This window comes from Lactuca virosa, chromosome 6 (genome assembly GCF_052849685.1).
Source record: "Lactuca virosa cultivar CGN04683 chromosome 6, Lactuca_virosa_CGN04683_v6, whole genome shotgun sequence".
NCBI lineage: Eukaryota > Viridiplantae > Streptophyta > Magnoliopsida > Asterales > Asteraceae > Lactuca > Lactuca virosa.
In genome coordinates, this window is record NC_136431.1 from 7,381,502 (window position 1) to 7,453,590 (window position 72,089).

At 37.8% G+C, this 72,089-nt stretch overlaps 4 protein-coding genes across 4 annotated transcripts; 3 read left to right on the top strand and 1 right to left on the bottom strand.

Annotated features, from left to right (window-relative positions):
- Positions 1–25,127: 25,127 nt before the first annotated feature.
- LOC145120623 (uncharacterized) lies at positions 25,128–28,204 on the top strand. The gene is made up of 4 exons (XM_079056426.1): positions 25,128–25,498; positions 26,032–26,358; positions 26,521–26,803; positions 27,306–28,204. The coding sequence occupies exons 2-4, from the start codon at positions 26,152–26,154 to the stop codon at positions 27,977–27,979; spliced, it is 1,164 nt and encodes a 387-aa protein (XP_078912552.1). The 5' UTR covers positions 25,128–25,498; positions 26,032–26,151; the 3' UTR covers positions 27,980–28,204.
- An 11,482-nt stretch (positions 28,205–39,686) lies between these two features.
- LOC145120164 (beta-ketoacyl-[acyl-carrier-protein] synthase III A, chloroplastic-like) lies at positions 39,687–42,705 on the top strand. The gene is made up of 8 exons (XM_079055970.1): positions 39,687–40,113; positions 40,749–40,897; positions 40,993–41,129; positions 41,214–41,319; positions 41,526–41,644; positions 41,726–41,790; positions 41,963–42,185; positions 42,276–42,705. The coding sequence occupies exons 1-8, from the start codon at positions 39,947–39,949 to the stop codon at positions 42,495–42,497; spliced, it is 1,188 nt and encodes a 395-aa protein (XP_078912096.1). The 5' UTR covers positions 39,687–39,946; the 3' UTR covers positions 42,498–42,705.
- A 221-nt stretch (positions 42,706–42,926) lies between these two features.
- LOC145120606 (Exostosin family protein) lies at positions 42,927–44,520 on the bottom strand. Its single transcript, XM_079056406.1, has one exon. It carries the CDS (start codon positions 44,445–44,447, stop codon positions 43,092–43,094), a length of 1,356 nt encoding a protein of 451 aa, XP_078912532.1. The 5' UTR covers positions 44,448–44,520; the 3' UTR covers positions 42,927–43,091.
- A 1,010-nt stretch (positions 44,521–45,530) lies between these two features.
- INP1 (transcription factor) lies at positions 45,531–46,817 on the top strand. The gene is made up of 2 exons (XM_079056268.1): positions 45,531–45,657; positions 45,778–46,817. Exons 1-2 carry the CDS (start codon positions 45,642–45,644, stop codon positions 46,617–46,619), a joined length of 858 nt encoding a protein of 285 aa, XP_078912394.1. The 5' UTR covers positions 45,531–45,641; the 3' UTR covers positions 46,620–46,817.
- The last annotated feature ends 25,272 nt before the right edge of the window (positions 46,818–72,089 follow it).

The following is a 72,089-nucleotide window of genomic DNA, read 5'->3' on the forward strand; positions in this document are numbered from 1 at the left end:
AAGGTAATAATTATACTTAAATAATTATTAAATATTGTACTCTTGTAGTAATGTATATCATAAACTAAATCTGTCATAGTTTATATGATTAGCAGAGTAAAATTCTGAATTCATGAAAGCTGTGTATTGAAAATCCCAAACTATACCTATTATAGTTTACATGTATATTGTGTATTTGGTTCGTATATTGATCCGAAAACTATGCAATTATGGTTGTACGTTGAATACGTCCCTTATGCTCAGCATAGTATAAAAGGGATAAAATATCTAAATATTTTATAAAAACGTGGAAATCGCTTGTCTGTATCAATTGCATAAGTTTTATACTTGTTAAAAATCATTTTGTTTTAGTTCACAAAAATAATTTGTGTTTGGCTTGTATTCCCCCCTGAAAACATTAAAAATCGTAAAAGCGTAGGGGTATGAACTCACTGCTGTTGTGTGAAAACGTCGACTGGAAACGAAGATCCTCAGGTTATTGTTGTACGTGGCACTTAACGAAATCCTAATATCAATAAATACATATATGCATCTAGATTAGCGATTTCGTTAGCTAAAGTGTTAGAAAAACACTTGTTTTCGGTTAAGGAATGTTACCGGGACTTGATTGAATCGAGAAAACGAGCTTTTCACTGCTTAAGATGGCGTGTACGGCCGTGAACAGGGGTATATGGCCGGACAAGTAGTGTACGGCCGTAAACAGGGTGTACGGCCGTGGACTCTTCTTTGAGGGTGTACGGCCCTTTGCAGATTTGAAGGGTGCACGGTCGTACACTCAAGAACAAGGGTGTTTGATTTCGAAGAAAATGTGTTCCAGATGCTCCCAATCGATTACAAATGACGCTTTTTGATGTTTTTCGGAAGAAATGAGGTGTTTTTAGTGTGTACGGTCAGAATTTCTAGAGAGAGAATGAGAGAGTTTCCGGTCAAAAGTGTTCAAATGAGGGTGGGGGTCCTGTATTTATAGGCTGGGGGTATGGTTGGTGGTGGGGTCCACCTGACACCAGCCGTGAACGGGTGTACGGCCGTACACGGGTGTGCGGCCGTACATGGGTGTGCGGTTGTACACAGGTGTGCGGCCATACACTCACTTAAGCCAAAAACTGATTTGTTTTTCAAGGACTTTGGGTTTTCGCGTGATTTGGTTCCGAATTGCTTATATAAATTTAATTATATAAAACTAGATGATTTCCGAAACCATGAAGTTTTGACGGAAACTTAATAAAATTCAAATTTTATTAACGGAATTAGGATAACAGAAATGGAAAAAGGTTCGGGTTGTCACATCATCCCACCGTTAGAGGGAATTTCGTCCCGAAATTCAAACTTAGAATACAAATCATGGGCTCGGAAAGAGATGGGGATACTTTTGTTTCATTGAATCCTCGCGCTCCCAAGTGAATTCAGGTCCTCGCTTGGCATTCCAGCGAACCTTCACTATCGGGATACGACTTTGTTTTGTTCGCTTTACTTCCCTATCCATGATTTCTACGGGTTCCTCTACGAAGTGTAAGTTCTCGTCTAGTCCGATCTCATGGAGGGGAATTACAAGTGTCTCATCGGACAGACACTTCTTCAGGTTCGAGACGTGAAAGACAGAATGAATGTTACTGAGTTCTCGGGGTAAACGAAGTTTGTATGCTACGGGACCGATCCTAGCGAGTATCTCTAATGGTCCAATGTATCTCGGATTCAACTTTCCATGCTTTCCGAAGCGTATCATGCCTTTCCAGGGTGAGACCTTCAAAAGGACACGGTCACCAACCTGGAACTCCAAGGGTTTTCGTTTCTTATCGGCGTAGCTCTTTTGTCTATCTCTTGAAGCTTTTAATAGTTCTCGGATTTGTACGATCTTTTCGGTAGTCTCTCTGATGATTTCTGGGTCTGTGAGAGTACTATCGGGGACTTGACCCTTGACTAGCTGCATGTCGCCCACCTCAGCCCAGCACAGAGGGGATCTGCACTTACGGCCACACAAGGCTTCAAACGGCACAGCCTTGATGCTGGTATGGTAGCTGTTGTTGTAATAAAATTCGACCAAGCGTAGATGAGTGTCCCACGACATGACAAATTCGATGACACAGGCTCTCAACATATCTTCCAATGTTTGAATGGTTCTCTCACTCTGCCCATCTGTCTGTGGATGGTAAGCTGTGCTCATATCCAGCTTAGTTCCAAGAGCCTTCTACAGTGACTGCCAAAATCTCGAGGTAAACCTGCTATCTCGGTCGGAGATAATGGACACAGGCACACCATGCAGACGAACTATCTCTTGGATGTAGATTCGTGTGAGTCTCTCCATTTTGAAGTTTTCCTTAATTGGCAGGAAGTGGGCGGATTTAGTCAGCCGATCAACAATTACCCAGATGGCATCGTGCCCACTCGGAGATCTGGGTAACTTAGTGATGAAATCCATTGTAATCCTTTCCCACTTCCACTCAGGTATTTCTGGTTGTTGGAGTAGACCTGAGGGCTTTTGATATTCTACCTTCACCTTGGCACAAGTCAGGCACTTGCCCACGAAGGTAGCGATCTCTGCTTTCATGTTCGGCCACCAATAGAGTTGTTTGAGATCCAGATACATCTTATCTGAACCTGGGTGAACGGAGTATCTAGTCTTGTGACCTTCGTTAATGACAACCTCCCTGTACCCGCCGTACTTTGGGGTCCAAATCCGGTTGATGAAATAGTAAACTCCGTCTCCCTTGACCTCTAAGTTCTTTTCCATTCCTCTCAAGGCTTCATCCGAGATGTTCTCTGGCTTTAAGGCTTCCAGCTGAGCCTCTCTGATTTGTGAGGATAATTGGGAATGGATGGTCATTGTTAGTGCCTTCACCTTACGACCTGAATACTCCTTTCGGCTGAGGGCATCCGCTACCACATTGGCCTTGCCGGGATGGTAGCGTATTTCGCACTCATAGTCACTGAGTAGCTCTACCCATCACCGCTATCTCATGTTCAACTCTTTATGATCAAAGATATGTTGTAGGCTCTTATGATCGGTGAAGACAGTGCACTTGGTTCCGTAGAGATAATGCCTCCAAATCTTTAACGCAAAGACCACTGCTCCCAACTCTAGATCGTGAGTTGTATAATTGACTTCGTGTGTTTTGAGCTGTCTCGAGGCATAGGTAATAACCTTTCCTTGCTGCATGAGCACACAGCCTAGGCCCTGATTGGATGCATCACAGTCGACAACGAAGTCCTCCGTCCCTTCGGGCAGGAACAAGATAGGTGCGCTGCATAGGGCCTGCTTCAATGTTTGAAATGAAGTGTCTTGCTTTTCTCCCCAATTAAAGGTTACGCCTTTCTGTTTCAGAGTGGTTAAAGGCATAACGATTTTGGAGAAATTCTGGATAAACCTGCGATAATAGCCAGCGAGACCCAAGAATTAACGGATTTCTGTGGGCGTCTTCGGTGCTGACCAATTCTCAATCGCTTTGATCTTGGAAGGGTCCACGTGTATGCCTTCCTCGCTAACCATGTGACCAAGGAAGGTTACTTTTCTGATCCAAAATTCGCATTTTGAAAACTTTGCATAGAGTCTCTCCGCCCTTAGTGTTTCCAACACCTGTCTCAAGTGCTGTCTATGATCTTCCTCACTTTGGGAATAGACAAGTATATCGTCAATGAACACGATTACAAACTTGTATAGGAAAGGACGACACACCCGATTCATCAGATCCATGAATACCGCGGGTGCGTTGGTTAGACCGAAGGGCATTACTACAAACTCGTAGTGTCCATAACAAGTTCGGAATGCTGTATTGGGAACATCATTCTCATGAACTCGCAACTGATGGTACCCTGATATTAGGTCTATCTTTGAGAAGTAACTGGCTCCCTGAAGTTGATCGAAGAGCTCGTCAATTATGGGTAAGGGATAACGGTTCTTGATGGTAAGCTTGTTCAGTTCTCGATAATCAATTCACATCCGAATGGATCCATCCTTCTTTTTCACGAATAAAATCGGGGCTCCCCAGGGTGAGGAACTCGGCCTTATGAATCCTTTGCTGAGTAGCTCATTGAGCTGGTGGATAACTCTTGCATTTCTGCTGGCGCTAAACGATACAGGAGTAGCTCCGGGGATTAAGTCGATACAGAACTCGACTTGGCGCTCGAGAGGGATTCCTGGAAGATCTTCGAGGAAGACATTAGGAAAGTTGCAGACTTCGGGGATGCTCTCGAGGTCCTTAACTTTTTGCTTCTCGTCAACAACATGGGCTAGGAATGCATGGCATTCCTTTCGCAGATATTTTTGGGCTTGAATGCAGGAAATGATACGAAGGTTTGAGCTGAGCTTATCACCGTAAACTACGAGAGTTTCGCCAGAGGGAAGATTGAAACGGATAGCTTTTTCGTAACAAAGGATATCGGCACGATTGGGGCTCAACCAATCCATACCAATAATGACATTGAAGCTCTTTATGGAAACTGGCATAAGATCGATGGGAAAGGAATGATCGTTTAGGGTAAAGGTGCAACCTATGAATACATCGTTAGTGCTCTCTTTCTTTCCGTTAGCCATCTCGAGTGTAAATGTTTCGGTTAAAGGTTGGGATTTATGTTTGAGTAGATGTTTGAATGCATGACTAACAAAACTTCTCTCCGCACCAGAATCGAAAAGAATTCATGCATAACAGTTGTCAAGGAGGAACGTACCCGTAACAATTATGGGATCAACAACTGCCTCCTCCTGGCCCATCACCAACACCCTCCCAGTGTTGCCAGTTGTCGTTTCCTTGGGGCAGTTTCTCTTGAAGTTCCCAACCTCCCCACAGCCATAACAGGCTTGGCCAGCGCCCGCTTCAGGAGCCTGATTGGTTGGTTGGACTGGCGCCTTGCAGAATCGAGTTGTGTGTCCCTTCTTACAACAACTCCCGGCACTTCCCATGATGATGGAAGTTGCACTTGTTGCACTTTGGAAGAGTACCAGCATATCCACTGGTAGGCGCTCGGGTGGTTGGAACAGCCGCAGGAGTAGTAGAAGCGTGGACTGCCACTGTCTGTTGTTTCTTGGAGGGCTCCTGCGAAGATTGCCCCTTGCGTTTGTTCCAGAACTTCTTCTTCCCACCGCTTGTCTTTGGTGGTTTGGGAGCGGCTGTCACTTCATCCAAACCAACTCCATGATCTATCAAAGTCTGCGCCATACACTTGGCGCTGTCAAAAGTGGCAGGCTTAGCAGCCAACACATTTCCTTGAGTTGGGGGCATCAATCCCCAAATGTACCTTTCAATCTTCTTGCTTTCCGGGGTGACCATTCCCGGACAGAGAAGAGCCAGATTGCAGAATCTAGCTGCGTATGCAGCAATGTCGGAACCCTTCATCTTGAGGTTCCAGAGCTCGTGCTCTAACTTCTGCATCTCGCCCCTTGGGCAGTATTCAGCAAGCATAAGCTCCTTTAAGCTATCCCAACCCCTGTCATTCGCTACCGGCAGGGTTATGGATTTGACTCGACCATTCCACCAGGTCAACGCTCTGCCGGTGAAGGTGCAAGCGGCAAACTTTACTTTGTTTGCTTCGGAGCATGCACAGATCTCGAAGACCGATTCGATCTTCTCGATCCATCGAGTGAGGGCAATGACACCTCCATTGCCGTCGAAGGGTTTGGGTTTCGCGTTCATGAAGTCTTTGTAGGAAAACTCCTTCTGGTGTCCCTAGCTTCCACCAAGATTTTGGGGTTCTGGTCCACCTCCTGATCCACCCGAGCCACCCGGGTTAATTTGCGCCATTACTGCAGTCACGGCGGCTGTAACTGCTGCCTGGAACATGTCAGGATCAAACTGAGGAGGTGGTGGTGGTGGCGGGGGGTCGTTGTTCTTCTTGCCGGGTCTCTTTCTGGGAGGCATCTTGTTCTAAAAATAATCAGGAAGAAGAGGATGATAAGTCCCCTAGATCTTTAAATGAAGAGATATGAAACAAGATATATCTCATCTTGATAGATAAAGTGTTCTACTAAGCGATAAACAAAGAAAAGTTACTAATGCAAGTAAACTATCGCTTGAAAGAAATAAGTAGCAACACTTGGGATGAATCTCTATACTGTATTCGGCTCTAGCTAAAATACCCCTATAGTATTTTAAGTTGTATGTTCTGTTCTATCGATACTTGATGTATATATACTTGGTAAGTTTTAGGCCTGCTGCAACACCACAGTCACTCCCAAGCACATGTTGGCCATGTCTCGAATAAATATAGTTGATCAGGCTATATTGACCCTAGACATGATTACATAACTGCCCAGGTTTAACCGCAGTGTCCAACATCCAAATACTTTTGTTTTGTTCTACTTATGTTACTGTTTATGGTATGTATGTATACTTGTATACTCTTTATAAAATACTTATATTTTAAAAGTATACTTTTAGTTCAGAGCACTTCGGCCCCTTAGTGTTTATAGTTGTATACCATGTAAGGTTCGGTATACTTAGTTCACTATAAACAATAGCTCTGATACCAATCTGTCACACCCCCAAACCGGAACGGCGGAAACGTTCGGGGGTGGATGACGTTATGTGTAATATCACAACAATTGTATCATAGAAATCATAGTAAACACAACCATTACATGAATACATATATGAAAAGGGTTTATATCTGTTTAATTATTGTTTTTATACATCAAAAGTATAAACGAAATAGAAAGACGTAACTCTATACGCTCCGTCTTCTCAAAACTCCAGGAGGTACCTGTCTACTGATTTCCTGAGAATACAAGCAGTTTTGAAAGAGTATCAGCATAAAGCTGGTGAGTTCATAAGCGATGTTTTTGTAATGAAAACCTGTTGATGACTTTGTAAAAATGTTCGCATGTTTCCAAGAAAATCCAATATTTTCTTTAGTAAGAGTGAGATACTATCAGTTCTATCTATAACCACTTAGTTCATGCTAGCCACGTATAAACCAATATCGAACAGACAGTTGACTATGTAAATCTGCCCTAAATCCACAACCAAACAAGGAACAGGAAATGAGGCGGAAAACACACATTCCACAGTCTATCGGATATTCTCCATACACAACCCGGATGCCTAAACTAAAAAGTTATAGAACTAAATATGAATGTTTGTTATTGTATCCGGTTGTAGTATATAAAACATATTAGTTTGTATGTTTGGTTACTACTAGATGTATTGTATGATGAATTTTGTATGAAAAACCTCTATGTAGAATGTTTTGTTTGAAAACCCTGGCTATCACTGGTACATATAGTAAGTTTTGTTTGAAAACTCTGGCTACCACTAGTGTGTATAGTAGTTTTATTATTTAAATAAAACCGTGTATTGTATCTCTGAAATCCCCCAATCTGAAGTATAATAGTTCTATTAATTAAACTAAAACTAATGAAGAATGAAATCTCGTAAACAAAGGTTAGTTTATACTTATTGTAAGTCGTATAACCGTGCTTGATATGACCTAGTGACCTTTACAACGTTCTTCAGGCGTCGGTTACATAACATTTGTCACCTCAGGCATGCCTGCCTAACTGTAGCTAGCAGTTCAGGTGTGGGATTGTCAGTCCCGAATAGATCTATTCACAAACCTCACACTCTCCCTCCAGGAGACTCTGGTTATACTATGATAGGATTTAATTTAGCACCCCTAAGGGTACAGTCTTGAAGTAGAGTCTCACAATTCTTTATAATCTAGTTTATGTGTAAATCTGTATTGTTCTCTTGTATTTGAATGCGTTGAATATTGTATAAGGTAATAATTATACTTAAATAATTATTAAATATTGTACTCTTGTAGTAATGTATATCATAAACTAAATCTGTCATAGTTTATATGATTAGCAGAGTAAAATTCTGAATTCATGAAAGCTGTGTATTGAAAATCCCAAACTATACCTATTATAGTTTACATGTATATTGTGTATTTGGTTCGTATATTGATCCGAAAACTATGCAATTATGGTTGTACGTTGAATACGTCCCTTATGCTCAGCATAGTACAAAAGGGATAAAATATCTAAATATTTTATAAAAACGTGGAAATCGCTTGTCTGTATCAATTGCATAAGTTATATACTTGTTAAAAATCCTTTTGTTTTAGTTCACAAAAATAATTTGTGTTTGGCTTGTATTCCCCCTGAAAACATTAAAAATCGTAAAAGCGTAGGGGTATGAACTCACTGCTGTTATGTGAAAACGTCGACTGGAAACGAAGATCCTCGGGTTATTGTTGTACGTGGCACTTAACGAAATCCTAATATCAATAAATACATATATGCATCGATAAAACGAGCTTTTCACTGCTTAAGATGGCGTGTATGGCCGTAAACAGGGGTGTACGGCCGGACAAGCAGTGTACGGCCGTAAACAGGGTGTACGGTCGTGAACTCTTCTTTGAGGGTGTACGGCCCTTTGCAGATTTGAAGGGTGTACGGTCGTACACTCAAGAACAAGGGTGTTTGATTTTGAAGAAAATGTGTTCCAGATGCTCCTAATCGATTACAAATGACGATTTTCGATGTTTTTCGGAAGAAAGGAGGTGTTTTTAGTGTGTACGGTCAGAAGTTCTAGAGAGAGAATGAGAGAGTTTCCGGTCAAAAGTGTTCAAATGAGGGTGGGGTCCTGTATTTATAGGCTGGGGGTATGGTCGGTGGTGGGGTCCACCTGACACCAGCCGTGAACGGGTGTACGGCCGTACACGGGTGTTCGGTCGTACATGGGTGTGCGGCCGTACACAGGTGTGCGGCCATACACTCACTTAGGCCAAAAAGTGATTTGTTTTTCAAGGACTTCGGGTTTTCGCGTGATTTGGTTCCGAATTGCTTATATAAATTTAATTATATAAAACTAGATGATTTCCTAAACCATGAAGTTTTGACGGATGCTTAATAAAATTCAAATTTTATTAAAGGAATTAGGATAACGGAAACGGAAAAAGGTTCGGGTTGTCACAGTATCCATGACATTGAATGGATCATGTGCAAGTGGTTGATGCTAGTAGTAATGTTGAAGTGGTACCTGGGACCCGACCAGTTGTGAAATAGAAGAAGAAAAGTGCAAGTCAACTAATTGTGAAACAGAGAGTGAACTTTGAAAGGATCAGAAAGACAAAGCTTAAGGTAATGAAGGATGTACATGGTGCAACATCTACAACCCCAATGACTTTGAAGTAGTGTCACCAATGTTTGGGAATGGTCCATGTGTAATTATTACATATTTTGAGACAAGGATAGATGTCAAAAACATTTTGTCTATATTTTTGTAAATCTGGCCATTTAAAAATGGTCTTTTGGGGAAATGTTTACATATAAACACATACTCTTTTCTCCATTTCCTTAATATTATTTGTGTCATGAGGCCAACCGAAAATGACCTTGCTATTATTAGAAATCTTACCAAAACAGTTAATGACCTTGGACACCATTTCCAACATTTTGAAAGTAGGCTGTCATTATAATTTTGGTCATTTTTGTCCTTCACAATTGAAAGTATGTTGTCATTACAGTTTTGGTCATTTATGTCCTTCAAAACTGAAAGTAGGTTGTCATTCCACTTTTTCCCAACAATCATAATTGTGTGCATTTTTAAGTTTAGTTATTCATGACAATGACTAAGTAATAAACAGAAGAAGGTTAAACCATAACTTGAAGAATAATTTACATTGGATTTGATCCAACTACATTTGACTTTTATGCCCTTTTACCTGTTAATAGTGACACTACAAAGCAACATAAACAAGACAATTACATAACATTTAATACTACACACTTTCCTACACATATAATCTAGTTCTTTATATGTCTTCCTTTGGTACATATTGAATTCACATTCCAAAATAGTAATTTTCACTTCATAAGATCGTGCTCCCATTTCATCTTCATTATTGTTGATTGTTTCTTCATATTCAACCCATTGCAAGAATTTACATTTAATCTCTAGATTAATCTAAAACAAACAATACAAATTAGTGAAAAAACCTTATTAGATAAAAGACTGAAACCCACAATCACATGGATTTGCATTATCAACTTTGCACTCTAACTTTAATCTGATCGACATTGAGTTGGATTTGTGGGTATTTGAAGAGGAATTTGTGAGAAATGTGGGAGAAATCGGGCACCTTTATTGAGGATGAGTGAGGAAGGATAAATCATGTTGTTTATATATAACTGGGACCCACTTAGACACATATGAATAACAAATATGATTCGACTTAGCCACATCGGATGCCACGTAAGCAGTGAAAAATCAAAACAGATTCTTCATTATTGTTGATTGTTTCTAACTACCTATTATGGAAAAATAAAGTCTCTCCCATGTTATACAGATGCTAATAACTCGCTAGAAGGGGTAGAAAGCATGTTCTTTTGGTACAAATCCTCTTTCTTGAATGAAACTAGCTAGTTGTCTTTGAAGTCAAGTACTTAGCCAGAAAGGCAAGTCCATCGCGTGCACTACCTGACTTATTTCGATATTGCATATAAGTACAAGTTTAGATGTGGCCATCTAGACAAGTGAAACGGTCCTTGCTGTCGAAGTTTACTACTGGATAGGAATTCCATCGGTATGGCATTAGAACTGCTCAGAGAAGTTCGATATTGAAGGTATACAGTTCGATAGATCGGTATTGAAGTGAGATATTCAATCATCTTTCTATTTCATGGTATTTCACTGCCTTTCATGTACAAGTATTGCAACTGAGACTGAGAGACAACGAATATCCCTATGAACTTGCCTTGATTGAATGAAGGCTAGCTGACTTCGATACTGAATGAACTCGCATGCTGGAGAACCGATGAGAGACATAGTCTATGCCAATATAACTGTAATTTCACACTGAAGCTTTTCCTTCGAAGAGTTGATCTTTCATTTCAAAAGTGGTCACTCCCCAATGGAGAAATGATGCTAGCTCTTTTTCCTTCGATGACAAAGATTGAAATGGATAAAGTGGATTCTCCCTAATGGTGAAATGAGACTGATTTCAGTGATTGAACTGATGGCAACTAGCGAGCAATCTTACTCAACAGGGGCTTTTACATCAAAATTGGTCATAGTTTGTTGATAGGTCTTATTAGGCTCCATCGAAAACACTTACATTTGATGGCAAAGAATCTATAAATCCTACTTTTACATCTTGGTTGGAAACAAATCAGAAGATACTGCTTCTCCTTCAATCTTCTTTGTCTGAAGAGGCGATGTCAAAGGTTTTAGGGCTCTCGTCTTCTCGTGAAGTATGGCAAACCCTAGAATTGGCTTATAACCATGACTCCATGGAAAGATCACAAAATCTCAAGGATTCTCTACGTAAACTAAATAAGGGTAATGTTTATGTTGCTAATTATGCTAAGTAATTCAAGAATATTTGTGATAGACTTGCAGTCATTGGTCAACGTGTATCTGAATCAGATAAGGCCTATTGGCTCCTCTATGGTTTAGGACCAAGTTTTGAAACCTTCTCTACTACTCAACGAGTTGTCTAACCTCGACTCTTATTTCGTAATTTGCTTGCTCATTCTTAGGGAAACAAGCTATTTATTACTTTTCTTCACAGTTCAAGTCCCTCTCTAGTAGCTTTTACAACACAAAAACATAACTCTTCTCATGGCAAAGCTAAGTCTGGTTGGTTCTCTCACCGAGATTTTTCTTCGTCTAAAGGAAGTCCTCGTCGGCCACCATATTGTCAGTTATGTCGCCATGAGGGCTATTATGCCGATTCCTGTCCTGATTTGGGATCTTTTGCTCAAAAGTCCTCCTACTCAACAACTAATCTAACACAAGCTTTACATGCCAATTGCAATCTAAATGATCCTACCCCATATTGGTATCGACTAGGGAGTCACTACTAATATGGAACCATCCACTACAACTATGGATTCTTCGGTCCTTTATACAGTAAACAACAAGGTATTTTTTAGAAATGGTAATGTTTTTCCTCTCACTAGCCTTGGCACACTTTCTGTTACTCCACAATCGCATTTACGAGATGTTCTTGTTGTCCCGAATCTAAAAAAGAACCTCCTTTCTGTTAGAAAATTAAATAAGGATTACCTAGTTGATTTCTTGTTTCCTCGATCTTATTTTTATATACAGGATTCGGTAGCGAAGGCCATTCTATCCAAAGGACAACATAAGGATGGACTTTACATTTTGAGCCACGACCCTCAAGCTTTTGCTGCTTCGATTCTATCTCATGCTAAAGCATCTTTTGAATTATGGCATAAACAACTTGGTCATGTTGCTTTTGATATTATTTTGATTTAAAATAAACATGGATGTTTGAATATTACCTCTATTTTACCGAGACCAAACATTTATTCCTCCTGTGAACTTTCAAAAACAGCACCGGTTGTCTTTTAAATTAAATGATAAATGTGCTTTACATGTTCTTGAGATGGTACATTGTGATTTATGGGGACCTCCTCCCGTTACTTCAAATGATGGTTATCGATATTATGCTTTATTCGTTGATGATTATTCAAGATTTAGTTGGTTTTATCCCTTAAAAACTAAATCCGGTTTCTTTGAGGTACTTAAAATCTTTTTGAAATTTGCTCAAACTTAGTTTTCTTTCAAAATAAAGGTGTTTCAAAGTGATGGAGGCACCGAGTTTCTAAACCCTCAAGTTCCGGATTTGATTGTGAAAAATGGAACTCATCACCAAATGTCTTGCCCATATACTCCATAACAAAATGGGCAAGAGTGACATCCCCAAAATCACAGCCAGAAAAGACCGGTTTAATTTATGCTTTTAAAATGATTTCAGAGTAATCCTTTGATTAAAAGAGTTGCGGAATTTGTTCCCAAAACGAAATATGATAAAATAAGATTTACCAAAGCATTTCATAAAGAAATGTATTTTCATTATATAACAAAACTCGGGATGTCATGTTCCGATAAACAGACCAAAAGCATAAACATTACAATACAGACCTTGCAACAGTTATATAAAACAACAGGTCTATAATCCAAAAATAACTTGACAAGTCATCCAACTTATGCTCTGGCGCCACTACCTGTAATACAAAGAAAACTGAGTGGGTCAGGCTTGGGAGCCTGGTGAGCATATGGGGTTTTCAACCCACAATAAATAATTATATTTAATTCTACCAACCAACAATAACCCAATTACCCATTCCCGTTATTCTCACTTTACGTCCCTAAGACAACTAACATAGGGGACCTAGTCTAAGAATATTTCATCGGGGCGACAACACATGCTTCGGGGGTTCCTCAGCAATATAAGTCAAATAAGGCAACCATGAGGGGGATGGAGTACAGCGAATGAACACCCAAGTTCATTAACACCTACAGGTGGCGAGCCTGCTAGCGTTCCACAAGACTGTCTAGAAAATTCTGTGGTCGTCATCTAAACTCCGCTAGATGACTAAATCAAAAACATCGAGGCCTCTCATCTTTTTATCACAAGACAACTATCTACCCATTTTCTACCCAACATTTTAGTAGATAAAATATCCATTTTTATACATAGTTTAAAACCTGTATAGTATGTTCATTCAAAACACATTCCAGATAAAAGATGAGACACATAAACATAACACGTATTTCATAGAGAATAAATCATATCTATGAGATTAGAAGATAACATCGATACACTCACATAACACATATACTTAGTACGTTAAATAGATACTTGTATAAGATCGTGCATTTGAAAGAGATTATGTACCCCCTTCAAATCAACAACAATATATAAACACATAACACGTATTTCATAGTAAATACTTCGTATTTATGTATTAGAAGAAAGTAACTACACACTCACTTGTTAAGACGATGCTGGGACAGCACTTCGGCTCTTCAAGTGGAAATTCTTCGATGGATCCGGGATATCTTCACACACTGGATTTCTCGCGGGCAGAGCTTCGGCTCGGAAACTCTTTTCTTCTCGGGATCTTCAGGCTTCGGGACTTGCTTCGGGTCTCGGGATGATACCGGGGCTTCGGGGGTACTTCTTTGCACGTAAATCGAGGTAATATGGGTGAGAGAAGGGTGAATTAGCAACCTTGGCCGGCTGCCCCTTCAAATCTATTTATAGGGCAAATTTCTCATTTTCCATGTCGTGGGCACTTCTTCCACGTTGTGGGCTTGATCGTCATTGCATGCGTCATCGTCCACTTGCTCTGTCAGGCTCCAGAAGGCGTCAGAAGCCATGCCACGTCGTGGGCACTGTTTCCACGTCGTGGCCACTGACAGTTTTGGGGTTTTGCGCCCCGAACTTTAGAAATTCATAACTTTCGCATACGAACTCCGTTTTCGACGTTCTTTATATCGACGCGTAGGTGAGATTATGCTCTACAACTCTCGTTTAGACTCCATTGGCTAATTTTGACTTTATTTTTAATATATTATAAATATATTACTTTTACATTATTTTTAGTAGGCCGGGACAGGAAAACTCCATTAGAAATTCATAACTTCTTCATCCGACGTCCGTTTTCGTCTGTCTTTTTACCGTTGGACTACTATCGACGAGATCTTCGATTCTCGTTTAGATTTTTTTGGCTAAAAATCACTCGATCTCATATTCGAGTATTCGGGCTGCATACCGCTAAGTCGAAACTTCGGAAAATCATAAATTCCTCATACGAAGTCAGATTTGAGTGTTCTTTTTATGAACGCTCTCGGTTTAACATAATCTACGACTTTAATTTAGATCACTAAGGCTAGATATTGCTCTATCTTAAATTCATATTTTACGTCACTCAGCGTCGTGCCGGTTCTGTCGCGAAACTTCGACAAGTCATAACTTCTTCGTTATAACTCGGATTTCGGCATTCTTTATATCTCTGGAATCCTTGTTTCAACCACTACATCTTCAAGCAAAGATATCGGGCTTATCTCACACTTTACTTTTGACACTTATTTTATTATTAATCCATTAAATTATAATAATTAAGAAAACAAACACGTAAATCACATAATTCACATAATACTCAAATATTTCATCATTAATACTTCAAAAAGAGTTACAAGGGTTAACCTAGACTATTACATCAACAATAATGCCTAGCCTGGAAACGCGGGCGTTACAATTCTCTCCACCTTAGGATGATTCCGTCCCCGGAATCACACATCAACAAACAAATGCGGATAGCGACTCATCATGTCACTCTCCGTCTCCCAGGTGAGATTTGACCCATTCGTATGTTTCTAACGGACAAGCACTAATTCGACCATCTTGCGTCGTAATTTCTTAGTCTTTCGGTCAACGATTGCTTCAGGTTCTTCAATCAACCTTTTGTTTTCATCCAATCTTAATTCAGAAATTGGAATAATGTCAGGAACTTCTCCCGTGAACTTCCTCAGATAGCACATATGAAAAGTGTTATGAATACCATCTAGTTCTTCGGGCAATTCTAGCTTGTAAGCTTGGTTCCCAATCCTCTGAAGAACTTTAAACGGTCCAATAAACCTTGGACTCAACTTTCCCCTTTTACCAAATCTTATAAGTCCCTTCCACGGCGAGACTTTAAGCAAAACCGAATCTCCAACTTCAAAAGTCATCGGTCTTCGCTTTTTGTCAGCATAGCTCTTTTGACGATCTTGAGCTGCTAACATTCTTTCCCTGATCACTTTCAACTTCTTAGCAGTCTGATGGACCATCTCGGGTCCCATAAACTGCTTTTCTCCAGCCTCAAGCCAACAAGACGGCGTACGACACTTCTGTCCGTACAAAGCTTGATAAGGTGCCATCTTTATGCTCGAGTGGAAACTATTATTGTAGGAAAATTCTACCAAAGGTAAATGTTCATCCCAGTTACCTAGGAATTCCAGGGTACATGCTCTCAGCATATCTTCAAGTGTTTGTTTCGTTCTTTCACTCTGACCATCAGTCTGTGGATGGTAAGTTGTACTTAAACACAACTTGGTACCCATTTCCTCTTGTAGACTTTTCCAAAATCGTGACGTGAAACGACTATCACGATTTGATACAATTGTTAGAGGAACACCGTGAAGTCTCAAAATTTCCTTCACGTAAGCATTCGCAAGCTTATCCATAGACCATTTTTCATTGGCTGCTATGAAGTGTGCACTCTTGGTGAAACGATCCACGACCACCCAAATCATGTCGTGACCGCTCTTTGTCCTGGGCAGTTTAGTGACAAAATCCATTGCGATGTCTTCCCATTTTCCCATAGGTACAGGCAAAGGTTCTAAACTCCCATATGGTTTCTGATGTTGTGCCTTAACCCTCGCACAAGTCACACACTCGGCCACATACTTTGATATATCAAGCTTCATCGTCGGCCACCAGTAATAGGGCTTCAGGTCCCTATACATTTTAGTGCTACCTGGATGAATCGAGTACATGGTTTTATGAGCTTCTTCCATCAGAATATCTCTTATTCCTCCGGACTTAGGTACCCAAATCCGATCTTGGAACACCTTTAGTCCGTGACTGTTTATACCGAACACTAACGTTTTACCCAAACGTTCCTCCTTTCGGTCATTCTTCTCTAAAGCTTCTTCTTGAGCTTTCTTTATACTCTCCACAATTATCGAGACAACTTCTATTCTCAACGCTCTTGGCCTTTTTCTCTCAACATTGACTTTTCGACTGAGAGCATCAGCAACAACATTAGCTTTACCGGGGTGGTAAAGTATCTCACAGTCGTAGTCCTTGAGTAATTCTAGCCAGCGTCGTTGCCTCATATTTAACTATTTCTGATTAAAGAGATATTGGAGACTCTTATGATCAGTGAAAAGTTTGCACTTCGTGCCATACAGGTAAGGCCTCCATATTTTCAGAGCAAAAACTACCGCTGCCAACTCCAAATCGTGAGTAGGGTAGTTCTTTTCATGCTCCTTTATCTGTCGAGACGCATATGCTATCACATTTTCTCTTTGGGTCAAAACACAACCCAACCCAACACCAGACGCATCGCTATAAACATCGAAGTCTTCAACTCCATCGGCTAGAGATAAAATCGGTGCCTCACATAGCTTCTTCTTTAGCAACTCGAATGCTTCTCTATGCTTATCACTCCAAGCATAAGCAGCTCCTTTGTGGGTCAAAGCTGTTAATGGAGTAGCGATCGAAGAAAAGCCTTGGATAAACCTTCGGTAATATCCGGCTAATCCTAAAAAGCTTCGGATCTCCATGGGACTTTTTGGTTGTTCCCACTACATTACAGCCACAATCTTTGCTGGATCAACCATTATCCCTTCTTGGTTGACCACGTGACCCAAGAATTAGACTTCTCGAATCCAAAAATCACATTTGGAGAACTTTGCATACAGCTCCTCCTTCTTCAAAACTTCTAACACTTCTCGCAAGTGTCTGCCATGCTCCTCTTGGCTTTTCGAATAAATCAGAATGTCGTCTATGAACATTATCACAGATTTATCAAGGAATGGATTACAAACCCGATTCATTAAATCCATGAATGCTGCCGGAGCATTGGTTAGTCCAAACGACATAACCAAAAACTCGTAGTGTCCATATCGTGTCCTGAATGCAGTTTTCTCGATATCCTGCTCTCTTACTTTCAGCTGATGATATCCTGACCTTAGGTCGATCTTTGAAAAATAACTCGAGCCTTGCAATTGATCAAACAGGTCATCAATCCTTGGCAACGGGTATCTATTCTTTATCGTTGCCTTATTCAGCTCTCTGTAATCGATGCACATTCTCATGCTCCCGTCTTTCTTCTTTACGAATAACACCGGAGCTCCCCAGGGTGATGAACTAGGTCTAATGAAACCTTTGTCCAATAACTCCTGAAGTTGCATCATCAGCTCCTTCATCTCCGTTGGTGCTAATCGGTACGGTGCTTTTGCTATTGGCGTGGTTCCTGGTAACAAGTCTATTCTGAACTCCACTTGTCTATCAGGTGGTAATCCAGGAAGATCTTCGGGAAATACTTCCGGATAATCACACACCACTGGAATATTCTGCATCACCTTCTTTTCCTTCTTAGCATCGATCACGAATGCTAAATATGATGTACATCCCTTGGTCAAACACTTTTTGGCTTTCATTAGGGAAATGATTCCAGAATTCACTCTGCGTTTATCCCCATACACCATAAATGACTCTTTCCCTGGCGGGTTTACTTTTACTATCTTCTTCTTGCATAAAATATCGGCATCATTGGCGCTAAGCCAATCCATTCCCAGAACGATGTCAAAACCATTTAGTTCGATAGGCAATAATTCCTCGTGAAACTTATTCCCATTAAGGTCGGTTAAGATGTTTTTCATACGATGGCTAACAGGTACAAACTTGCCACTAGCAACTTCGACTAACAAAGCATTATCTAGTCCATCAACAGGCAAAGCTAGTTTTCTACCAAACTCATACGAAATAAAGGAGTAGCTGGCTCCAGAATCAAACAAAATTTGAGCAGATAATTCGTTTACGAGAAAGGTACCTGAAGCGACATCAGCTTCATCCTTCGCAGCTTCCAGTGTCATCTGAAAGGCTCTCGCCTTCGGCTTTGGTGGAATGTTGGGCTTAGCTGCCTCCTTCTTCTTCGGACAGTCTTTCAAAATGTGCCCCTCTTCATTACAACCAAAACACATCCTTTTGTTGGACGGACACTCATTGGCAAAATGCCCAATTTTTCCACACTTGTAGCAGGTTACATCCTCACTACATTTCCCAAAGTGCTTTTTCTTGAACTTCTCACACCATTTCGCTTCGCCTCCTTTTCCTCCAAACTTTTTCGAATCAGACTTCGAAAATTTGCTTTTCTTATTGGAACCTGAAGTTCCTTCAAACTTTCTCTTCTCGCCAACTTCAACCTTGCTGGTGGTTCTTCCCTTGATCATGTCCTCAACAGACTTGGCAGCCCAAATGGCTGCCTCTAGAGTAGGTGCTTGACGTACTGGCACCGCGTACTCCCATGGGAGTCCCTTTGCGTACCGGTCAACTTTAGTCAGCTCGTCTGGGACGATGCGCAAAGCCAACTCCATCTTGTCTGTGAAGTTATTAGTATATTCATCAACTGACATGCTGCCTTTCGTCAGTGTCAGAAACTTGTTTTCCAACTCCAACAGATTTTGGGCCGAACAGAACTTGCGCTTGAACTGCACCAAGAACTCTGCCCATGTCAGTTGCAGTGGCTCATTAGAGCTTAGGGTCTTCCCTGAAGTGTTCCACCAACGAACAGCTCCACCCCTGAACTAGCGTACTGCGAAAGTGGTCTGCAACTTGCCTCTGCAGCCACACGTCATGAAGGCTAGCTCCATTTCCGATATCCAATCCATGACTCCGATCGGGTCCTCCTTTCTAGTGAAGGTCGATGGTTTGCAAGTCAAAAAGTCCTTATACTTGCACCCTATTCTATCATTCCTTCCATCCTGGTTGTTTTGCCTAACTATTGGTGGGTTGGGTTGACCAACAGATCCACTGAAGTCTCCTCCTTCCGAGTGCCCTTCATTTAATTCGGGCTCTTCCACTTGAATTGACAGTTCTTCACGATTCTGTTGAAGCAACCGCCTAGTCTCCTCCATCTGACGATCCAACATTGTTTGAATCATCATTTGTACACCAACCATTGTCATTGGCTCGGGTGCTGCTGCTACAACAGGTATTTTCTCAATCACTGGTATTTGATTCCTGTTTTCATCAGCATTTCCGACTCCACTCCTCATTCTCACCATTTTTGATCTATACACCGAATAAGGTGAAATTAGATCATCATTCACGATAGATATTCAAATCATCCTTATCACTCCGAAACGTTTACATGCTAGTTCTAATATCGTAGACGTACGCTTAGAATCCTACACACATAAGGTTTCCAGATCCGGTCGGCAACAGACCATAGATCCGAACAAATAATATCATATATGGCAAACATATAACATTTAGCACATAAAAGCATTTTAGGCAATTTTCCTAAAATAAACTAGTGCTCGTGTCTAAAATATAACAGACATACATCTCACAATTTCACTTAGCATTCTAAGTTTAAGTTTAGAAATCCTACAAATTCCTAGTTCGCTTAAACTAATGCTCTGATACCAACTGTGACATCCCCAAAATCACGGCCAGAAAAGATCGGTTTAATTTATGCTTTTAAAATGATTTCAGAGTAATCCTTTGATTAAAAGAGTTGCGGAATTTGTTCCCAAAACGAAATATGATAAAATAAGATTTACCAAAGCATTTCATAAAGAAATGTATTTTCATTATATAACAAAACTCGGGATGTCATGTTCCGATAAACAGACCAAAAGCATAAACATTACAATACAGACCTTACAACAGTTATATAAAACAACAGGTCTATAATCCAAAAATAACTTGACAAGTCATCCAACTTATGCTCTGGCGCCACTACCTGTAATACAAAGAAAACTGAGTGGGTCAGGCTTGGGAGCCTGGTGAGCATATGGGGTTTTCAACCCACAATAAATAATTATATTTAATTCTACCAACCAACAATAACCCAATTACCCATTCCCGTTATTCTCACTTTACGTCCCTAAGACAACTAACATAGGGGACCTAGTCTAAGAATATTTCATCGGGGCGACAACACATGCTTCGGGGGTTCCTCAGCAATATAAGTCAAATAAGGCAACCATGAGGGGGATGGAGTACAGCGAATGAACACCCAAGTTCATTAACACCTACAGGTGGCGAGCCTGCTAGCGTTCCACAAGACTGTCTAGAAAAGTCTGTGGTCGTCATCTAAACTCCGCTAGATGACTAAATCAAAAACATCGAGGCCTCTCATCTTTTTATCACAAGACAACTATCTACCCATGTTCTACCCAACATTTTAGTAGATAAAATATACATTTTTATACATAGTTTAAAACCTGTATAGTATGTTCATTCAAAACACATTCCAGATAAAAGATGAGACACATAAACATAACACGTATTTCATAGAGAATAAATCATATCTATGATATTAGAAGATAACATCGATACACTCACATAACACATATACTTAGTACGTTAAATCGATACTTGTATAAGATCGTGCATTTGAAAGAGATTATGTACCTCCTTCAAATCAACACCAATATATAAACACATAACACGTATTTCATAGTAAATACTTCGTATTTATGTATTAGAAGAAAGTAACTACACACTCACTTGTTAAGACGATGCTGGGACAGCACTTCGGCTCTTCAAGTGGAAATTCTTCGATGGATCCGGGATATCTTCACACACCGGATTTCTCGCGGGCAGAGCTTCGGCTCGGAAACTCTTTTCTTCTCGGGATCTTCGGGTTTCGGGACTTGCTTCGGGTCTCGGGATGATATTGGGGCTTCGGGGGTACTTCTTTGCACGTAAATCGAGGTAATATGGGTGAGAGAAGGGTGAATTAGCAACCTTGGCCGGCTGCCCCTTCAAATCTATTTATAGGGCAAATTTCTCATTTTCCACGTCGTGGGCACTTCTTCCACGTCGTGGGCTTGATCGTCATTGCATGCGTCATTGTCCACTTGCTCTGTCAGACTCCAGAAGGCGTCAGAAGCCATGCCACGTCGTGGGCACTGTTTCCACGTCGTGGCCACTGACAGTTTTGGGGTTTTGCGCCCCGAACTTCAGAAATTCATAACTTTCGCATACGAACTCCGTTTTCGACGTTATTTATATCGACGTGTAGGTGAGATTATGCTCTACAACTCTCGTTTAGACTCCATTGGCTAATTTTGACTTTATTTTTAATGTATTATAAATATATTACTTTTACATTATTTTTAGTAGGCCGGGACAGGAAAACTCCATTAGAAATTCATAACTTCTTCATCCGACGTCCGTTTTCGTCTGTCTTTTTACCGTTGGACTACTATCGACGAGATCTTCGATTCTCGTTTAGATTGTTTTGGCTAAAAATCACTCGATCTCATATTCGAGTATTCGGGCTGCATACCGCTAAGTCGAAACTTCGGAAAATCATAAATTCCTCATACGAAGTCAGATTTGAGTGTTCTTTTTATGAACGCTCTTGGTTTAACATAATATACGACTTTAATTTAGATCACTAAGGCTAGATATTGCTCTATCTTAAATTCATATTTTACGTCACTCAGCGTCGTGCCGGTTCTGTCGCGAAACTTCGACAGGTCATAACTTCTTCGTTATAACTCGGATTTCGGCATTCTTTATATCTCTGGAATCCTTGTTTCAACCACTACATCTTCAAGCAAAGATATCGGGCTTATCTCACACTTTACTTTTGACGCTTATTTTATTATTAATCCATTAAATTATAATAATTAAGAAAACAAACACGTAAATCACATAATTCACATAATACTCAAATATTTCATCATTAATACTTCAAAAAGAGTTACAAGGGTTAACCTAGACTATTACATCAACAATAATGCCTAGTCTGGAAACGCGGGCGTTACAGCAAGTGGAAAGAAAACATCAGCATATAACCAAAATAAGACTTGCACAGTTGTTCGGTGCAAACACACCCGTGAATATTTGGGTGAATGTTTTCTTCTCGGCAACTCATGTTATTAATCGCCTTCCCACCAAATTGTTACAACACAAATCACCATATCAGCTTCTCTTTCATTCGATTCCAAATTACAATAACTTCAAGCTTTTTGGATGTCGAGTCTGTCCATATTTGCAGCCCAATTTGGAGCATAAACTAGCATCGTGCAACATTGCATGCATATTTATTGGCTATTGTACTAAATCTAAAGGGTACAAATGTTTGGATCCAAACACATATCGGGTTTATATCACCCAACATGAAAGATTTAATGAAGACTCCTTTCCATTCTTGAAAGAAAAATATTCAATTAACATTGTCACCTTAATTTTAAACTCTTATGATGACACAATCTCTCAAATTAACCAACCCCAAAACAATTCTATACTCTCCTTACATAATAGTAGACCAAAAAATTATCCATCATGCATACATGATTCGTTACGACCCACTCACCAAAATGAACCAATCACATCCCCTAAACTTTCCTCACCAACCTCCCTTCCTACGCCTTCCACTTAGTCCTCGCCACTCCAAACTCCATCAACTTCCATATTACAAGTGTCCGTCTCACCAAATATTCCTCTCGTATCTTCCTTAAACACTCCGACACATCCCATGGTGACTAGAGGAAAAGCCAACATTGTCAATCCGAAGCATGTGATTGATCTTCTTGTTGTTTCTCCAACCCCAATGCATGTCGCCTTACTTGGTACCCAAGAACCTCGTGGTTTTAAATCGGCATCTAAACACCAACATTGGCGTGATGCAATGACCGAGAAAATTATGGCTCTTCATAAAAATAACACATGGACACTTAAAAATGCAAACGTTGTGGGGGTCAAAATGGGTGTTTCGAATTAAATTCAATGTCGATGAAAGTATTGATCGTCATAAGGCACTCCTTGTGGCTCAAGGTTTTACGTAAATACCAAGTTTTGATTTCTCTCATACCTTCAGTCCCGTTGTTAGAGCCACCACTATTCGCCTTGTACTCTTTTTTTTTTGACAAATCAATGGCATCTCCATCAACTTGACGTTAAAAACGCATTTCTTAATGATCATCTTCAAGAAACTGTCTATATGGAACGACCTTCGGGCTATGTTAACTCGACTCATCCGAATTATATATGTCATCTAAATAAAGCTCTTTACGGCCTTAAGATAGCCCCACACGCTAGGTTTCAATGGTTAAGTAGTTTCCTGGTACATGAAGGTTTCATGTGTAATCAAGCGGGCCACTCGCTTTTCATTTTTTCATCGTGACTCATACCTTCTATACTTATTGGTATATGTAGATGATATCATTCTCACCGTTAATCATGAGTCGTCACTTAAACACTTCATTGATCGTTTGCAAACTGGGTTTGCCATAGAAGATTTAGGCAAAATAAGTTACTTCCTTGGTCTTGAAGTCTCATATACATTAGATGGTTTGTTCCTTAGCCAAACTAAATATGCTCATGACATTTTAACTAAGGTCGACCTTCTCGATTCCAAACCATTTGGGACACCACTTGCCACCAATGATGTTTTTAGTAATAAAGGAAACACCTTTCATGATCCTACTTTAACGCTCACTCGTTGGTGCACTTCAGTACTTGACTATTACAAGACCTGATATTTCTTATACGGTAAACCATGCTAGTCAATTTCTTCACTTGCCAACGGATAAGCACTTTCGGATGGCAAAAAGGATCATGAGGTATGTAAAATGCATGACTACACATGGGCTTTACTTATCATACCCGAAGAAATCCACTCTTGTAGGATACTCGGATGCCGATTGGGCTCACTGCATCAAAACAAGACGCTCCACTTACGGTTACTAAATCTTCTTTGGTGGAATCCTCGTGTCTTGGAGTACCAAAAACCATCTAACCGTCTCATGCTCTAATTATGAGTCAGAGCATCGTGCAATGAATAACACCGCGGTTGAGCTCATACAAATCACTCACGTACTACATGATTTAAATGCCCAACCATCTGAACAACCGATATTACTGTGTGATAACTTAAGTGTCATCTTTCTCAGCCAAAATCTCGTAGCACACCGACGAGCTAAACACATCGACATTGACTATCACTTTGTACAAGAGCTCGTTTCGTCTAACAAGTTACATACCAAAAAAATCGAGCCTACCAAGCTTCAAGTGACCGATATTTTTACAAAACCATTTCCGAGACCTCTCTTCGAATCATTTCGAGTTGTTATGTGTTCGTCTGCCTCCCTTTCGGTTGCCTTGGGGGGGGGGGGGGTATTGAAGATAAATCATCACTGTGACTTTCTCTATGATTAAAATAATAGTTATGTATTTCCTTTATGTGTGGTCAATATTAACTGTACAATTCCATGTATTGTTCCTAATTTAAGTTGTTTCCTATGTAAATTACTTGTATTTATATCTCATCAATATACAAAGGATAGGGTGGTGAAACTATTATAATCTAATAATGGTTAACCGGTTTCAGTAGGTCGTAAGGGCAAAACGAATCAAAACTCAGATTTTAGGGTTCAATTTAGCATGATCGGATTTTCAGTGCCTAAATCGAATTAATTTTGATATTTTTTTAGATATACTTCTACTTTCCTATTCTAGGAGAGTTGAAGGGGCAATGGCGCAAAGAGTGAATAGTGTAGGGGTAAATAGGAAAACACAGAAAGGCTTTTTCGGCACCTTTTTGCAGAGATAACCGTCCCAAGAGGTCTGACTAGTCTCTTCTTTCATAACCATAAAATCACATTTCTAGAGAGAGAGAGAAAGAATCCCGAGGACCATATGTATGTGAGAGAGATGTGATAGAGACAGGAACTTTATATGCATACATTAACGCAAGATCACGTTTGTTTCACGCATACGCATCACCTGCGTATTTTAGTCACCGCCACAACAATCAGCGCTTCCTGTTTTATAGCTGTATCTCCCATCTCCAATCTGTTCTCTCTCTCTCTAGATATGCATATACATAAATAGAGAGAGGGGGCAACTGGGTTGCATTTATTTTGATCTTTTTCGGATCACTCAATACACCCACCACACTAGTAATCAATCTCATGTCTCAATCCCTGTTCTTGCTAACGTGCGCAGGATGCCCCTGGTACCTTCCTTCCCTCCTCATCTTGTTAGAATTTGCAAGTTTTGTTGTATGATTTTGCATCGTGATGTGTATATATGTGAATTTGTTCAAACGGGTTTTCTGCAAAAAGCGATTTTTACTCCTTTTAATGTATAGAAATTGATTAATTGAATGAGAAACGAAAGACGAGTCTTTTTTCGTCTTTTGTTTAGGAATATTTCAAGAAAATGAGATCTCAGAGTTTGTAATTATCCTGAAACAAAAATGGTGTTTTGGACCATGAAATTTCGAGTACCAAACATGGTATATCATGAGATGTATTCATAAGTTGTACCCTTTGTTTAACGAATTGTACATTCATGGTAAGGTCAATTTCACGATTTCCATATTCTTTTCGTTTGAACATTCTCCGGTACTGTTCTTACAGCTGAAAATTTCCAACTTTCATATTTCTAATTTCCATACGCGTCTTCCATGACTATGAACATGTATCATCTCTACGTGTACTCTTAGCTTAAATACTTGTACTTTAACCCTCTCATAACATGCAACAGGATTGGGTTTTTAACCACAGCATCATATGGAAGTTCTTGCCTTGACTTGATATCTTCTTCTTCAGCGTGATGATGCTGCATTTACAGTAACAAGTCGATCGATAAAGTTTCTTGATTTAGATGGAAGGTTTTCTTGATTTAAATTCTTCCCCAAATCACCCTTTTGAGTATTTCAGAGGATCTTTAAAACAGACAATGCTCGATCATGATATCATATTCAAGAAACAAGTATGTGGGTCCCTTGGAAAGTCGTTGATGAAGAGTGATTCAAAGTATACAAGATGTGAAGCTTTTCCCATGAAGAGAACATTCACAGGACATCATTCGGTAAATGACATTAAACTCCCTCTTAGATTGCATTAACAAGAATGAAATGTTATTTGTGTAGTCATTTAGCATTCTTATAAATGTTTTTTGTGATGTGATGGGACCCACAAAATCCACGATTTACATCCTTTGTTACATGATGTTTACTCGTATGTTCTTCAGGCAAGATTCTTGATAGACAACTTGTTCTCACAAGATGATGATGATGATGATGATTTGAATCTTTCTTTGAGTATTGGGAGGAGTATCAATAAAAGAAGAAAATCTTGGAAGAACAAGATTATAATTAATCTTGAAGAAGAATCTTCAGGAATAGGATTGAGTGAGGATGTTCAACCTGTTTTTTCACTTGATCAATCGAGTCAAAAGTCAACGGATCATATAAATCAATACCCATGTCATGGAATGATCGATTGTTTAGTGAATGGTGTCAATTTGCATAAAGGTTTGTCAATCTATAGTCTAAACTATGTTCTTTTGACTTTGGGAAGTCAGCCTTATTCTTTTAACCAAATTGAGATGAAGGAATGACATTATACAACCATTTTATGTTTCTTGATTTAACCTATGACACCATTTTAATGGGGTAATTAGTTAGACAGTTCAAATCTCTACAGATCCTTCAAAAGTCAAAAGTCAAACATGGGCTTCTTTTGAGACCCTTTGATCTCTGGAAGTCAACCATATACAATTTTAAAGGCAAAATTGACATGAATTCATTTTATACATGAACACCATATTATTCGTAATCATAGTGTCACCGTATTGTTTGATTTAATATTCAATCTTAGTTCAAAAACTTTGACATTCGGTTACTTTTCTAATCTGGAGATGTAGTCCATTTGACTTTCAAAAGTCAAACATGTACGAAATTCTCAATTCTCATTTTCACAATCAAGATTCGTGCTTTTTTCCCATTCTAAACGAAACCCTTTATGATCTTGCAGGATCCAGCGAGTTGCATGATGATGTCAAACAAACAAAACTAATGGATTTCGATCTCAACGAAGATCAACCCGATGAATCTTATCAATCAAACGAACCCTCATCAGATCTCACAGAAGAGAAAGAGAGAAATATCTCACAGGTGATAGAAGAAAAAGTGAAAAACGACTCAGATTATGCAACAAAAAAAGCAGCCCACTCACTTGTTTCAATCTCATTGCAACAAATTTCAAGTAATCAAGATTCCGAAAGCAAATCAGGGTCAAACGAGGTTGAAAACAAGAAAACAAACCCACGAAGATCTTCTTCTATTGATTCTTACGAGTCACTTGTTTTAAAGCTAGAAGAAAGCTGTGTAGATGAAGATTGTGTAACATCGAAAGCTTTTGAATTAAATGAAATGGGTAAAAATAAAAACGACAAAGGAATAAACTCAATAAAGTTAAGAAGAGGAAGGAGAATGAAAGATTTTCAGAAAGATATACTTCCTACATTATCGTCACTTTCTCAACATGAAATCTGGGAAGATATTAAGATTTTGGAAGGTGTGATTAGGTCGAGAGAATATAAGCGTCTGCAAAAAGCTAAAACGGAAAATGGGGATAACTTTGTGAAGAACAAACGATCAAAAGTCAACTATGCTGGTCAAAGGTCTTGTTTGCCCAAAAGGAAATAGTGATTTCATATCCTAATGAAAAGGTGTAGTTAGTTATGAAGTAGGAAGCAGATAACGATTGATTCTTTGAGTGAGAGTGATTTCATAGCTTTTTGTTCTTGATTATCATTGTAGTTTTTAGTTTTCTTGATTCCTTAAAATCCAACTTTGACCATATCTTTATAATTTATTAGTGTTATGTTTAAATGATGAACTCGGATAGAAAAAAAAGGGTTTGTTTTATAATCTTCATAGCAAGAGAATGGCGTTGATATACATAATCTTTGTACCCGAGGTGTTGGTGTTTCTTCTAGTAGATGTCCTTTTTGTAATATAGAAGAGGAGGAGGTGGATCATGTATATTTTTCAATTGCCAATTTTCTGGTCCTATTTGGACTTGATTTTCTTATTAGAGTAGTTAGCTTCCTCAAGATAGAGTCATTTTCTTTCAACTCATTCAACTTATTGTCATAATAGTTTTTTTTTATTTTTTTTTATTTTTTTTATTTTCAAACAACTTATTGTCATAATAGTTTTTTTTTATTTTTTTTTACTTTTTTTATTTTCAAAGACATGGAAACCATATTTTTTCCAACCCATTCAACCTATTTGTCATATCATTTTTTTATTTAATTAAATTAGTAAATATAAAATAAAATAAAATATAACATTTTTTATTTAAAAATAAATGTTTGCTAATTTAAAACAAAAGAAAAAAAGAAAAAATATAGAAATGAATGGAATGAATGAAAAAGAAAAAAAAAGGTGAAAAAGAAAATATCAAATTGACTTTACATGTGCATCATTTATTAAAAGGATATATATATATATATATATATATATATATATATATATATATATATATATATATATATATATATATATATATATATATATATATATGGCTTAGGTTATTGTATTTAAAGTAATTATTGTGTTATTGTATGCATAAATATGAGTCAATCATTTTACTTATTTTAAGAAAGTGATTAATACATATTATTGAATTAAAAATAATCGAAAAATATCATCTAATTTAACTAGAAGGGTATTTTAGTAAATTAATATAGATTTAATAAATGAAATTTGCATATTTTAAGGGATCATAGATTCTATTAATTTTAAAAATCCGATTTTACGAATTATAAGGTTTTTAATTCGGACATTCTGACAGAATATGTTTGAGTATGTTCAAAAATAAAAATATTCTAGAACCATAAAATAATAAAAATATTCTTGAACATATTTCTTGTAGAATAACAAATTCTCGAACCAGCAATTAAAGAATTAAAACAAAAATTATATTAATTTTTATAGAATACATGTAACAATTGCTAAAAATTACATTTATTGTTAAAGAATAAAACTAAAAAACTTTCAAATCGGGAAAAAAACATCAAAATCTAACAAATGCACTAAGTTATTCTAAAAGAATAATGTTGCTAAGAGGCGTCGTTCAAATTTCGTGGTCCGTTCTTCAAGCATCAGCTTCTGTGGAAACAAATCCAATGAATAAATTAGTGAGAAAATATCCATATTCCAGCATAATTGGAATTCGTGATTCCATTCTGATAGAATTGGAATTCATTTACCAATTATTATATTAATTCGGGACATTCTAACAGAATATGTTCATGATTATCATAAAAAACATTCTTTTCTGATAGAAATACAATAAACGAATATTATCAAAATTAGTAATTTGGTATTCTCTTTATTAAAAAAAAAGATGAATAACACAAACACATAATTAAAAACAAATTGATCTTAAGGTTCAATATCTAATACCTAATTGATAGAATGATACATCTTCTCAAGTATTTTTTTAATATTTTTCAAAGAAATTCAGAAAACTAGAAAATTTGCTTAAAGGTATTTAGACCTACCAACAGTGTCAAGGGCACGAAGAACCAAATAGAAAATGCAAACCTGCAGTGTATAGAGTGTCAAATTTATATTAGAAAGTATGCAACAACACAAACAAAAAAAGAGTTGCATTAAATGATCAAATGAAGCCCCTAGGGCGTAATAAAGTTGATTCAGGTGTTGTATGCATATATTTAGTGGAGAGCACGTTCAAATAGATCCCTTGCCTTTGACATTCCACTGGGTGAACATTCACGGACAGAAGAATCATATTTTTGAATGAAACTCAGGTAGTCATACCACAGAGAGACAGACTGCAGAAAGCAATCAATCATTTCAGTTTTGATGAATGACAATTCACCACTGAAGATGAAAATCAGAATAGTCAAAACTCAAAAGACAAATTTCATAGCCATGAATGCAACATTAAGATGGGTACTGAAACAAAAATTTAGAAATGTGTGGAGCTTACCAAGTAATCAGATACTCCACGCTCAAATAGCTTCTCAATAGTAGGAATTGCCCCCTCATTCCTGCATTATATACAACAAATTATAACGAGTCACAAGTTCTATTTTCTGATGGTGGTCATAAGGTTTTGAATGTGCTTATTGTTCCTTCACACGACAAGGAATCCTTATTCTAGTCATCCGACATCCTCTTCTTCTTGAAAGAAAAATTAAAAGAAAAAAATGTACATAGAAGGGGAAACAATAGCCTACCCAGAAGACAGGGTGAGAGAAATTTCGTCATTTGCCCATTGCTGCCACATTGCAGGAGTTAGCGGGAAAAGCCTACTCATAGCCTCCCTTGCTAGCCGCAGTTTATCAATATTGCCTTGTTTCCTCAAAGCCTTTATATACTACACATACACACCATACATTAGAACAATACGTATTAAGTACACTCAATTTCAGCACATAACACCAAACAAGCAAAAATAATCAGACATACTTGAACATGAGCATTGTAGTTGGCTGGGCTTGTCGAGAGCTCCGTTTCTAGGGTTTGTAATTCGAGAGCAGCTTGAGCTTCATCGTCCGACTCCGAGTCGGAATCGGAACTTGAGGCAGACTGGAATAAAGGGGTAATGGCGGCTGGAGGGACAAGGATGGGGGTGACGATGAATAGAAGAGAAGAGGGAAGAGGCGGACGTGATGATATATACTAGAAATTGGGTTTTAAAACTGATATTCCTAAATTAAAGGGATATTAATTGATATATATTTACCATAATTAACTAAATGTATGATTACATATTTACCCTTTTGAAATTATTGGCCTACATTTATTCATATAATAACACAATAATTACGTTAAATACCTGAACCTAGCTCTCTCTCTCTCTCTCTCTCTTATATATATATATATATATATATATATATATATATATATATATATATATATATATATATATATATATATATATATATATATGGAAAAATGAATATACATTACAGCCCCACCTAAGCTTAGGTACTAAACCTCATGAAAATACGTTGTTTTACTATATAAAGATTGCCGTTACGGGATTCACGATTACCAATTGGAGATGTAGATTCAAGATCGACGCAATAGTTTTGTTAAGGAAGCAAGAATATTGATTATCTTAGATCTTTGTGACAGTGGAAAAAAGTAATGTTCACTGGGGTGAAGTAATAAACGATAATGGATGAAATAAAATAGGGATGGTAAAACAATAATGAAGGAAAGAAATGTTATCGAGGATGATATATATTACCAAATGAAAACCAAATCGGGTATATTTACTAAGTTAAAACAACATATTTTATAGGTTTAGTACCTAAGCTTAGGTGGGGCTGTAATGTATATTCCTATCCTAATATATATATATATATATATATATATATATATATATATATATATATATAAAAAGGAATGAATGAATAAAAGAGAAAAGATGAAAAAATAAAATATTATCACATGGTAATTAACACGGGTTCTTGAACCCGTTAATAAGCATTAAAGCAATAAACGCATTGAAGCTACTTTTGAAGGGACATAAGGCGGTACTGTCGGTACCTTCCTAAACCGATGGCAACGTAACAACGACTTCGTCCGTCCTTTGTGTTCTAAACAAAATGAAACCATGTTATATTTGTGAATTGGGTAGATACGCTTTATGTGTCTCTAATCAAGAAGGAAACGATTTATATCATTGTCATAGAAATAGAACAGTTAGTATTAGTTGGGTAAATTGGATTCAAAATCCTCTAAACACTATGTAATTTGTTGCTAGCTAGTGGTGTTTTTGTTTTATATATATTTCATTCAGCCATTCAAAAATAAAATAAAAATGAAGCTCTTCAAAAAAAGAAACAAGCTTGATCTACTTGGTGGTTTGGTTGATTTGGAAAGCCGGGAATGCCTTGGTGTTTAGCAAGAAAAAAACAATCTCCTTTAAAAATGACCGATGATATCCAACTTGCGGTATTTAATTGGCTTAAATATAAAACAAATTTTAATTATTTATGTTAGTTTGAGTGGTGTATTTCTCCTATTAATACTTAGTTTTCTTATAGTTTTGTGTTTAATATATCCGCTCTTAAAAATTAAAATAAAATAACTTATGTCAATACTCGTTGATGTTATTGGGCCCATTGGCATAACCCAATAGCATGACAACTTGGTTGCCTGACAACAGTGTTGGCCAACACTGTTTGCTACAACATCGTGACTGCTTGTCACCATTACGCGACCGCCCAATTAGATGACACTACTGTCAACTAGTTGAGTCTGAATTGGACCGACCCAAGTCCCTTATAAATAGACTGATTCATCTTTCATGAGGAGGGATCATTACCTTCCACTCTTAGACTTCTCTCATCTTGGGAGATCAACCTCAGTTATGCCCGTACACTCTCCCATTACACCTAGATGACTCTCTCTGGCCATGAGAGGCCATCTCCTCACTCACACCGATTTAATTTGATCGTTGGAGCCTGCTCTTGGGACACAATCCCTGAAGCAGTTCTAATAGTCTTGTTACCTGATTGTAGCTAAGAATCTAATCAAGAACTTGTTAATGGTGCTCATTTCCAATCCACGATCCAATCCGACACCAATACCCGATGACCAGATTCCAAGTTCATATCACCCATAATCGGCTGAAATTATATAGTTTTAACAACTAATGTGCACAAAAACCAAGATAACATTAATTATGACTATAGATTTGTCGATAGAATATTAAGGGGTCAATAGAATCGCTTTTATGTATACATGGTCATGTATACTTGAAGGATTTGAAAAATATTGAGTTTAATCATAACAATGAACTTTCTACTTTATCATATGACATTAATTTGGAGCAGAGCACAACCCTTCAAAGCAATTGTCACAAATCTATAATTAATGAACTATTCTCACATGAAAGAAAGAAAATTTGCACGATAATAAAATTGATGATATAAAACCCTAAGTTTTCTTCGTAACAAGTGTTTGAATTAATCTTCTCAATTCAAGAACAAATTCGACGAAACTAAATGTGCTATGTATTGCCAATTCACATTAAAAACATGACCTTAAATTTGCTAAATCCTTAAAACTCATAACATCGTCATGAACCATGCTTACCTTTTTGTGATAAAAATTAAATTGCATAAATAAAATCCATTCATAATTGATAAAATAAACCAATTTAACTCCAAATGAGCTTGAGTTCAATTAATAAGAGAAACATATAATACAAATTGCAAAGGAGTTTTTTGGTCGAAAACTTCTTTAATTGAAGTGTACCTTATATTGATATTGAATATGTAATATATAATTCAAATTTGATTGTTCTATAAAGATAATGTGTTTGGTTTTTAAAGTATATTCGTTTTAAACAAATGAATAAAACATGAAATAAATGTTACAACATTGCAAACTCTAATCGAACTTTTAATTGGTATTCTAGAAAACAACTACCATCCCTTAATATATTATTAACTAGTTTATAACCCGTGAGAATCATGATTATAAAATTAATTAAATGTTTATAATAAAAATTTATAATTATTAATCAGTTATTTTAAATAAGTCATTTTAAATAAATTATTAATTAAGAGATATATCAAAATTTTAAAGTTATTATAATTTCAAATTTAATATATAATTAGAAAATGTAAATTTGAATTTTGAAATGAGTTGCTTAATATCTATATCTATATCTATATCTATATCTATATATCTTATAAAGCTAGTATTTTTCCTTGAACCTTATGCATTTGAAACTCCCAAGACACCACATTCATTTGAAACTCCCAGGACTTTTCAAGTTCTTTCTAATAATGATTATAAGTTGGTTAAAAATGTTAAATAAATATCAAACATAAAGTGTAATCATATATAAACTAAATTTCACTATTAAAATAATATCTTTACTTTTATTTATTAGTTCAACTTAAACAACGCAAAGAATATTTTGTAAATAGTTAAAAGTGACAAATTGTAGTGTCTTTCTAATAATGATTATAATTTGGTTAGTAAAGTTAAATAAATATGAAACCTAAAGTGTAATCATAAATAAAATAAATTTTAATATTAAAATAATATCTTTACTTCTACTTATAAAGTTATATCTTTAATTTTTAACATATTATACTTAATTTATTATATTTAATATGTTGTTATATGTAAACAATTATCAGTTTAAAACTACAACTTTTGAACAGTTTGGATAAAATACTTCAATTGTTAATTTAAATATAACATTACATTGTCAACTTTAATATAAATTTCAGTTTCACTTAAAAAACTCAAATAATATTTTGTGAATAGATAAAAGTGATAAATTGTAGTGCTAAATGCAAAAACTAAATTGTAATATCAATTTAACTAAAATATTTCCTAAAGATATTTTTATAATTATTTAAATTTTCAAATAAATAGCTTAAAATAAATTACAATAACAATAGTTAAAACTAATTTTATATAAACGATTATATTGTTACATTTTAAAAGCTTGAACTGACATTGTACAGATAGATAGCCAGTAGAAAGAACTATTCCCAAGCTGGAGAGGTGGGAGAGCGTCTTTCACTTAATGAATCACGCCCTTTTCAGTTGTTCGATCCATTGTGATTTGGTTCCTTGGTGTGGAGAGATAGTTCGAATGAAGAGAAAAAAAAAAAGAAATTGGAGGCTGTACACGTTCCCTCCCAGTTTGATCAACAAGATCAGTCGGCTAGAGAGCGGGGCTATTCTTCTTCACACGATTCTTTCGCGAAGCGCTCTCTCAGACGTTTCCACTCCTGCCCCCGCCCCCTACTTGCTCATTCACAATGACTACCACAAGAAAGTAGCCCCTATCTCTAAAGGGGCTTATGCACTCCACGACTTTCTTATGTTATTATAAGACTGAATTTAGCTTAAACAATTTTTAATGTTTTAAATAATTACAATGATAGAAATTAAAACATTAAACAAATAAATTTTAAAAAATTAATTAACAATAACAAATAGTATTAAACCATATATTATTTTTATTTTCATTTATGAGTAGCACGCGGGTAAAGATCATTCAAACGATAGAAATTATGTAGTTTTAATAGATTTATATATTATAATATAATTCAAAATAATCAATATATTATATCAATTTCGTATACGAATTATTATATCAAATTTAAAAACAACGTTATTGTTATATTTAAGAAAACATATATTTGTAAAGATTTCAACTATATAGGTGTTTCTGCGCAACGCGCGGTCATTCGCCTAGTATCTACATGACACATGACATAATATTAATGATGAGTTATATTAGAGTGACACTTGGGAAAACGATATTAAAACTATTCATTTATTAGAATAGGAATATATAGATATAAATATTAATATGTAACTTGAATATCAATCGATAAACTTGTATTTATTCTTTAATATCTTATTGGAATTTTTATGGAACTTTCCACCATTCAGACAAACATAAACTTGGATTTATCAAACTAAAAGTTTTATTTCATATTTAATTTTAATAATAAATTTTTGTATACTTTATTTATATATATACTTTTAAATAATTATTGATTCTTTTATAAACATTAATTAATTAACCACCATCCCAATTGAAAACACTCATATTTAGGTATTTTTAACATATCACAAATTATCGAACTTATGATACAAGACTATGGATATCAAAAAGTAACGTGAAACTCTGTTCTCGTACCCCCGTATAGGTGTATTTGTTTAAAAAAATTGGGGGTGGGGGTTGGGGTTAACCCCTATTTTAATTTCGAGGGCGAGGCGAGGGTGGGCAGTCCCATTCCGAAACTCCCATGGCGGCTCGTTAATAAATTATATATATTTAGCTATTTACATATATTAATTATGTATATAATAAACAATAGCATGATTTGACCTGTCAAAATTCAGCAAAAAAACATGTTTTTAAGTTGTTTATAACATGTAAAATTCTTTTATAAATAACTATTTGTTACCTAAAAAATAGTTTCTTTTAGCCAAAACACCAACTTCTTTTAGCACAAAGAAGGTATCCCAAAATCAATCGGGAGCGGGGGAACGGGGGCAGGGCAAGGGTAATAAGGGGAATTCGAGGGCGGGGGAACGAGGGAATTTCGGGGGCAAAGGCGGGGATGCAATCTTTGTCCTGTTTTCCCCCGTTGACATCCCTATTCAAGACTCATTTCTCTTAATCTGGTATGATTCTTTCCCACATCTATTTATTTCTATCAATTTTTTATAACAATTTTTTATAACAAAATCGCTTGAATGTTAATCATATTCAGATGCTTTTGATTTTGGTTAGGAATCAAAGAAAAACAACCCCAGTATGCGTCGTTCAATATGTGGTTGAAACTAGGGATGAAAGTGGGTCCAAACCCGGTCCGGATAGACCCGAACCCGAAAAACCCGGGAACCAGTTAATCAGATTTTGTAAGACTTGAAACTAGACTAGTATATAGGAACCGGTTTAGGGTAAAGTTGGTCTAGAACCGGAAAACCAGGGAAAACCGAAATTTTTTGGTAATTGCTTAGTGGGTTGAACTTTGAAAATTTTCAAACTTTGATATCTTGACTTCGGGGACTGTAAGTCCTTGAATATTAAACCAAAATTGACAAAATTAACTACACGTTGGAAAAAACCTAATGATAATCCGACTTCAAACGAATTAAATATGTATGTTTTAAAATTCCACAGAATAAAAAAAAGGTTGAAAAACAGATTATTTCCAGCTTTGATATCTCGACTTTGGTGGACTGTAAGTCAACGAATATGAACCAAAAATGACAAAATTATAGTCTAAAATCGTGTACATACTATAAACTACACATTGGAGAAAACCGCATGGTAATCCGATTCAAACGAATTAGATATGCATGTTTTAAAACTTTGATAGAATATAAAAAAAGCTGAAAAACATAAAAAAAATCAGCTTTGATATTCCAACTTTGGAGGACTGTAAGTTAATGAATATGAAACTAAAAACGACAAAATTATAGTATAAAATCATGTACAAACTATAAACTACACTCTGGAAAAAACCTCATGTCAATACGACTTTAAACGAATGAGATATATATGTTTTAAACTTTTCACAAAAACCAGTTACAATTCTTAAATCCGGTTTACCCATACCCAAATGACCCAAAACCCGGATTATCCGGAACCAAATAAAGTCATTCTTTAAACCCAGAACCATGACTGACTCTACATATTTCAGTTCTAAAGGTTTCGGTTCCAGTCTAGTTTTTCGTTTTTAAATCTCATCCCTGGTTGGAACTATTATTAATGGAGGTCACCAAAAACAAACTGTTTAAATCAATTAAATACCAATAAATTCTAGAAATTATATTCCAACTACTAATAAGAGATTATTGTACAACAGGATTTATGACCAAAATTGTTACCAAATTTTACTGATCCAACCTTAAATGTATCAAAATAATGTAGTTTTTAAAAATGAAAATCTTCATTAAAGTCTCATTATTTTTACCCTAATTTACGAATAAATCATAAACTAAAATGTGTTTACGAAATAACATGAATTACAAGTAAAAATGACTATTTGACTTTTTTTCAAGCTTTACTGGTTGCGTTGTTGACGTGGACGCCTAGTCATTAAATGAGTTGGAGAAATCTTTATTAAAGTCTGGTTATTTTACTCTAATTTACGAATAAGTGTCAAATTAAAATTTATTTACGAAAAAACATGAATTGCCGGTAAAAATGATGATTTGACATTTTTCTCCCTATAACACACATTTTATCGATGTCATTGTTGACCTGGAAGCCTAGTCATTAAAGGAAATGATGAGATGGATAGGATGTGTTATATAATGTTATGTTTACAATAGAACTTGATATCCATCTCATTAACTTATTTGATGACTAGACGTCGAGGTTAGCAATGAAACCGATAAAATGTGTGCAACCGAAAAAAAAAAGATGGAAATGAGCTGATGCGATGGATATACTAAGTTACATAAAAATAAATAGACAATTTGAAATTTCTTATAAACTTTAAAAATGATGAAGTTGTTGCTAGTTCATGTAATTATTGTATGCAGTTCATATTCCAAAAAATATATAATTCAATAGGATATCATGTTTTACAATAAACATAACATTATATAACTCAATATATTCATCTCATAAGCTCATTTAATGACAATGTGTTCAGACCAATAATGAAACCGATAAAATATGTGTTACAAGGATAAAATAGTCAAATCATCATTTTTATCGGTAATTCATGTATTTTGTAAACAAACTTTAGTTTCATACTTGTTCGTAAATTATGTTAAAATAATGATACTTTAATGGAGATTTCCCAACTCATTTAATGACTAGGCGTCCACATAATTAATGAAACCGGTAAACCGGAAAAAATGGGTCAAATTGTCATTTTTACCGGTAATTAATGTTTTTCGTATACAAATTTTAGTTTGAGACTTATTCATATAAAATAATAGGATTTTGACGGAAATTTCTCTTTTTTAAAATATAATAAATTGTTGTATAAAAGCACTAATTTAAGTGGAATAATTAGTAAACAAACAAAAAACAATAAACTATACCATCTGATATGTTAATCTGCCACAATGTCTACATAAAAGGTCAATCATACCGCACTAACAATGTTTTGAATATGCATGGTTTTGAACCTTTAACATATTTTTACCTACATCTTTAAGGCTTCGTCAATGAATTATTATTTTAAACTTTATGATAAAAGTTAACTTAAACATAAAAATTATTTAAGTTTAATTAAAAATCTACTAATATAAAATACTGCATAATCATAATATCTATGAATATAATTGTTTTATAAATACGAACAAGGTTAAAAATATAACAAACAAATTACATGATGTGTCATTTTTGGGTAGTATATTTTGGTCCATAAAAGCCATATAATTTATTTAAGAAAATTTTATTGCGACGAACCATTCAGACTCTCTGTTTCAGTTTAAAAGTTTTAAAACTAACACGACTTCTAATGTATTAACGTGACATCATATATATTTTACGAAATAACATATTCATTTATGAAATGACTTCTTATTTGTTGGTTTAAAAGGTTATCACATACCATTTGGTTAAATGAAAAATCACTTCAAAATGTAATGAAAATTAATATATATATATATATATATATATATATATATATATATATATATATATATATATATATGACTTTCATTCACCCGAAATAAAAATTAATGTTTATGTTTAAACTTTTAAAAATAATTAAAATATAATTGTTTTATATATATCATTCATATTATTATTTTTTACGAATTTAATCCTGTTTTATTATGTCCAAAATCTATACAAACAATTTATACTAAAAAAATAGAAAATACACCTACGGATTGTGTAGACATAAATCCATAGTTTTGTGTTTTCTTTATTCGCCTCGGAGTTTCCTCTCAAATTGCAGTTGGCAAATTGGCATGGTCGCCTTCTGCTTTGAGCTTCGACTGCTCCGCAAACTTTAAACCACACACATATGAACCATCGTTCTTCTCAATCATCCATTCTTCAATCCTTTCACATCTTAATCCATTCATGCTTCGCATTTTCTCCTTTCACCATTATAAATTAGCTAACTATTTGCTTCAAATTGGATCTTGATTGCTCAGTAAATGGCGAATGCATCTGGGTTTTTCACTCCAACTATGAGAATCTCTTCATCTATTAATCTCAATCGTTCTGGGTTTCGTTGCCCTGATGTAATCTCCAAAAGGATACGCTGCTCCAGTACTTCTCAAGGAGTTGAGAGTTTTTCCCCTCCTGAATCTCGTTCGCCCAGGTTAGTTCCTATTTCTAAGTTTTGTTTTCATTGGTTTTCGTTTGAAATTACTCATGGGCTCGTTTTCTAATTCATAATCGACAAATTTGTGGGTTTAAGTTGGGTTTGTTGGAAAGCGAATCAATCTGATTTTGGTTCAAATCATTAGAGTACACTATTACTAGCATATCATTGTCGTATCGGTGAGTATGCATTTTGACTTTCGAAGTCAAAGGAGCTAATTTCCCAATTCCCACTTCAAAAATCTATAAATCTAATTCATTTAGGTCAATTTATTTTACTTCTCATCTTCTTAAGCGGAGTTCATGAATCATAACTTCAAAATCGACATACATTCCTATGCAAATTCCTTTATCCCCTTTCATTTCTAGCCTTCAGTTTATGGATCTTCAACTTCGAAATCTACATTTTTTCAAAATTTTATAACAAAACGTTATGATTTTAAGTTTTATCTGATTTGAAGCACTAAAGAATCTTGCTACCTGCAGATTTATACAATAAGCTACATCAAAAGCCAAACAGAATCTTTGTTTAGAACGACATCAAGATCATTTCGCCTTATTTGCAGTTGCATGTGAATTTACAAGATTTGCCGATTATTATAATTCTTTTTTTTTCAATCATCCAATTAACAGGCTGGTAAGCAAGGGTTGCAAACTAGTTGGATGTGGATCAGCTGTACCTCATCTCCAGATTTCTAACGATGATCTTGCTAAAATTGTTGATACTAATGATGAATGGATATCTGCAAGAACTGGAATTCGTAACAGACGAATTCTTACAGGTTATTATTTTATTCATCCACTTCTTGATTTATTGTTTCTTTCATATCATTTCTTTAACAATCTAAAAATAGATTCTATAAATCATATAATACAGGTAACGAAAGCATGACTGGTCTTGCTGTAGAAGCAGCTCAAAAAGCATTAGAAATGGCAGAAGTCAAACCTGATGATGTTGACCTTATCTTATTGTGTACATCAACCCCAGAAGATCTATTCGGTGGTGCTCCACAGGTTCAATCGTTTTCTTTTTTCAAGTAACTAAATTTAATAATCTTTTTTGTATTACCATTTTTATTTATTTCTATCATATTTCAGATTCAAAAAGCACTTGGATGTAAAGGGAATCCACTTGCTTTTGACATTACAGCTGCTTGTAGTGGATTTGTATTAGGCTTAGTTTCAGCTTCTTGCTACATTCGAGGTATAAAGATTGTTTTTTTTGGGTCCAATCGATTTCTATTCCCATAATAGCAATGTACTTACAAATCTTTACACATAAATATCAACATACTTGGGGTAAACAATAAAGTACATTGCCCATATTTGTAGTGAGAGTAAAGTATGCTGTTATTCATTGCAATTTGCCCTTTTGGTGTCATTTCTTGATTTTTATTTTATGATTTACAGGTGGTGGTTTCAAGAATGTACTTGTGATTGGAGCAGATTCACTCTCACGTTTTGTTGATTGGACAGATAGAGGGACATGCATTCTCTTTGGTGATGGAGCTGGTGCTGTTCTTGTCCAGGTATGTCTGTTTTCTTTTAACTTTTTTGTTTTTTAATTTTTAAATTGTATGTCTTAAAGGGTATTCTTGGAATTTCAACAGGCATGTGACAGCGAAGAGGACGGTTTATTTGGTTTTGACTTTCACAGTGATGGAGATGGCAACAGGTTTCTTTAAAGAAAGATTCTAAATTTGTGAAAAAAATTTAAACTTTTTGGTTTCTTTAAAGAAAGATTGTCAATTCGTGAAAAAAATTTAAACTTTTTTTGGTTTCTTTAAAGAAAGATTGTAAATTTGTTCAAAAAATCAAAACTTTTCGATAACCCTTTTCCCAAACAGGCACCTGAATGCTGGAATCAGAGAAAGTACAACAAACGATGCACTGGGTACAAACGGATCAGCTCTAGGGTTCCCTCCTAATCATTCATCTTTTTCATGTATAAAAATGAATGGAACAGAAGTGTTTCGGTTTGCTGTGAGTGTTGTCCCACAGACAATTGAGGCCTCACTAGCAAAAGCTGGTCTTAATCGGTCAGATATCGACTGGCTACTGCTCCATCAGGTGGGTGTGGGTCCCATTACTTCATGAAAAAGGGTATTTATGTAATTTGACACACATGAAGATTGAAGGGTATTTGTGTAATTTTGACAGGCGAACCAGAGGATCATTGATGGGGTGGCAACAAGATTGGAGGTGCCAAAAGATAGAGTGATATCGAATCTTGCAAAGTATGGGAATACAAGTGCAGCTTCAATCCCTTTGGCGTTAGATGAAGCAGTTAGAAGTGGGAAAGTCAAACAAGGTCAAACTATTGCCACTGCTGGATTTGGTGCTGGCCTTACATGGGGTTCTGCTATACTCAGATGGGGGTAGAATTGTCTTTTTACAATTATTGGTTTGTGTACTTTGAGTGGGAAGAAAGGAAGAATGAAGAAAGATGTTGTGAAGTTTGTATGAAAAAAATTCCAAAATCTTGATCATTTTTGTGAGGGTGAAGAGGTTTTTTTTTTTAATGTTTCATTATCATGTTCTTAGTTGTGAAGTAGCAAAGCATTAATAAGATTTTCATTCTTTTTCTTCATTGTGCATTTTATCTTGCAAAACTTCGTGAGAATTTTCTTAAATCTTTACCAATTGTTAAAAGATTATTATTTTAGCATAATAGAGTAATAAGATATAATGATAAATTGGTTAAATGCAAGAAATAGCTACCATATTTGTTTATTATTGAATCTTATTTCTATTTTTATCACATTGCAACATTTCCTTTTTCTATAATCTATACAATTATAACAATGCCAATTACAACATTTCATTTTGAATAATCTAAATAGAAGATAATAGAAGTAAGATGTTACAATGTATATAAATAAATAAATAAAAGTACCATGAAATCTTTCTACAAATCTAGTGAATCAATGGTACAATAATAATAATTTTGAAATTGATAAATTACCAAAAATTCGGTCATTTATCAGCAACATCATCAAGTCTGGCTTTAATCCTTTGAAGTGTACCTTCAATGGCGATATCAAATGCATCTTTTTTCGTCCTCAAACCCAATGAACTCCCATGTTTTCTGTACATAATTCTGGGAATCATCTCAATCAATTTATCCCTCATCTTCCTCGTTACACTTCTCGGAATCCCCTTCAAAATCTCCAACACCTTCACCCCTTTAAACACGACTTCCTCTTTCGGAATCATCACAGAGAATTCATGGTATTCGTCTTCAGGTAAATGCCATCCGTATTGCTTTCTGGCTGATAGTTCCTCGAAGAACACTGGTATGCAGCCTGCGAGAATGCTATCAAATGTTGATCGTCGTGTTGGGGTGTCTCCCGGAGGTTGCAGGCAGAAACTAGAATGTAACATTGGTTTCATGAATTTGATTGGATCATGCTCGCAGATCCCGTTTGAACAATCCACAAATTCGCAGAATTTGGAATATTGGTTGTTGGTTTTCTGAGTTGTGTTTTCGATTTTGGAACTGTTGTCGCATTCTAATCTGATGCTCCGTCGTACATTGGGTGTGGAGGAGATCCCGCCGCCGCCGGCGAATAACATTAGGGTTGTTCTTCTTGATCTACGAACCCTTTTAGCCCATGAATCGAAGAGTGCTAGATTTGGTGGATGGAATGATGTGAGATAAGGGATTGATTGTTCTTGCCAAGGATAAGCTCTTGATTCCAAAGTTAATGTGGTAATGTTGAAAAACTCCGGCAATTCAAGAAACGAAGTGCCCCATAACGGCGGATCGTTACCTAATGGCTGACTGAAATCCCATGCGCTTCCGGCGAGTACCAGGAAATGGTCGTGGCCTTGGTTGTTGAGCCAGATCTCCGGCGAGTCATGATACCGGAGGAAATTGTAGAGGTGAAGGCCGTGTTGGGAGGAGGAGTTGTAATCGGGGCCGTAGAGGTAATGGAGGGAGTCGAGGGCGGCATAGTACGGGAGGTAGATGGCGTCGGCGGCGGAAGGATCGGCGGTGAGACATGGATATTCGAGCATACGGCGGTGGAAGAAGAGTTCGAGAAGTGAAGGGTCGGTGCGGAACCATGAGTGTGATTGGTTGTGGGTTTTGGTGCCAAGGCCATGGTTGGAGATGTAAGGGCAGAAGTCGTCGGAGAATGGGTGGTGGGTGGCGGAGCAGTTGGTGAGGATATCGAGATTGAAACGTGATGGGAGGTGACGGATGTGGATCCAGCGATTGGTGCAGTCTGAGTCTAGATCGGATTGTTGTTGGAGAGTGACGGAGGGGAAAAGGGTGAGGAAGAGTAGGAGGATGGTGGTGGTGGTGGTCATGGTGGCGGGTGGTGTCATGGTGGAGAGATGATTGGGGAGAGGATGACACGATAAAATTTAGCCCTTTACTTAGGTATTTTTAGGGAAAGCATAAATAATCCCTTGGTTATTCATGAACTACTATATTTACCCCCTTAACTTTTTATTTGATCATTTAATGATTAATGAAGAGTAAATTGAAAAAACGGTCCTTATGTATGCATTTTTCTCACGCTTGCATTTATCTTTGGTTTGGGTAATAAAAAAACATCTAGTACTATGGATCGATGCATATATTGGTTGTGGATTTTGCACACCACTAAAATAAGTCGTCATTATATATAATGATGTTCTCATTGATAATTCTAGACGTAAATAAGTTTTCAAGTTAAGTTAAGATGACTCGAAACTAGACAATAATCTCTTTAATTTTATCAAAATAAGTTGTTTCTAGTTAAGTTGTGAGTGTTTGTGGTTGTGTTGTGTGCGAACTGCAAAGGTCTTATTTTGATAATATTTTTTTGTATAAAAGTCTTATTTTGATAATATATTTTTCTATATGCCAAACTTAAATGATATTTTTTGAACAATTTCAAAATATAATTATTCTCCTTGGTCATTTTTCCAATGTTTAAACTTGAAAGCAATTTTATTTATTAATAGTTAGCATTTTGAATTTTCAATATAAATCTTTTATGATGTGGAGAATTATTGGAATAGAAAACTTTCAGATAGATCTTAGTGAGATTATGATTGTTTTTGACTTGTAGAATTTTAAAATTGTAAAATTTTAAGATTAAGATCGGGAACATGATTTAAACCATCTTATTTTGAATATTTCAACTTTTTTTTATTAAATATTATATTATCTCAGAAATTCACCATGAAGTTTAATAAGTGAAACGCTTTTACATCTCTTTCAAAAAAAAAAAAAGTGAAACCCTTTTATATTTAGTAAGGTTAAACGGATAATAGAACCAACAAAATCGATTATATTTCCAATTTATGGAAAAGAGATACAAATTAAAATATATAAATAAATAATAAAATTAAAATCATGTAGAGAAATAAGGGCAATAATACTAACAAAATCTATAAGTAGATTTCTCCCCCAAAATAGAAACGAAAAGAAAATGCAGTGGGAGTTTAATGGAAATCTATATAAATTCGATTTTCATCTCCTGAAGAACTCGAATCCCACTTCAAGATTCCCAATCTTTTTCCCCCAAAAAGATGATCAGATCTTTATGTAAGTTTCTCAATCTCTCTCTGTAATTCATTCTCATAAACATATTTCAAAATTTCTTTAAGAATTTTATTATGATTAATGATTAATTGTTTGATGAATTAATGATCATTGCATTTGCAGCTCGAAAGAAACCCACCAGTCGCCGGCGATTCAGGGACTACTACGCCATATGGATCGACACCCTGAAGACAATCCACCTCCCAATCCTCCGCCACCACATGTCTTGCGCCACCTCCACCTCCTCCCCAAACCTCCTCTCCGCCCACGTTGAAATCCTCCACCACCACTTCAAATCCTACTACCACAACCTCGACCTCGCCGCCTCCACCGATGTCTCTCAAATCCTCATCCCCGTCGACCACCGTAACGCCATGGAACTCCCTTTCCTCTGGCTTGGCGACCTCCACCCCTACCTCTTCACCAACCTCCTCCGCTCCTACCTCCTCCAACACGACGACAGTTTCTCGCTTCAAGAACCAGAGAACGAAGACGAAGAGTTTGATTATCAAGAACAACAAGAACAAGAAATGGAAGAAGAAGACGAAGACGAAATCGAAGTGGGTGAATCTTGCGAGTTCTTGAAGAAACAGTGGCCATTAATGAATGCTTGGAAGATCCAGTCACGTAAATTAACAACTAGAATCGATCAGATTGAACGTGGGCTGCGGTTGATGGTGCCGGCATTGATGAACAGAGCAAGGAGAGCTCAAGCGGGGTTTGTTCAGAAAGTCGGCTCAGGCGAGGTGTCTCCGGCGGCTGCTGCGGCGGAGATGGAGGAAGAGATGGTAGGGATTGTTATGGATGCGAATAGGCTGAGGAAGGATGTGATATCGGAGATTGTGAGTGTAACAACTGTGTATCAAGCAGCTCTGTTTCTTGAAGGATTAGCCCAATTTCTTGTTGGGATTCGAGATGGGAAATTGTTGCAGGAATTCAAATCTTGTAAATCCACACTCAATTGATTATCAATTGTATTTGTGGATCATATTCTTTGAAGCTTGGATTTTTCATGGTATTTGGGACATTTTCATCTAAATTCCCAAGTGTTTGTAATTAAAGTTTTGATTTTTTCTTTTGTTTTGTTTTTCGACTGATTTGATCTATAGTGTATAAAGAAGTTCTTTGTTTGTTATGAAATTAAAACTTGGAATTTGAGTCCATTTTTCGGCATCAAGTATAAATGTTAATATGTGCACGCATAGGATAATTGTTTTTATTATGTTCACAACTAACAAGTACTGTATGTTATAACCCGTGTAATAGAGGGATACCCACTTAAAATAAGTAATACATAATAAGTGACTTGTTATAAAAGAATATACAACAAAATTCAAATCTATGTTTATAAATAAAAACCAAGAAATGAAAAACCAAATAATATTTTGAATTTAAACTAATATTTTAGTGAATGATCTTATCTATCCACCACAAAAATTAGATTGCATCATGACAATAACCATAATCATAAACAATTAGTTGGTATGTTGTTAATTTGTTGCCATTTATCGATTTTCATGTGCAATATCCTATATAACTGATGTTTAAACCTTATTATGATTATTCTTTTTTGAAATTCATGTTGTTAAGATTTATTAGTGAATGGAAATTTGTTTTTTGTTCCTATTATAAATTGTTAAAATATGTTAAAATCAAAACTATATATTTTTTGAATGGTAAATAGGAAATAACTTAGATAAGATTTGTTCATCAATGTTTATCTTTTAATTCTCATTTAATATCAAATTTTAATCACTTAGTAATTTTTTTTGTAATTTTCTACCAACACCAAGGTAATCTAGTGGTGATCTGTAACATTTTAGTTGAAATATAATTGATATTGGTGTTAGGCAAGGTGGTCCAAAGATGCAAGAAAAGCAACATACTTTTGTTTACTTGTGGCTTATAGTATCAGAATTTTGCTTATTTCTAATACATCATTATACTTGAAGAAATTCATATGAAGGCTTGATCATGTAATAAAACATAAGTACATTGCTATTATGAGTTGCAAATTGCTACTATATGTAATAAAAATTTTAATGGGTTGTTATAATGGGCAAATAACTATAAGTAATTTTGATATCTTGGATAGACAACTAAAATACATCATCTACGTAAAAAAAAGGTAAAATATGTTGCTATTTCCTTTGGTTTGTACTATATATAAAGGACATCACTAAATGATAAAGTATAACGTAAAATCAACGTAAGAATCAAAAGAGACAACTATGTCATAAAAGGTTTGTTTCTTCTAAGGAATAGCTTGACAAATTACCTAATTGCACAACTTATAGTGAGTTGTTATATAATCTTCCTTAATGGATAGTGATTATTAAAGATCCTCAATTGCTCCATCATCCATCGCAACCCACGCTTCAACATTTTTTTGCAGCTTTTGTTGAGCAACAACCTCTTTTAACTGACGTATCTCCCCTGTAACCGAAGAAAGTTGCAATAATAAATGCTAAATAGTAAGAATCACATACATTTGTGTTTTTAAAACCATATTAAATAAGTATTTGGTTTCCTTCAAACAATAAAAAGATAAAAAAAAAATAAGTGGAAAAAGCATCATACCTTAAATAATTGGCAAGCATTAATATAGCTAATCATTGTCAATTGATTCCAATAGTTTAAAACTGATTTAGTCATGTGCATTCCTAATTCCTATTTGATTCCAACTATGGAATCAATTTTAATTTGATTCTAACTATGAAAATCGTTATACGATTCAAAGGAAATCATTACCTGGAGTAGTCAACCAAGTAACTCATATTTGTTAAGGGCAAGAGCCTCCTCAACGACTTCCATTTGAAAGTATCATGTGTGGAGGAAAAAGTAATTCTGACTTGGTCTTTAATTGACCTTGTCAATAGGAATAAGTGGCTTAGTTGCCACCTAGTTAGGAGCACACGTTTATTCAGTTTTAGCTTTGCAGTTACTTTGTTTTGTTTGTTATTTAAAAGCTTGTAAGTATTTGTTTTGATTATCAGAAATAAGAGGGAGAAAACTGGGAATCTTTCCCTGCAATTCTGTGTTTTACTTTATTTGGGTATACTACTTTTGATCTTAACAGGGGCCTGATCCAACACTTGGTATCAGAGCTTTCCAGTTTATGCCCAAATACATAAGATACGACAACATGACAGGTTCCAGTCAACAGGTACCAAAAGATAACGGTGGGGTATCGTTCCAGTGTCGATTGTTGACTTCAACAAACTATACCACATGGGCAATCAAGATGGAGGCTATCATGGATGCTCAAGGTGTTTGGGAATCCATAGAACCAACAGTCGGAGTGACTGTTGATGAGAAGAAGAACAAGATGGCACGAGCCTACATCTTCCAAGCAATACCAGAGGATATCCTCATGCAGGTGGCCAAGAAGAAAACTGCAAAGGAAGTGTGGGAATCTTTAAAAATCCGGTACCTGGGTGCAGATCGAGTGCAAAAGGCGAGATTGCACACACTCAAAAGTGAGTTTGATGCACTGAAGATGAAAGAAGGAGATTCCATAGATGAATTCGCAGGGAAGCTGAGTGGGATAAACTCGAAATACATCAGCCTTGGTGCAACAATGGAAGATAGTACTTTGGTGAGGAAATTGCTTGATTTTGCCCTAGAAAAATTTCTACAACTTGTGGCCTCGATAGAACAGTATTCAGACTTGGATACAATGCCATTTGAAGAAGCTATTGGCAGACTCAAAGCCTATGAAGGTCGACTATGAGTTCGGGGTGAAAACTCGAATGTTGAAGGGCAAATGGGTCAAAAATCACAAAAGGGCTCTCCTAGTACAGCAGGAAGAGGTCGTGGATCTTCTAATGAAAGGGGAGGTCGAGGAGGTTATCGAGGAAGAGGTTCAAGGGGTAGAGGCGGTCGAGGCAATCATCAATCATTCCGAGATACAAGCAATGGTCGAGGAAAGGGAAGAGACAAAAGTCACATAAAGTGCTTCAATTGTGACTTGTTTGGACACTTTGCATCGGAGTGACCAAATCCCAAGAGGAAGGAAGCTGATGTCAATCTAACACAGGTGCAAGAAGAAGAACATGCTCTTTTGTTAACTGTATGGGGGTGAAGATACAGATGACTGGGTATTGCTTAATGAAGACAAAGTGTTCCCAACAACAAAAGGGAATGAGAAGGATACATGGTACTTGGATAATGGGGCCAGTAACGACATGACAGGGGTGCGTGAGTACTTTGCAGAACTTGATGAAAGAGTAACAGGGCAGGTGCGTTTTGGGGACGGGTCTAAAGTTCAGATCAAAGGAAGAGGTACAATTCTCTTGGAATGTAAAAATGGAGAGCAACAAGTCATCTCTGAGGTATATTACATCCCAGCCTTGCAAAGTAATATACTTAGTCTAGGACAGATGACAGAAGTGGGATATAAGATCGAGATGCTTCATGAATTCTTAAGGGTTCATGATGCAGGCAACAGGTTGATTATGAAGGTACAACGTTCAAAGAACAGGTTGTACAAGATTGTCTTGCATACAACACAACCTGTGTGCCTCAGTGCTAGCCTAGATGATACAACATGGCTGTGGCACACAAGATTGGGTCACGTGAACTTCCGTGTGATTGAGTCTATGGTGGAAAAAGATATGGTGCGGGGAGTGCCAAGAATTCATCATCCCACACAGATCTGTAAGGGATGCCTAGTTGCCAAACAAACCCGATATCCGTTCCCAAAAGAAGCACAGTGGCGTGCAAGCTCTCCACTTGAACTGATTCATGCAGATTTGTGCGGTCCTATAACGCCCCAAACACTAGCTGGCAACCGGTACTTTCTTCTCATGGTAGATGACTACAGCAGGTACATGTGGGTGTCGATGATCAAAGCCAAAAGTGAAGCTTTCACTGCCTTCAAGAAGTTCAAGAATCGAGTAGAAGGTGAAGGGAAATACAAATTAAAATTGTTGCGCACAGATCAAGGAGGTGAATTCACGTCAAATGAATTCACTGAGTTCTGCAATCAGGAAGGAATCAAGAGGCAATTGACCGCACCCTACTCCCCTCAACAGAACGGGGTGGTAGAACGCCGAAACCGTACAATTCTTGAAGCCACCAGGTCCTTGCTGAAAGCCATGGACGTCCCATAAACACTATGGGGAGAAGCCGTTCGCCACGCCGTGCAGATTTTAAACCGAGTCCCAACAAGAGGAGTAAAAGACATGACTCCATATGAAGGTCTACAGGGGATGAAGCCAACTTTGGAGCACTTTAGAGTGTTCGGTTGTGTAGCTCACGCAAAGATACCAACGAATAAACTCACAAAGTTAGGAGATAGAAGTGAACAAATGGTGTATTTGGGAAACGAAGCAGGAAGTAAGGCGTTCCGGTTGTATTGCCCTAAACGAAATAGAATATATGTATCAAGAGATGTCGTATTTGAAGAGAAAAGGAAATGGGATTGGGCTAAAGTCCACTATGAAGGCCCAATACTAAGTAATTCTTGGGTCAGGTTCCCTAGTGAAGGAATAGCCCAAGATACGATGGAGGAACTCGATCCAGCATTAGGAGAAATTGGAAGCCCTAGTTCGCCATCACATGGGTATCAGTCATCCACAACACCACTCGATCATTCACCTCCTGTGAGCGAAGTCCCAATTAGTCCAGGAGACTCCACGACTCCAGCATCAGAAGAAGACGTAGACAGGTCCACGTACGACGATACCCCTGTTCGAGGATTTAGAGCCTTGACAGACATCTATAACGAAACCCAGGAGCTAGAAGATGATTCAGAGATGCTAATGTACGCAGGTGAAGAACCCACCACGTATGAAGAAGCATCAGGTGACAAAGAATGGAGAAATGCGATGAACAAGAAATGGAATCAGTTGAAAACAACAATACATGGAAATTGACTCATCTCCCTAAAGGGCAAAAGGCGATAGGGCTGAAGTGGGTATTTAAGTTGAAAAAGAATGCAAAAGGGAAAGTAACAAAACACAAAGCCAGGATCGTTGCAAAGGGATATGTACAGCAAAAGGGTGTAGATTTTGATGAGGCTTTTGCACCGGTGGCTCGTCTGGAGACAATTCGCTTGGTACTGGCATTGGCAGCAAGTGAAGGGTGGAAAGTTCATCACTTGGATGTGAAATCTGCGTTGTTGAACGGAATCCTACAGGAAGAGGTGTATGTTACTCAACCAACAGGTTTTGTCATTGCTGGAAAAGAAAACATGGTCTACAAGCTTAACAGGGCGCTCTATGGCTTGCGACAAGCACCAAGAGCTTGGAATGATTGACTTGACAAGATCTTGAAAGAGATGGGATTCCAAAGGTGCCCACAGGAATATGCCGTATACAAGCTCTAGAAACCTAATAACACCTTGATTGTGGGTGTTTATGTGGACGACCTAATCGTAACAGGTACAAGTGAGGAGCTGGTGGCTGAATTCAAAAGGCGGATGCTAAAGAATTTTGACATGAGTGATATGGGAAGTCTATCCTACTACTTGGGGATAGAAGTCCAACAAGGGCAAGGAGGTATCATAATCAGCCAAACCGGGTATGCTAAGAAGATATTACAAATAGCAGGCATGGGAGATTGTAACCCATCAAAATACCCAATGGAACCAAGGCTTGCTCTAACAAAAGATGAAGATGGAGTGCCAGTCAATGCCACTGATTACCGACGCCTGATTGGCAGCCTCCGTTACCTTATTCACTCAAGACCGGATTTGAGCTACTCAATTGGAGTAGTGAGCAGGTACATGGAGTTACCTAAGGAGAGCCACCTCAAGGCAGTTAAACACATTTTAAGGTACCTAAAAGGGACAATCAACTATGGCCTAGTATACAAGAAGGGTGGAGACAGAAAGTTGATTGGATTCAGTGATAGCAGCTATGGAATGGATGTTGATGGCAGAAAAGGCACAACGGGGATGATATTTTACTTTTCTGAGAATCCAATAACATGGTCATCCCAGAAACAACAAACTGTAGCCTTGTCTTCGTGTGAAGCAGAATTCATGGCTGCAACCGCAACAGCATGCCAAGCACTCTGGTTAAGAAGTTTGCCGAGGGAGCTAACTGGTTGGAAGGAAGAAAGTGTCAGGATGTATGTAGACAACAAATCAGCCATAACCCTTATGCAGAACCCAATTTTTCATGGGAGGAGCAAGCACATTGACACTAAGTTTCATTTCATACGAGGTTGTATTGAAAGGAAGCAAATTGATGTGAAACACATCAGTGGTGAGAAACAAAGAGCATATCCCTTGACAAAAGCTTTGCCAAGACTCAAGTTCTTAGAGATGAGAGATCTTTTGGGAGTTATAAGGCTTGAGGAAAAAGTTCAGAATTAAGGGGAAGTATGTGGAGGAAAAAGTAATTCTGACTTGGTCTTTAATTGACCTTGTCAATAGGAATAAGTGGCTTAGTTTCCACCTCGTTAGGAGCACACGTTTATTCAGTTTTAGCTTTGCAATTACTTTGTTTTGTTTGTTATTTAAAAGCTTGTAAGTCTTTGTTTTGATTATCAGAAATAAGAGGGAGAAAACTGGGAATCTTTCCCTGCAATTCTGTATTTTACTTTATTTGGGTATACTACTTTTGATCTTAACAGGGGCCTGATCCAACATCATGCTCTACTAAACAAATCAATAAAAGTACATCACTAATTCTTGCAGTTAACCCTTTTACAAAAGCCACCAATTGGCTTATAATGATATCAATAGGCTTAATACGTGCCTTCCAAATGTTATCAAGCTGAAATAAATGAAGAATCACAAAATATGATTATATTGTAGCTATAAAATCAATATCCATAATGCAGTATACATATAAAAGCTAACTATAATGCAAAGTATGCAGAAAATCATGCATGATTGTTTTGTGCAAAATATATAGAATGAAACAAAGTAAAGTTGAAACAAATGAAGAATCACAAAAGATGATTATATTGCAGCTATAAAATCAATAACCATAATGCATTGTACATAGAAAAGCTAACTATAATGCAAAGTACGCAAGAAAATCATGCATGAGTGTTTTGTGCAAAATATACAGACTGGAATAAGTAACCCATGTCATTAGATTTTATGGAAAATTGAATACAAAAATAATCATAAATACATATAATAGAAGATGGTTTAGGAGTTTATACTAAATTTCTTTTAGCCAAGATATTCGTTTTTCTTTTGTAAAATATCAACGTAATATTTTTGGTATTTATCACAGATAAAATTTTTTAGGCATGACGAAACATATTTTAGACATTCTTTCATTAATACCAATTTAGCGTATCTTAATTCTTGTATTATAGCACAACTTAGTGGTTAAACCAATTGATTATAAAAAATGTGTAACACTCATCGTGAGAGTTGAAAATTTTTCTACTCTAGATAGCAATGATGAAGTCTTAGAAGAAATTGTTTTTGAAGATGACTGTACAACTGTTGGTGTTCTTCCTGTTCGTACCTCACTCAACATTTTTCAAAAGTCTTCCTCTTCCAAAGCTCATTTCCATTTCGGACTCACTTCGTCCTCGGAAGCTTCCGATGAAAATGCTGAAACTAAGCACAATGACGTTGTTCCTCTTCCAGAAACCACACCAAAAGATCATTATCATACTCAAGTAACTCCACACGATGATGAAAAAAGCAAAGATGTTGATCATAAGTCCGAAAGTTCCACCTCGGATACTGGTTCCTACGACAAAAACATTGTAGATCCATTTGACTTAAGGGGACTCCGAGATAATGTTGTTACAACAAACTCCAATATTGATAAGGTCATTAAGAAAGTTGCAGGCCTTGAGTTAAAACTTGACCTGGTGCTTAAATCACTTTCCGAGATCAAAGTTGATGTTCCATCCGAACTTGATCATGCAAATTAATTGGATCAACTTATCTCGCTTCGCCTAAGTCGCACTCTTGAAGATGCCGAAGCACACTATAAGGAAAACATGGATTATCACATCTCCACAGTCACCACTATGCACAAAGTTCACGACGACATGCTTTCTGCCACAAACACTCTGATCAAACAAACTCAGATCTGACATGAAAAACAGATTCAGAGGTTGGAGAAAGAGATTCGTCATAAAGACGCCATGAAATTGATTATGCAAAAAGTACTCATCAAGGTGATCCGTGCAACTCAACATCATATGGAAATTCCAAACTACAAGTTTGATGAAATGCTCCTTATTCTCAATGAGACATTTAATCACCTTAAAGCTCAGGCTCCAACCGCAGAAGACTATGATTCACTTTCCAGGCAAATCAACCTGAGTTTTCAGTGTGTGTTTGAGTGCTTATACGAGCTCAAGAATGATAAATTGCTTGCATCAGAGGCAGGGTTGTCCCATGCAAGATGGGGAGAACATCAGGGAAATCAACAACGTGTGGGAGAACAACGAACAATGCAATGGAGATCAATCTCGGAATTTGTTCTTCGAGATGAATATTCTGACAAAGAAGTTGTGGAAGTAAACCCTTCTAAAGCCGAAGATAATGAAGATGATGCTATTAAATATGTGATTCTTGGTCTTCAATCTATCAAGGAACCACCTGCCAAAATTCTTTTGGAAGCAGAAAAGATGAAATGGTCCTCAGTCTCTTGGCCATAATATTTGTCCGAAGCGTTCAAAAGGAGCCGAGACATGGCAAATGTTAAAACAAAGCGGACAATTGATGCCTTCCGAGCCACTCAATCAATGCCTCCTCTGACTCCTACTCCGAAGATTGTCCAGATTGACGAAGGTTCTTCAATAGAAAATTGGACGAGATTCCTGAAGATTCTGTAACACCCTGACTCTCAGGTATAAATTTTATAGCTTTATTTCCACTTTAAAGGGTCTACTCGACGAGTCGGATGCCCTGACTCGTCGAGTAGGAACGAAATCAGTTGCATGTTTTAAGTGACCAACTCGACGAGTCAGAGGACATGACTCGACGAGTTGGAGCTGGTGGACGAAACCCTAATTTCCAGGGTATTACACCCTATTTAAAGGGTCATTAGCCTCCCTTGGCCTCCCATACAGCCCCCCCTTCAACTCAGAAACCCTAATTCGTGTTTACTCTCCATATATGTGTGTTTAAGCTAGGAAGGTGGATCTTGGTGAGAAGGACTTGAAGTTCAAGAAGCTTGGAACAAGGAGAAGTTGTAGATCTGAACTCTATTCCATCTTAGCATCACATTGAAGGTAACAAGTCGTTACCTTGACTCTCCATTAACTAGATCTCTCCACTCATGGTTTAGAACCCTTTTTAGGTTATTGTGGTGGTATTTCCAGATTTGGGTCAAGATTGCAAATCAGATATGGACCCCTTTAGCCCCTTATTGTCATAAAGTCTCAGCCTTTGTCAAGCTATGGCCTTCCCATTGCCTTAAGCTTCTTCTTTAGCTTCGTTTTGGCCCTTAAGACCTTGCATGCACGTAAAGTTTGCAACATTACGTGATAACTAGGCCCTAGGAGGCTAGATCTACCATTTGGAGCTTTGGAATGGCTCGAAAGCATCTGGACAAGAAATAGACTGTATGAACTTGACGAGTCGGATAAGGAACTCGACGAGTTGGGAAGGGTCTTCCCGTTGTTTGATTTCTGCATGGACTCGGTGAGTCAGTAGAGGACCCAACGAGTTAGTTAGGGTTTTCCCCGACTTCTGGACACGCATAGACTCGATGAGTTGGTCGGAAACTCGGCGAGTCGGTGAGGGTTTTATAACCGTCTGAACTCTTAAGGAACTCGACGAGTTGCTAGCTGCACTCGACGAGTTGGGTCAACATGGACCGTTGACTTTGACCGTTGACTTTGACTTGGACCAAGGGTTAACTAGTTTGACCTCTGGGGGTATTTTGGTAATTTGGGAATTTATGGAAGTAAGTCATCGGTGGATGTAGGTGTTGGATTTGGAGCTGAATTTGGTTGAGTTGACTTTATCGATTCGAGCTACTTGAGAGGTGAGTTCTCCTCACTATATCAACAGGGTCTACGGCACCAAGGTCGACCCTTTATGATTTGCATCCTAGTTTTAGGATGGTTGCTATGTCATTGATCTGAAAGATTTCATCCTGGTTTTAGTTTGGTTGCTATGCTAGTAACCTGTTAGATCGATATCCTGGTTATAGGATGGTTGCTATGTTAGAGATCGGTTAGATCGGTATCCTGGTTATAGGATGGTTGCTATGCTATTGATCGGTTAGATCGGTATCCTGGTTATAGGATGGTTGCTATGTTATTGATCGGTTAGATCGGTATCCTGGTTATAGGATGGTTGCCATGTTAGTGATCTGTTAGGCCTGTATGACTATCTATTATTGCATGCTAGCGTATGATATTATGTGCACATGTTTGTTGGGATTGGGATTAGGTTGAGGCAGGTCCTGCTTTGTGTCGTAGGCCAAGACACCCAGGGCGGACCGGATAGATTGCAGACCCGATTAGGGCATTCTAGTCAGGCCGAAGGCCCGACAAGCGGTCCGGATAGGCTGAAGGCTCCGAGAGGGCGGTCCAGATGTGCCGATGGCTCGGAAAGCGGTCCGGATAGACTGATGGCCTGCAAGGCGGTCCAGTCAGACTGATAACTCATTATGTATGTTGTGTTTGTTATATGATATGGTTATATTTGTATGGCGTTGGTATTTTGGGGGAACTCACTAAGCTTCGGGCTTACAGTTGTTGATTTTGTTTCAGGTACTTCTGATGATCGCGGGAAGGCGAAGGCGTGATCGTACACCTCCTATGATTTTTGTGATTTGGTTCTGGGAAACTCAGACATTGGATATTTTGAAAACAAGTTTTGTAATAATCAATTGGTTTTGGAAATGTTTTTAAAAATTTAAATTTTGCATGATTTTTATGGTTGGTACAGATTCGTTGCTTCCTCCTCCATCTGAGGTGTTTATTATTGAATCTGGACAACAAATCATCTCTTCCATCTCATATCAAGTTGATCTGTGAACATACAAATTCAAACAAATAGTCACCGATTCTGACAGCCCAATGAAGTCGTTCAAAAAGTTTGAGGGATGGTCAAAGGAACAATTACAACAAGCATTGGAAGAAAGCATTCAGATTCAAGCTCTCAAAGACAATCCAAATCCGATGTTGGGCATTTCTCCTCTCTTTCGAGAAGGGATCCTTCATGATATACACTTTGTGCCCTTCATGTATTTCGATCTTCCAACTCAAGATGCTGATCAACTGGACCTACCAATCTCTCCACATGGACAATATTATATCAAGTTCTCACCCCTTCATCCATAGGATGATCTTCAAATCATCATCCGGACTGAGCGTGAGAGATTAAGAACTTTTTACTCTACTAACACACATCCCCAAAAGGAAGTGTGGTCTCGGAAGTGAATTACCAAGATAGTTGGTCATCGTAGAAAGGTCCAAAGCAAGTTCGATCTTGACCGTCTTCTGTACAGATACTACATATCTCGGAACAAGGAATCCACCATCGCCATCACCGATGCATACTTCCCTTCAATAAATCCAAATTACATTCTTGTCATAGCTGCTCACCTACGATATCGCCAAACAAAAGAATCGAGCATCAGAGCTTACAAATATGCTATCTGCTTTCTAAAGGACTATATCACTGAATTTTGTTGATCCGATGTGGAGTTCTCTCATCTTTTTGGAACAGAAAACTTTTTGGCCAAGATCACTACCGAACTGACTGAAGCCCAAATCTTAGCTAAAGGTCCAATTGAAGAACCTAAACTCGGCTATGTTTATCTCAAGAAGAAGTCAACTCAGAAAGAATTTTTCAGAGTTATGGACAAGCACCTTGTTCCTACCAAGATTCTTTAGAAGTTCATTTCAAATGCTTCCAAGAGTGATTCCTCCGAGCAGATCAAGAAGAAATTCATTGAGCATCTCCAATGGCACATCGAAGTCTGAAGCTAGTTCCAGAGTACCTATTTGTTTGTGTTTAATGAAGCTAAGTGATAAATTAAGTGATTGCTAAGGTCACTTAGGGGGAGATTGATAGAACATGAAAAGTGATCCTTATGTAATCCGAAATGGATAAAATCCGAGATGATGAATTCCGAAATGCAGACTTGTCCGAAGAAGAAGACCAGTCCGAGATGCATCTAAGTAATAGAATGTTTCTAAGTCTGTAATGTGTATTTATTGTTCCAAGTGCTATTTTGTTGTGTTCCTATTGTTTGATAGCATAGTACATGAGACAAGATCAACAGAAGTGGCTGTGTCAGTCCGTTGATCTTTAGATGTCTGATAGTCCACACTTTGTAACATCCATAAAATTCGAGCCAATTTAAAATATTTTAAGTCATTTAAAAGCATTCAGTTATTACAATTTGTTTTCAAAATAGTTTAAACATCAGAGTTCCCAGAAATCATAATCATCAATCGAGGAAGTGTACGGTCACGCCTTCGCCTTCCCGCGGTCATCCACTGAACCTGAAACAATAAACTGAAACTGTAAGCTCGAAGGATTAGTGAGTTACCCCCAAAATACCCATACACACAACAATACACATACAATAATAAACAACATACTATGGGTCCAATCATCCGTCGGGATGGAATATCCCAAGCCCTCAACCATCGGGTTGGAATGCCAACATATTGATACACTTCACGTATCACATGTACAAATAACCGCATATACTGGGTCCACAGCTTTATAGACTGGATTACCCCTGGGTCCACAGTGTGAGTTTGGATTGCCTTCCGGGCCCACAACTCACATCTGGATTGCCACCGAGCGCACAGTACAAGTCTCCCTCAGCTCGTATCTGGAATGCTCCTGGGATTGTTGGTTACCGCACGGAGCAGTATCACCTCAACCCATTGTTGGATTAGATGTCTAAGACCATAACTATTATTGGTATGTACTTGACCCGAGAGTAGCATGGTCCATTTGGGTTGTATATCATCAGGACAATTTGTTAGGATGGACTTTTGAGAGAAGAGGTTATATATGATAGATAATATATTAATATGAAATCATATGAGTTAATTAGTATTGATCAAGAATTAATTTGGAATTAATTTAGTGATCAAAAGAGACTAATTAAATCTATGGGGACTAATTATGTTAATTAGTTATATTTATGTGTGTTGGGCTTATGATCCATGTTGGACCAAGTTTATGTATGGATACATAAAGAGTTGGGCCACATGAACCATGGATCATAAGACCAATGGGTATGGATTTGGGTTATATCCATGACCCTAGAAATCCCACATATAAATACATACTTCATTGCCCAAAATCGATACAAGTGTATTCTTGGAGTTCATGGTGGTTTTGGGTGCATGGAGATTCTCTCTTAAGTTCCTCCTTTGTCCATGATGTGTTGTGATTCCACTTGAGGCTTCCACACTATTGGGGCTAAGCTCTTAAGGCTAGATACATCAAGAATTCAATCTCCACCATAAGGTATGTTATCTTAACTAGATTCTTGTGTGGTATATGATAATTGTATGCTAGTTATAGGTTTAATACCTTGGAAACACCATTGCATGTATAATTAGTGAAAACATAGATCCAAGGTATTTAGGGTTGCATGAACACCTTTGGAGTGTTAGAATGCTCAAAACCCAACAGTGGTATCAGAGCCTAGGCTTGTTTTCAAGTTATACATGCTAAAATAGCTTAAAAATCGAAAATTATGGCTTCCTGGGCACTGGACTCGCCGATTCCACTGATGGACTCGCCGAGTCCACTGATGGACTCGCCGAGTCCATGAAGAAATTCATCCTACTCATCGAGTAGGTTCATACACTCGACGAGTAGAAGCCCCTGACAGCATATTTTCGACTTTTAAGGCTGGAATTGGTCTAGAATCATTACCTTAAACTGTTTTGGACTTATAAAACCTGTTTTTGATGTGGTAATGATTATGGTAAACCAATTTCAAAGTCATTATCAAAGTTTCAAGTTTTATATATGTTTATATGATTCTTGAAAATTGTTGATGTGGATTGTTCATGCTTATGAGTTTTGATAGATCATAGGAATTATATGCAACGTGTTTGTTAGTGTAATTCTTGATCTTAATGAAATTGTATGGACTCCATAACTTGTCCTCAAGTTATGGATTACCTAAAGTTTTTTGCGTCACCTTGTTTTATGAGTTAATTTAGATTAATGAAAAAATTATGTGTTAGTTGTTTTCTATCCAAATTGATCTAAGAGTAGTTCATAAAATGTGTTTTTGTAACTTTTCCTCAAGTTATATGAAAAGTCACATTTATGAATCTTAAAACTCATAAAAGTGTCATAGGTTACAAAATGAAGAGTCTTTTTATCATAAATAGTTTTATGGACTTCATAACTTGTCCTCAAGTTATGGATGTTCAAGAGTCTCTTCATTAAAGTTTTTAAAACTTTAATTAAACTCATAAGTTATGAAAATTCAAGAGTTTTGAAAAGTTTCAATACTTGCCCTCAAGTTTTGGAATTTGGAAAGTTACCTCCCCATGCATACTTTAATTCCAAATTAATTCTTAGAATTTTAAAAGTTTAAAATCCAACCTTATACTATTATAGTATTAAAAGTTAATGATTATGTATATATGTATAAGAGTAAAGTCAATCTTACCGTTAGTAGGCCTCATTCACGAAGCCAGTCTCTAAGGGGGGTATAAGGTTACTGCCTATAAAATGGCAGTTTAATGGGTCTCCACTCTCACCCACCGCTCCCTTGACTGGTGGAGGGTCGTTAGCCTAACGGGTATGATAGGACTCTAATTCTCCTTTCATTCAAAGTATAATGATAAATACTAAGTAACTAAACACTTATAAATTCCCAATCTTAGTTACTTAGGAAAATGTGAAATGGTGCTAACCCATGAAATTACACTTTGCACCCTTGTTAAGTCGTTAGTAGAGCGCGTGTGGTTAACCGGCACACTAACATGGGACTGACAATGTGTGGCAAAGGGTGACTTAAGTTTTATCATAGATCGGTGGAGCGCGTGTGGTTAACCGGCACATCGATTGGGTGATAAAATGTCACACCCCCGAACCGTCAGAACGGACGGCGGAAACGTTCGGGGGCGGGTGACGTCATGCGTAGTATCACAACTATCGTATCATAGTAATCAAAGTAAACACAACCATTACATTATAATATGAATATTTACATCTGTTTGAAAACATAGTTTGTATATAAGAGTATATAAAAAAAGTAAAAGACGTGACACCAAAATGCTCCGTCTTCTCCAAAAGTTTGCAAGATTACCTATCTATTGTTGCCCTGAGAATACAAGCAGTTTTGAAAACGTATCAGCATAAAGCTGGTGAGTTCATAAGTATTTAGTTCTGGTGAAAAATGTTTCTACGATCCCTTGAAAAGTGTTTCCCAAGAAAATCCTGTATTTTCTTATGAAAGATGTTTGATTATCCATTAGTTAATTGTTAAATAGTCCGTTTATGAAAAGTTGAGTTATCCCGGGAAATCCTATATTTTACCTAAAAGTTGATAGTTGGTTATCTGTTCTTGTCTGAGGTGTACAAGTATCTACCATACTTGTATCGTTAGACGTAGATTTCTTAAAAAAAACTTTGTTTGTTCCCTGTGAGGTGTATTAACCTTATTACATAAATAAAACTAATAAATAAGTGGTGAACTAAATCCTAAGGGTGTTATTAATACCCTTAAATAATTGAATCGGTTATTACTTTGCGATTAGTTCACTTGTTTCATTATTACAAATGTAAGTTACTGTTATCTAGGTTGTGAGTGTCATAACCGTACTTAGAATTGATATGGCACGTAATGGGGCCAATATCTTTTTATGATTTTGTAACCCGTAGACCTGCCGGTCCGACTGTAGCTAGCAGCGAGGTGCGGGATTTTCAATCCCGTATAGATCTATACACAATAGTCACGTTCTCCCTACAAGAGATTCTGGTTACAAGTGCTAATCCTACACCCAGTTTCTGTGGGGGTGTTACCAAGGACGTGTCTCTAACTTTAGACTAACAATTTGTATGTAATAATACTGATAATCCTGTTTAAGATTTGTATGAAATCCTTTATAAAATAACACAATTTACGATATGATTCACGAATTCGTTGCTTTAGTTTTGAAAACTGTTTCTGCGAGTTGATTTCTTAATCGTTTGGTAAAACTGTTTTCTGTGTTAAAAGCATTCTAAACATATAGTTATCTTAAGCAAAATAATATATTTTGAGCACAAGTTTCCTTGTACTTTTGCTTGTATTCCTCCCCTGAAAACATGGAAAATTCGGAAAAGCGTAGGGGTATGAACTCACCGTTTGACGTGGGATTCGAAAGTAAGTTGCTAGGAATTACTGAGTGTCAAATAAAGCCTCGGGCACAAACGGATCCTATTTAGCATGTAGAAGCATATATACGTATTAGGTGAGGTCATAACACTATTTGTTATGAAAGGAAACCACCTTAGGGACTAGGAAACACTTGAAATGAAGTGTTAGAATCACATGTGATTGAAGGTGAGGAGTTTGCGGCCGTAATCAGGGGTGTACGGTCATAGGTTTGCGGCCCAACAGGGTTTACGGCATATGAGTTTGCGGCCCAAGTGTTTGCGGTCCATGGGTTTACGACCCATGGGTTTACGGCCCATGAGTTTACGGCCGTAAACACTTGGTGAAAGGTGCGATTTTCGGTGTTTCAAGGTCCTTTCTAGCCTCTTGGAAGTGTTCTAAGCCTTGTGCCCAGCTCAAGGAAGAGTTTAAGGCCAATAATCGACCAAAAATGGAGTTTACGGCCATTGAAGGGTGTACGGCCGTAAACCCCTTTTGTGTTCTTGATTTGGGTCGATTTTTAGGTGATAATCAATGATTTCTAGTAGATATCAAGCATAGGGGGTAGATACTTACTCTTAGGAGGCTTGAAATGAGGTTTTTAGGCACCAAGAACTAGTGTGTGTTCTTGGTGAGAGAGAAAATCTAGAAAAAGATGAAATTTATGAGATGAAACTTGGATTCATCACTAGAAAAGGGATTAAAACACAATAGAAGTGAAGAATCACTTACATTTTGAAGATCCTTGAGCAAAACTCGAAAATTGTAGAGAGAGAGGGTAGAGAGAGAAAGTCCCTTGAGTGCTTAAAGTTTGAAATGAAGGCCACCCATCCCTTATATAGGGGTGAGTTTCCGGCCAAGAGGTGGGGTGGGGGGTGTACGGCCGTAAACTCGAGTTTGCGGTCGTACACTCCTCTCGAAGGGGTGTTTGGCCCGGATTCTATGCTTTGACTTGGAAAAGTTCGTTCTTGGACCCAAACCTCGATTGTAATGAGTTCAAAATATTTAATTAGACCCGAGATAATGCTGACAAGAGCAGAAATAAATTCCGAATTGATTTATTTTTAACAGTTTGGACGAAAGAAATTTCGGGTTGTCACATCATCCCCCGTTAGAGGGAATTTCGTCCTGAAATTCGAACATAGAATACAAATCATGAATTAGGAAAGAGATGCGGATACTTCTGTTTCATCTGATCTTTGCGCTCCCAAGTGAATTTAGGCCCCCGCTTGGCATTCCAGCGAACCTTCACTATCGGGATGCGACTTTGTTTTGTTCGTTTGATTTCTCTATCCATGATTTCGACCGGTTCTTCCATAAAGTTTAGGTTCTCGTTGATTTCAATCTCATCGAGAGGGACCACAAGGGTTTCATTGGATAAGCATTTCTTAAGATTCGAAACGTGGAAGACAGGATGAATGTTGTTAAGTTCTCGGGGTAGACGAAGTTTGTAGGCTACGGGACCGATCCTAGCGAGGATCTCGAAGGGTCCTATGTATCTTGGATTTAGCTTTCCACGCTTTCCAAAGCGCATCATGCCTTTCCAGGGTGAGACCTTTAGCAGGACACGGTCTCCAATCTGGAACTCCAAGGGTTTTCGTCGTTTATCGGCGTAGCTCTTTTATCGGTCTCGTGAGGCTTTCGGTCGTTCTCTGATTTGTATGATCTTTTCTGTGGTTTCACGGATGATTTCTGGACCAGTGAGAGTGCTGTCAGGGACTTGGCCCTTGGCTAACTGCGTGTCGCCCACCTCAGCCCAGCACAGAGGGGATCTGCACTTGCGGCCATAGAGGGCTTCGAATGGCGCAACCTTGATGCTGGTATGGTAACTGTTGTTGTAGGAAAACTCGACCAAGGGAAAATGGGTGTCCCATGACTTACCGAAGTCGATGACACATGCTCTTAACATGTCTTACAAAGTCTGGATGGTTCTCTCACTCTGCCTATCTGTCTGAGGATGGTAAGTTGTGCTCATATCCAGCTTAGTTCCAAGAGCTTTCTGTAGGGACTGCCAAAATCTCGAGGTGAACCTGCTATCTCGATCGGAGATAATGGACACTGGCACACCGTACAGTCGGACTATCTCTTGGATATAGATTCGTGTGAGTCTCGCCATTTTGAAGTTTTCCTTGATCGGCAGGAAGTGGGCGGATTTAGTCAGTCGGTCGACTATTACCCAGATGGTGTCGTACCCACTCGGAGATTTGGGTAATTTGGTGATAAAATCCATAGTAATCCTCTCCCACTTCCACTCAGGTATCTCCGGCTACTGAAGCAAACCTGAGGGCTTCTGGTATTCGATCTTCACTTTGGCACAAGTCAGACACTTGCCCATAAAGGTAGCGATCTCTGCTTTCATGTTTGGCCACCAATATAGTTTCTTTAGATCAAGGTACATCTTGTCCGAACCTGGATGAACTGAGTATCTAGTCTTGTGAGCTTCGTTCATGACAACCTCCCTGTAACCACCGAACCTTGGGGTCCAGATCCGGTCCATGAAATAATAGACTCTGTCTCCATTGATCTCTTGGTTCTTATCCATTCCTATCAAGGCTTCATCAGTCATGTTCTCTAGTTTTAGGGCTTCCAGATGAGCCTCTCTGATTTGTGCGGATAAGTGGGAATGGATAGTCATAGCTAGTGCTTTCGCACTGCGACCTGTGTACTCTTTTCGGCTAAGAGCATCCGCCACCACATTGGCCTTGCCGGGATGGTAGCGTATTTCGCACTCATAATCGCTGAGTAGCTCAACCCATTGCCGTTGTCTCATGTTCAATTCCTTCTGGTCGAAAATATGCTGCAGGCTTTTATGGTCAGTGAAGATAGTGCACTTGGTTCCGTAGAGATAATGTCTCCATATCTTCAATGCGAAGACCACTGCTCCCAATTCCAGGTCGTGCGTTGTGTAGTTGACTTCGTGTGCTTTCAGCTGTTTCGAGGCATAAGCAATAACTTTTCCTCGCTGCATGAGCACACAGCCTAAGCCCTGATTGGATGCATCACAGTAGACAACGAAGTCCTCCGTCCCTTCGGGCAGAGACAGGATAAGTGCGCTGCATAGGGTCCGCTTCAATGTTTGGAACGCAGTGTCTTGCTTTTCACTCCAACAAAAGGGTACGCCTTTCTGAGTCAGAGTGGTCAAGGGTTTGGCAATTCTGGAGAAATTTTGGATAAACCTGCGATAATAACCAGCGAGGCCTAAGAATTGACGAATTTCTATGGGCGTCTTCGGTGCTGACCAGTTCTCTATCGCTTTGATTTTTGAGGGATCCACGTGTATGCCTTCCTCGCTTACCACGTAACCTAGGAAGGTTACTTTTCGAATCCAGAATTCGCACTTGGAGAATTTCGCATAAAGCTTCTCCGCCCTTAGAGTTTCCAGCACTAATCTCAAGTGCTGTTTGTGATCTTCCTCGCTTCTGGAATAGACAAGTATATCGTCGATGAACACGATGACGAACTTGTCCAGGAAAGGACGACACACCCGATTCATCAGGTCCATGAATACTGCCGGTGCGTTGGTTAGACCGAAGGGCATTACTACAAATTCGTAGTGACCATACCGAGTCCGAAATGCTGTCTTAGGAACATCACTCTCATGGACTCGCAGCTGATGGTACCCTGATCTTAGGTCTATTTTGGAGAAGTAGCTGGCTCCTTGAAGTTGATCGAAGAGGTCGTCGATTCGGGGAAGGGGGTAACGGTTTTTGACAGTGAGCTTGTTTAGTTATCGATAATCAATACACATCCGAAAGGATCCATCCTTTTTTTTCACGAACAAGATCGGGGCTCCCTAGGGTAAGGAACTCGGTCTGATGAATCCTTTGCTGAACAGCTCATTGAGGTGACTGGATAACTCCTGCATTTCTGCTGGCGCTAAGCGATATGGGGATTTAGCTACGGGGGTAGCTCCGGGGATTAGGTCGATGCGAAACTCGACTTGGCGCTCGGGAGGAATTCTCGGAAGCTCTTCGGGAAAGACATCAAGAAAGTTGCAGACTTCGGGGATGCTCTCGAGGTCTTTAACTTCCTGTTTCTCATTTATGACGTGGGCTAGGAATGCATGGCACTCCTTTTGTAGAAGTTTTTGGGCTTTGATGCACGAGATGATGCGGAGGTTCGAGCTGAGTTTATCGCCATAAATCATGAGGGTTTCACCAGAAGGAAGATTGAGACGGATAGATTTTTCGTAACAAAGGATATCAGCACGATTGGGGCTCAACCAATCCATGCCGATGATGACATCGAAGCTTTTTATGGAAACTGGCATAAGATCGATCGGAAAAGAATGATCGTTTAGGGTAAGGGTACAGCCTACGAATATGTTGTTAGTGCTCTCTTTCTCGCCGTTAGCCATCTCGACGGTAAATGTTTCGGTTAGCGTTTGGGGTTTATGTTTGAGAAGATGTTTGAATGCATGGCTAACAAAATTTCTCTCCGCACCAGAATCGAAAAGAATGCATGCATAAGAGTTGTTGAGGAGAAACGTACCCGAAACAACTGTGGGATCAGTGACCGCTTCCTCCTGACCCATTGCCAGCACCCTTCCTGTGTTGTCACCTGTTGCTGTCTTGGGGCAGTTTCTCTTGTAGTGTCCGACCTCACCACAACCGTAACAAGCTTGACCGACGCCTGCTCCCAATGCCTGATTGGCTGGTTAGACTGGTGTTTTGCAAACTCGAGCTGTGTGTCCCTTTTTGCCACAGCTGGTGCATGACATTTCTCGGCACTGTCCCTGATGGTGGTAGTTGCACTTGTTGCACAGAGGTAATTTCCCAGCATAGCGACTGGGGTTTGCTGGAGTAATGGGGACTGTAGCAGGAGTAGTAGCAGCGTGGACTGCCACAGTTTGTTGTTTCTTGAAGGGCTCCTGCGAAGACTGGCCCTTTCGTTGCTTCCAGAACTTTCTTTTCTCACCACTTCCTTTAGTTGGTTCAGGAGTGGTTGTCACTTTATCGAGATCAATGTCGTGATCTATGAGAGTCTGCGCCAGGCACTTGGCGCTATTAAAAGTGATTGGCCTGGCGGCCAAGACATTCCCTTGAGTTGGGGGCGTCAATCCCCAGATGTATCTCTCAATCTTCTTGCTTTCCGGGGTAACCATTCCCGGACAAAGAAGTGCTAGGTCTTCAAACCTAGAAGTGTAAGAAGCAATGTCAGAACCCTTCATCTTTAGGTTCCAGAGTTCGTGCTCCAGTTTCTGCATTTCGCCTCGTGGGCAGTACTCAGCTAGCATGAGCTCCTTCAAGATCTCCCAACCCATAACATTTGCTATTGGCAGGGTTAAAGATTTGACCCGACCATTCCACCAGGTCAATGCTCTGTTGGTGAAAGTGCAAGCGGCGAATTTCACCTTGTTGGCTTCAGAACATGAACAAATTTTGAAAATGGACTCGATCTTCTCGAACCATCGAGCCAGGGCAATGACACCTCCATTGCCGTCGAAGGATGTAGGTTTTGCATTCATAAAGTCTTTATAGGAGCACTCCTTTTGGTGCCCTTGACTCCCTTCGTGATTCTGGGGATGAATACCACCCCCAGGTCCGTCAGAGCCGCCAGGGTTTATCTGTGACATCGCGGCAACCACATCGGCAGTAACAGCTGCCTGGAACATAGTGGGATCGAACTGAGGAGGTGGCGGTGTCGGATCTGTTGGGGGATTGTTGCTCTTTTTGTTGGGTCTTTTCTTTGGAGGCATCTTGTTCTAAAAATAATCAGGAAGGAGAGGATGGTAAGTCCTCTGGAATCGAATCAAGAGATATGAAGCAAAATATATCTCAATATGATAGCTAGAGTGTTCTACTAAGCGATAACAAGGTAAAGCTACCAATGCAATTAAGTTATCACTAAAAGGAATGAGTAGCAACACTTGGAAGTGAGTTTCTGCAATGAATTTGACTCTAGTAAAATACTCCTATAGTATTTTAAGGTGTCTGTTTTGTTCTATCGACGTCTTGTTGTATGGATACTTGGTAAGTTTTAGGCCTGCTGCAACACCACAGTCACTCCCAAGCACATGTTGGTCATGTCTCGAATGAATATAGTTGATCAGGCTATATTGACCCTAGACATGATTACATAACTGCCCAGGTTTAACCGCAGTGTTCAACATCCAAATACTTTTGTTTTTTTCTACTCATGATACTGTTTCTGGTATGTAGGTATACTTGTATAATTTTTGTAAAAATACTTATATTTTAAAAGTATACTTTTAGTTCAGAGCACTTCAGCCCCTTTTAGTGTTTATAGTTGTATACCATGTAAGGTTCGGTATACTTAGTTCACTATAAACAATATCTCTGATACCAATCTGTCATACCCCCGAACCGTCAGAACGGACGGCGGAAACGTCCGGGGGCGGGTGACGTCATGTGTAGTATCACAACAATCGTATCATAATAATCAAAGTAAACACAACCATTACATTATAATATGAATATTTACATATGTTTGAAAACATAGTTTGTACATAAGAGTATATAACAAAAGTAAAAGACGTGACTCCAAAATGCTCCGTCTTCTCCAAAAGTTTGCAAGAGTACCTGTCTATTGTTGCCCTGAGAATACAAGCAGTTTTGAAAACGTATCAGCATAAAGCTGGTGAGTTCATAAGTATTTAGTTCTGGTGAAAAATGTTTCTATGATCCCTTGAAAAGTGTTTCCCAAGAAAATCCTGTATTTTCTTATGAAAGATGTTTGATTATCCATTAGTTAATTGTTAAATAGTCCGTTTATGAAAAGTAGAGTTATCCCGGGAAATCCTATATTTTCCCTAAAAGTTGATAGTTGGTTATCTGTTCTTGTATGAGGTGTACAAGTATCTACCATACTTGTATCGTTAGACGTAGTTTTCTTAAAAAAAAACTCTGTTTGTTCCCTGTGAGGTGTATTAGCCTTATTACATAAATAAAACTAATAAATAAGTGGTGAACTAAATCCTAAGGGTGTTATTAATGCCCTCAAATAATCGAATCGGTTATTACTTTGCGATTAGTTCACTTGTTTCATTATTACAAATGTAAGTTACTGTTATCTAGGTTGTGAGTGTCATAACCGTACTTAGACTTGATATGGCACGTAACGGGGCCAATATCTTTTTATGATTTTGTCACCCGTAGACCTGCCGGTCCGACTGTAGCTAGCAGCGAGGTGCGGGATTTTCAGTCCCGTATAGATCTATACACAATAGTCACGTTCTCCCTACAAGAGATTCTGGTTACAAGTGCTAATCCTACACCCAGTTTCTGTGGGGGTGTTACCAAGGACGTGTCTCCAACTTTAGACTAACAATTTGTATGTAATAATACTGATAATCCTGTTTAAGATTTGTATGAAATCCTTTATAAAATAACACAATTTACGATATGATTCACGAATTCGTTGCTTTAGTTTTGAAAACTGTTTCTGCGAGTTGATTTCTTAATCGTTTGGTAAAACTGTTTTCTGTGTTAAAAGCATTCTAAACATATAGTTATCTTAAGCAAAATAATATATTTTGAGCACAAGTTTCCTTGTACTTTTGCTTGTATTCCTCCCCTGAAAACATGGAAAATTCGGAAAAGCGTAGGGGTATGAACTCACCGTTTGACGTGGGATTCGAAAGTAAGTTGCTAGGAATTACTGAGTGTCAAATAAAGCCTCGGGCACAAACGGATCCTATTTAGCATGTAGAAGCACATATACGTATTAGGTGAGGTCATAACACTATTTGTTATGAAAGGAAACCACCTTAGGGACTAGGAAACACTTGAAATGAAGTGTTAGAATCACATGTGATTGAAGGTGAGGAGTTTGCGGCCGTAATCAGGGATGTACGGTCATAGGTTTGCGGCTCAACAGGGTTTACGGCCCATGAGTTTGCGGCCCTAGTGTTTACGGTCCATGGGTTTACGGCCCATGAGTTTACGGCCGTAAACACTTGGTGAAAGGTGCGATTTTCGGTGTTTCAAGGTCCTTTCTAGCCTCTTGGAAGTGTTCTAAGCCTTGTGCCCAGCTCAAGGAAGAGTTTAAGGCCAATAATCGACCAAAAATGGAGTTTACGGCCATTGAAGGGTGTACGGCAGTAAACCCCTTTTGTGTTCTTGATTTGGGTCGATTTTTAGGTGATAATCAATGATTTCTAGTAGATATCAAGCATAGGGGGTAGATACTTACTCTTAGGAGGCTTGAAATGAGGTTTTTAGCCACAAAGAACTAGTGTGTGTTCTTGGTGAGAGAGAAAATCTAGAAAAAGATGAAATTTATGAGATGAAACATGGATTCATCACTAGAAAAGGGATTGAAACACAATAGAAGTGAAGAATCATTGACATTTTGAAGATCCTTGAGCAAAACTCGAAAATTGTAGAGAGAGAGAGAGTAGAGAGAGAAAGTCCCTTGAGTGCTTAAAGTTTGAAATGAAGGCCACTCATCCCTTATATAGGGGTGAGTTTCCGGCCAAGGGGTGGGGTGGGGGGTGTACGGCCGTAAACTCGAGTTTGCGGCCGTACACTCCTCTCGAAGGGGTGTTTGGCTCGGATTCTATGCTTTGACTTGGAAAAGTTCATTCTTGGACCCAAACCTCGATTGTACTGAGTTCAAAATATTTAATTAGACCCGAGATAATGCTGACAAGAGCATAAATAAATTCCGAATTGATTTATTTTTAACAGTTTGGACGAAAGAAATTTTGGGTTGTCACATAAAATTAAGGGTACCAAGTCAATTTGCATGGTTATTCACACCTTGTTTGTGATCCTCGACATCCCAGTCACAAACTTGAGTGGACATAATCGAGATTTAAACATGCCATTGAAAGTTCAATGAATCTCAAAAGATCTAGGAGTTTCAATCCAATTAAAACTTAATAATTTATTTTGTTTTTCATGGTGGAAATTGGTAAATCGTCATTTACCTACCTTCAAATATTTTGTAGCTTGGATTACCGCATCCCTCTTCTAAGTTATAAAATAGTTTGTTGGGTCCTAGCCTTGATATTTTATATTGGGTGTTATGTTAAGGACTTAAATCAACTGAAACTTGAATTTCTCCCTCATATATGTCTAAGTTCAGACAACTATGGTCTTCCTCATCCTTTTGGATAGAGCTTTCCTTAAGAAGATGATATCCCAAATGGCAATCAAGGTGAAAGATCAATCCCTTTGTTGTGCATTAATAGGACTGGACATCATACTTCACTTCCTCCACCTCCTC

Coding starts and splice junctions, on each gene's coding strand:
- LOC145120164 (XM_079055970.1), top strand. CDS start 39,947: ATGGCGAATGCATCTGGGTTTTTCACTCCAACTATGAGAATCTCTTCA. Junction 41,645..41,725: donor CTGGTGCTGTTCTTGTCCAG/GTATGTCTGTTT, acceptor GAATTTCAACAG/GCATGTGACAGCGAAGAGGA. Junction 41,791..41,962: donor AGTGATGGAGATGGCAACAG/GTTTCTTTAAAG, acceptor TTTCCCAAACAG/GCACCTGAATGCTGGAATCA.
- LOC145120623 (XM_079056426.1), top strand. CDS start 26,152: ATGGAAGGTTTTCTTGATTTAAATTCTTCCCCAAATCACCCTTTTGAG. Junction 26,359..26,520: donor CATTCACAGGACATCATTCG/GTAAATGACATT, acceptor TATGTTCTTCAG/GCAAGATTCTTGATAGACAA. Junction 26,804..27,305: donor TGGTGTCAATTTGCATAAAG/GTTTGTCAATCT, acceptor ATGATCTTGCAG/GATCCAGCGAGTTGCATGAT.
- LOC145120606 (XM_079056406.1), bottom strand. CDS start 44,447: ATGACACCACCCGCCACCATGACCACCACCACCACCATCCTCCTACTC.